Source organism: Peromyscus californicus, unplaced genomic scaffold (assembly GCF_007827085.1).
Source record: "Peromyscus californicus insignis strain IS unplaced genomic scaffold, ASM782708v3 Scaffold_4__1_contigs__length_199733344, whole genome shotgun sequence".
In the NCBI taxonomy this organism is placed as follows: domain Eukaryota; kingdom Metazoa; phylum Chordata; class Mammalia; order Rodentia; family Cricetidae; genus Peromyscus; species Peromyscus californicus.
In genome coordinates this window covers 192,720,886-192,792,974 of record NW_026294562.1, presented here as the reverse complement: position 1 = coordinate 192,792,974, position 72,089 = coordinate 192,720,886, and the positions used below count along the sequence as shown (strand labels likewise).

At 41.3% G+C, this 72,089-nt stretch overlaps 1 protein-coding gene and 1 pseudogene across 1 annotated transcript; one reads left to right on the top strand and one right to left on the bottom strand.

Annotated features, from left to right (window-relative positions):
- Positions 1-28,881: 28,881 nt before the first annotated feature.
- Positions 28,882-29,695, bottom strand: LOC128125299 (60S ribosomal protein L7-like). Its single transcript, XM_052762570.1, has one exon. It carries the CDS (start codon positions 29,664-29,666, stop codon positions 28,920-28,922), a length of 747 nt encoding a protein of 248 aa, XP_052618530.1. The 5' UTR covers positions 29,667-29,695; the 3' UTR covers positions 28,882-28,919.
- Positions 29,696-30,231: 536 nt separating this feature from the next.
- Positions 30,232-67,555, top strand: LOC128124266 (zinc finger protein 54-like; annotated as a pseudogene).
- The last annotated feature ends 4,534 nt before the right edge of the window (positions 67,556-72,089 follow it).

Below are 72,089 nucleotides of genomic sequence, written 5' to 3'. Positions count from 1 at the left end.
ATTTCAGCCTTATGTGGACAGGAAACTTGGGACAATATATTCTCTTCAAGAACTGCTTTGAGCAGTCATTGGGGCGCCATTGTCAGGGCCCCAAAAATCCTGAAAGGCTGGGTAAAGTCTGGGCAATGGGGCATTTGTCAGAATCATGTGGCTATCTGACCCTGTAGCAACAGGGAACAATCACATTGGTTAGGCCAGTCCACGTCAGCTTTTAGCACGTCTCGAGCTCACAGTTGTTTGGTGCAGTGTAGTCAAGAACTGAAGCTTGGAGGTGTCTGGCAGCCAAGTGGAAATCTGTTGAGAAAAACTTAAATTAAGAACAGAACTTAAAATTTATGAACTTATTTGGAACCCTTGGGCCTATATCCTTAGTAACTTGGAAGAGCAGGGGTCCCAAAACTAGGAGAGAGAAAAAATACCATCCTCAGGAATAAGCTGCACTTATCTGGGGTCCTTCCAACCTCTGAGAAGTATATCCAAATCTTGTAAAATGACATAAAAGTTTTAGATATATTTTTATTACCGGTCTGTACTAAAATTCATATCATAGACAAAGCAGGTGATGGGTATCTGTAAAACAGCAGAAGTGGACTCATACTGCTGAGGCCCAACAAGAACTACGGATTTTGGATTTAAAACATGTGCTTTTTCCTTCTGTCCAGAGAGCTAGGTATAAATTGGACAGAGATTTTTTGGCCTGATGACAAGCACTTGTAGGTTTATATTTAGACATATTTAGTTAAAATAAATCTAAAATAAAATAAATCTAAAATGTTGAGATTGTGACTGAACAGTAAGTTGTTTTACCAGCCTATCAAAATTCTCTTAAATGTTAAGCTCTAAACTGTTATATCATAGAAGAAAAATCTGAAATATTTTTTATCTTAAATCATTGTTGATATCCTCAAAGCTTACATGCTTTTATATCCTCAGACCTTGTTTAGACCCATATTTAAGCCTTTATTACTTATTTAAATTTTTATATCTTAGAACATTCTCTTTAAAGTGAGCTCACAAGCTGACTATAGATCTGGTTGTCTGATGCTGCCAAGCTGACAAAGTTATAGGTAGGCTAGCTATCAGTACTATCAGAGATCTGAGAAGGATAAATTATACCTGAGTGCAGACCAAGGAGCTTCCAATTCAATAAAAGACAGGGACCGGTCCATATCCATGTCTCCAAAGCGTTGAAGGCACCAGTCAGAACAGCATCATCTTCTTCTGCCACGAGGTCCATAAGGCAGTTTTTTTCCTGTGGAATAGGGACACATAAGACTGACTTTACTTTGTCCAGGCAAAGGGTACAATCATTTCCACTATCCTGCTGCTTTTCCACAATCTGGGCTGGGTCTTGGAGGCAGGTGTTGTATTGGGGTATCGTGCCTTGTGGTCAGAGTTGGCATAAGAAAGAAGAAAGGAAGAAATTGTGGTGCCTTGTACATAATCTTCTTTGGAGACCTTGATTCACTGCTAGGATCTGGAAGTCTGTCTGATACAATAAACTTTTAGATCAACATTTTAAATGCCATATTCTGAAGATCTCTGAAGTATGAGAGCTGTCCAGGTATATCTGAATAGACAAACTTTGTTTCTAGTTATTTGTGTCAGGCTCAACCCTGAAAACATATGCAAGGGACTGAGAGAAGCATAAACTTGTAATATTGCATCAGTACTTACCCTGACTACAATTTAAAAACTTGATTATTTATGACTATTTACTTATGTTCTCTAACAGTCTACAATAAGTAGTCTTAGAAACAATGATTTTAAATAGAAGCTCTTCTAGCATCAAATACGGCTTCAGTAAAGAAACCAAAATAAAATATCAATATAAAACATACATATGAATCAGTTTATCCAAATAGCTTGAGTTTAACAAACTTAGCAAAGGCAAGGAGGCAAGGCACACATTTTTTTAAATAATTAATTTATTTTAATGTGCATTGGTGTTTTGCCTGCATGTCTATCAGTGGGAGGATGCCAGACCTCCTGGAGCTTGAGTTACAGACAGTTGTGAGCTGCCATGTGGGTGCTGAGAATTGAACCCGGGTCTTCTGGATGAGCAGCCAGAGCTCTTAACCACTGAGCCACCTCTCCAGCCCCTAAGAATACATTCTTAAGCCTCACTGGTTTTTAACTTTCTCAGTGCTATTTTATAAATACAGTTTTGCCACTGTTGAATCTCTATGTAAACATCTGACATATAAGTAGTCCTACTCTCCCCCTGTAAAAAGATTTTTTCAATTCCCATAAGGTCAAGATTCATGGAGTCAGAAGCTGTTCCAAATCCTTTGTCAGACTGCTTAGGACATTGTCTTGCTGCATCACAAGAAAGGAACATCCCAGTTTCTGGTGAGTATTTGGAGCCTATGGCTGTCACCCTAATTTTTAGCCTTTTATTCTAAGTCCAAATACTAACAATATAGAGCATTTTATAAACTGAAAATGTCCTATAGCCTTATAAACTTAAATATTTTAAACTCTGTTTTTCTAAAATGTCTTTCTTCAATATCAACAATGAAGTACTTTTACTTTAAGAGGGAGAAAACATGGCATCACCACAATCTGTATAAAGTAAAACCAAGCTCCAGAGTACAAACAATCCCAAAGTTTAATATCTGAGATTCATTCATGATTCTTTTGGTTCTTTTACTTAGAGGCTTGGATGATTTCTTTGGTCCTAATTTTGGCAGCATATATATGCCCTCCCTTCTAGATTCCAGCCTGCTACTTTTCATTACAACTGGTGCTTCTGGTGATCATCAGCTGGCACTGACATTTCTAAAACTGCTAAGGTCCACTTCTGCAAATAGACTCTTTTTAGGACTGTAGCCCTGCCGTACACTTGTAGACCTCAGCTGTTTCCTATGATCCCTTCATGTCTTTAAATCTATTATTATCTTATTACATAGGTAAATCTTCAATTGCAAAGTTTAGCTGCCAGAGCAAGGTAAATTCTTGTGTACAAAAGCATTGAGGTGTGGCTTTAATATTTATCAACTGCCTTATTTATTAAACATATATAGCCATCTATTTAAATTCTCTAGAAGCTTGCTGTTGAACTGCCCTGCCTGCAGGGCTTCAATGGGTTCTCGACCACCCTAAGGATGGAATGATAGAGACAGGAGATACAAGGAAATACACCAAGTCTAGATTATGATCAAGGTGCAACTTTATTTTTCTCCAAGAGGGTTTATATAGTTCCTGCAGGGTGGGGGGAGCAAGAAGCTGTCATCTGCATAAGGTGGGACAAGCTATCAGGATGTTTGTATAGGATGTTTACAGGGTGAAAGGGTCAAGGGCTCAATGTCCTGTTGCTAGGCAACCTGACTGTAAGATGATCTAGTTGCCTGTCCTTAGAGATTCTGTCCTTGTCCCTGACATCTGCCCCTTCTTAGTAATTAATCTAAGGGCCAACATAAACCAGGTTCGAATCGTCTAAAAGGAGGACTCTGAAAGAGGCTTTGCATGGAGGATTATAGAGGCCCTATCCCTCTAAAAGGTTGTGAAAAAAGGGTCCAAGAGGGAATGTCTCTCCAGACTCAAGCACCACAGGCATCCCCATAGTGCGGGAATCTATGGACCCTGCAGTTTTTTGAGGGAGCAGAAATGGGTAAGCGCAAGGCTGCTACTGCACAACCACTATGCAACAGGGCATATAATCCAGGCTCTTGGGATTTTGGGGTACCATGGTCCCCAGCCTGTGCAGTCCCAGCTGCACTCCAATCATGCCTTGAGTGAGCCTTTTTACCACACACAGGTGCAGCCTCCCCTGAGTGAAGGGGTCTGTGTGGGGCATCTCTCCTCAGGGGAAATTTCAACCCTGGAGTCCTGCATATCAAAGCAGTGGTAATGAACCTGGATCTGCCTGGCCGGCAGGTCTGTTATTTGGCTTCCTATGAACTGAGTGAGCCAGGAAAGTGCTCATGGCCCAAAGGCAAGGACCAGGAGCAGGCCTACAACAGGTCCTAAGAGGGAGGTAAGAATTGTTAGCTAAGGGAAGTTGGAAAACCAATTCTAGAACCACCCAAGCTCTTATTCTCCTTTTCTTTTTTTCTTTCTCTAGTCCTTTTCTAACCTACCATACTGACTACCCCAGTGTGGTCTGTAAAGAAGCAACATTTCTCTTTGAGCATAGTACAAAGGCCACCCTGTTGTAGAAAGAGGAGATCCAGGTCTCTCCTGTTCTGTAAAACTACCTCAGCTAGGGAGGAAAGGGATGACTCGAGGGCAGAAATTCCCTGTTCAAATTGAGCAATATCCTCATCAATGGACAGTCGAAGTTCAGAGTAATGTTGGTTGGACAAGACCAGAGAGGCAATTCCTGTGCCTGTTCCCATTGCTCCAACCCCCAGGAGGACTGCTAAGGTGATGGCAGTAAGAGGCTCCCATCAATGCAATCGTCTCAGCGCGGCTTCTCTTCCTAGAGATCTAGGAATTGATCTGAGGAATAATAGGTTAGTCTAGGTGGAAGGGACCTAAGTGCCCTTAGTGGCATCTCTGGTGCTACCCGGTTTGCTGTGCTACCTACCAGCCACAGGCTGTGTCAAGCTGGCCCAAAAAGGCTATAACCACTTGTGACACCAAGGCCAGCAGGTCAGACAAGTCTTTCTGACATCTTGGATGAAAATTCAGCACTGCCCTTGGAAACATGACCCCTGCTGTCAGACTGGATTTGTGACAAGCAGTGTCACAGCCCAGAACGTGAATGACTATGGGACTTGTATACTGTGTGAAAGGTCTCAAACACAGTTTGCTGTAAAGTTCCCTCTGTCCCCCCCACAGGAACTCTGAGCAGAGTGATAACAGAGCTAAAGGGCTGGTGGGGGTTGCTGTGGGTGAAGACAACAGCCTGGAGGGCTTGCCGGAGGGACAGCATTTAAAACAGAAGAAGTTTCCTCAGGAGAGGGGCTATCTCTCCTGGGCAGATCAGGTATATTTACAGCTCTAACCAGGCATTCTGGAAACCATCTGGGAGCAGAGTGAATCTGGTCAAGAATGCAGGCCGAACCTCATCCCCAAATAAGGACTGGGTCGGGATCCTTCCAACGCCCCGTGAGGGGATCTCGCCACATGGCAACTGGCCGGGTGGCATCTGGAGAAGGGTGCCAGTGCCTGTCAGCGGCAGAGTGCCCTGCAGCATCTAAGGTGAGGAAGTTGAGAACAAACAGAGCATGGCTCAATTGATCTCTAGGGGAGGTAAAATGAAAGCTAGAAGACTTGAGGCAAGCCAAGCAGGTCTTTAGGGTCTGGGGGGCTCGTTCTATTATGCCCTGTCCCTGGGGATTGTAAGGTATCCCTGTGGTATGAATAATTTGTAGACTATCACAAATTTTTTTGAAGCCTGTGTTGGTATAAGCAGGGCCATTGTCTGTCTTTATCTTAGCTGGTATTCCCAAGGCAGAAAAGGCAAGAATCAGGTGAGAAACAACATCCTTTGTGGCTTCTCCAGCATGAGGAGAGGCGAAGATAAAGCCACTAAAGCTATCTATGGAGACATGGATAAATTTTTGTCTGCCAATTCGGTGCAATGAGTAACATCTGTCTGCCAGATTTGGTTGGGAAGGAGGCCTCGAGGGTTGACTCCCAAGTGTGGGGCAGGGTGAGAAACAACACAAGAGGGACATTGTTTGACAATTTCTCGGGCCTGTTGTTTAGAGATCTTAAAATGAAGACGGAGGGTCTAAGAATTTAAATGGTGGATCTTATGGGCAGTTTGGGCCTGTAGGACTGGGCCGACCATGACAGGGAAAGTTAGCATGGTGGCCAGGAAGATCACTATGGGCCTATAAAAAATGGGTATTGGCGAATCAGGACAAGATATTGAATCTGGGAGATAAGTGGGGTGGCATTGGAGGTAGGCCTTATGGCTGGAGAGGTTTCTAACAAGGGGATGGAAAAGGCAATATAGGCACTTTCTGTATAGATATTAATAGGTTGATTAGAATAGGTCTGAAAAACCTCTAAAATTGCTGAAAGTTCAACCAACTGCGCTGACCGGAAAGGCATTAGGAAGGAGGTAGGGCGGCCTTGGGCCACAAAAGCTGCAACACCATTAGCAGAACCATCGGTAAAGACTGTAAGTGCACAAGAAATGGGACCGGTTTTCATAATTTTTCGAAAGATGAAGGGATGTAGCCGGGCAAAATGGAGCAAGGGGTCATCTGGGAGGTGATTATCCAAGGTCCCTGTAAACCCTGCCAAGGCAACCCCCCACTTATCTAAGGTTTGTAACAAAAACTGAGTTTGATCCTTGGAATAGGGTGTGAGTATGATATCAGGGTCCTTTCCAAAATATTGGCAAGAGGTCTGTCGTCCTTTCATAATGAGTGAGGCCACCTGTTCGGAGTAGACGGAAATGACTCTCGAAAGGGCAGCAGGCATGTGGACCCAGAGGAGTATCTTGCCTTTAAGTTTTGGTTCTTGAGCATGTTGCCAAAAGACTCCTGTGGGGGTGTGTGTGTGGGCAGAACTATAAAATATAGAGGTATGGCATAGGAAATCTAAAAACAAGACTGTTGGTTAATGGCAATAGCTATCTGAATCAAAGCCTCGTTGGCTGCAGGGGAAAGCACACGGGGTGATGTGGGGTCAGGGTCGCCCTGGAGGATCTCAAAGAGGGGAAGGAGAGAATCCATAGGAAGTTTAAGATAAGACCTAAGCCATTGGATATGGCCGAGCAATTGTTGGAAATCATTTAGGGTATGGAGATGGTCAGTGCATAACTGGACGCGAGGAACAAGGAGGACCTGGTGTGAATGGAGTTCCAACCCCAGGTAATTGAAAGGGTCCTGGGTTTGGACCTTATCTGGAGCAATCTGTAGTCCCAATCCATTAAGAGCTCTACTGAGTTCTGAAAAACATTGCTCAAGGGAGATGGGGTCAGGTGCAGTGAGTAGAAGGTCATCCATGTAATGTAAGATATATATCTGGGGCCAATTAAGTCTGACAGGGTCCACAGCCTGAGCCACGAATTTCTGGCAGAGAGTAGGGCTGTTGGCCATGGCCTGGGGTAATACCTTCCATTGGTAGCGAAGCATGGGTCCCTGAAAATTGGGGTGGGGCAGGCTGAATGCCTGGGGACCTGAGATCTGGATCGTCGGACGCTCTCTCTGTTGCGGGACCCTGGACTGGAGAGGTGTACCAAGCAGAGCTCCAGAGAACACCGCTGGACTGCGATACACCTTCCCCAGACTCCGCGACCTACCTATCCCTTAATTTGTAAGTTACGCCATTAAATAAATCTCCTTTTAACTATGTGGAGTGGCTTTAATAATTACACCAATAACACAGCCTGCCAAACTCATAGCAGTGCCTTCCCCGCCCTCAGCCCATGCTTCTATTTAAGCTTTAAATGTCATTCCACGTTCTCCTTTATTTTGGATCATTGTCTGGACACCTGGTCCATATTCTGTTGCTTCAGTGATTCATGTGGTTTGACATTGTTTTCTAACAGGTTTCTGTGGTGGTAGTTTGTGTATGCTATTACAAATAAAGCTTCCCAAACATCAAAGGGCAAAGCCAGGCATGAGTTAGCCATAGAGGAAAGGCAGTGGTGGCACGTACCTTTAATCCCAGCATTCAGGAGGCAGAGATGACAGATCTTTGTGAGTTCAAGGCCACCCTGGGCTACACAAGATTGATTTAGTCTAAAAGAGAAACAAAGCCAGGCAGTGGTGACGCACATCTTTAATTACAGCAATTGGGATCTCATGCCATTGCCCCCAGTACTGGGGAGGCACACATGCCTTTAATCCCAGCACTAAGGAGGTTGAGATAGGAAGTGGAATGGCTGGGCAGAGAAAGGAATATAATGTGGAAAAAGACAGGAGCTCATCACTCTTCCACTCAGAGGATCTCACAGAGCTAAGAACTAGTGACTGGCTGCTCTGCTTCTCTGTGCTTTCAACTTTCGCCCTGATTTCTGACTCTGGGTTTTTATTAATAAGAACAATTAGGATTTGGGCTACAACTTTCAGCATTAATTTTTTTCCTTTTCTTTTTGTTCGCTTATATGAAAGGTCAGCAAGTCATCTATTCCATCTTCCTGAAAGAGAAACTCACAGAAAAGAAACAGAAAGGAATGGCTGATTATCCAGTAAGCATTTCCCAGGTCAGTGGTCATGCCTACTTTTCTAGAAATGTTATATGTTCAGATATTGCAAGCCTTTAATTTTCTGCTGCTGATAATAGTTTTAATTTTATTATGACAAATGCTCCAAACAAGAAATCAGCAATAACAAAAAACCTCACACACTGAAATTAACCAGAACCAAATACTGGTCAAATCAATGTACTTTTGTGTAGTTAGAGTAGTCATTGTAAACAGAAGTTCTGGAGTCTTACAAAAACAGGTTTTATGTTTATTATTGAATTTATTTTTATCAACTTATCAGGAAAAAAGTAACTGTGATAGAATTAGAACTAGAAAAGCACTTAGCTTTATGTCCTTTTTAAAAACTTGTGTTCATTACCTGTATTCAGTCCTATCTCAACCCTGATAATTATCCCTCCTTGTTCTCTTTTTCTCCATTTTCTGCTGTACTCTGGTGTTTATTGTTTCTCACATAAACATACTATTAGCTAGTTTCTGCATGTGAGGAAAAATATGATTTCTTCTTTCTGACACTATGCAACCTAACTTAATATTCCAAATTCTAAGCCTAAACATTTTCCTGCAATTTTTACTGCAATTTTTTCTTCAGGTGAGTGGTATTCCACTTTATGTGTGTACTATCTTCATTATAATTAGATTGGTTGTAATACTTTGCCATGTAGAAGGCAGTAGCAGTGAATATGGTTTTAAATATCTCTGTATTAGGGTGTGGAGATTTCCAGTTATGTTCATAGGGGTGCCATTGCTGGGTCATACATTAATACCAACTTCAAATTTTTTCTTTAGAATTATTTTACTAAATCATAAATGTACTACAGCCTCTTTCCTCTATATATGCACTTAAATTTTTTTTTCTTTTTTTTTTTTTTGGTTTTTCGAGACAGGGTTTCTCTGTGTAGCTTTGCGCCTGTCCTGGAACTCACTTGGTAGCCCAGGCTGGCCTCGAACTCACAGAGATCCGCCTGGCTCTGCCTCCCGAGTGCTGGGATTAAAGGCGTGCGCCACCACTGCCCGGCCTAAATTTTTAATGGAAAAACATTATCTCTTGTTATACCATGATCCAGGCTAATAACTTTTCAAAACTTTTGAGAAAAACCTTAAGAAAAGTTTCTCATGTCACCTGAAACTTACAAATTTAACATTATCAAAGACCACAAGAAAGAAACAACAATTAGAAGGCTAAGAAACTGTCTCAAAGGCACTTTTTATAATCCTTCCTCCATAATAAGGTAATGTTATTAAATAATCCAATCCATTCAAAATGGCTCTCTGAGCTTTTTGAGCCCACTGCCTATGGTGGGACTGTAAGTAAATTGCAAAAACTCTGGATTTGGTATCCCCGGTTTCAGCACAAAAATGTTAGTAAGTTGAAGGCTGAAACTGCAAGGAGATAGTTTAGCCCTAGAGGGCGAGGTATCCTGAACACCTCCAGCTACTTAGAACAAGAGCTCTGCCCTGAGGGTGTGCCAGACACCTGGAGCTGTGTAGCACAGCTCTGATGGCTGGGACTGCAAAGAAACAGCAAAACCTTGGAAAGGAGGGTTTTCTGACTTCTTGGGAGAGTGAGGCCTGGAACTGCTTCAGCAAGGAAGGGTATCCAGACTCTTTGGGAAGGGCAGGATATACATGTTATGATGGTATGATGGGGGATGGTTTCCCGGCAGGACACAGTAATCCTGCTCTTCTCCTGAAGAGCCACAGTCTCTGGCTCAGTGTTACCAGCTCTTTCTCGCTCAGTCTACTATGGGACATCCCAGCAAAGTTCTTCTGCTCAGCTCCCCCTTGCTCAGTCCACCATGGGACATCCCAGCAAGGTTCTTCTTTTCAGATCCCCCTTGTTCAGTCCACCATGGGATGTCCCAGCAAGGTGCTTCAGTTCAGATGGCAATGAAGGTCTTCACCCAATACTCTTTTGAGAAAGAGGTTTAATTTGGAAGGAGCAGTCCAGGAGTGTAGCTGCCTCTACCACACTGGAGAGAACAGCTCACAAGTGACCAGGCAGGGTGGTTTATATAGGATGTCTAGGGGGCAGAGTCAACTGTGATTGGTTAGTTTATTTTCTGCCCAGGGATTGGCCACTTTTGTGAGCTAGGGGCAGAGATGGCCCCGATTTCAGGGGCCTCTGTTTCTTTCACTGGCCTTTCTTGGCTTTTTCACACTATCTCTAGGGCCATGCCACATTTCCTTCACTGACTCTGATTTTAGGGGCCAAGAGTGTTATTTTGGTACTAGTTTCAGAGTCAGGGCATATTTCCTGGGTTCTGTATTTGGGGATAAAGTGTTCATTTCTCTGTTTCAGATCCCAAACACAGGCTGTGATTCTATCCCTGGTCCAAGGCCCTAGGGCCAGGATTCTACTGTCCTGCTCTGTGATTGATTGATTTCACAAGTCAGTTGAACAGGGGCAGAGATGGCTCTGATCTGAGCTAAACTGTGTTTCTCTCACTGGCCTTAGCTTTTTGACACTACCTCTAAGGCCAGGGCACATTTCATTCACTGACTCTCATTCTAAGGGCCAAGATTGTTTCTTTACTGCAGGCTTCAGAGTCAGGGCATGTTTTCTTGATTCATTTCTCTGGCCCAAGTCCCAGACACAAGCTGTGTTTCTTTCCCTAGTCCTGAACCCTAGGGCCAGGATTCTGCTCTCCTACTCTGTGATTGGTTGATTTCACAAGTCAAATGGACAGGAGCAGAGATGGCTCTGATCTGAGATAAACTATGTTTTTCTCACTGGCTATAACTGAGCCATCTGTCCCTAATTCTGGGCTCAAGGGTCAGGGTGGGTTTTTCTAGCCAGCACTTTTTCACTACAGTGAAAACTTACACAGCCTTGTTTTGGGGGAAGGGGCTTGTACATGCCTCATCTGACAGTGTCAGTCTCTGCTGACTCACCATGGGAGGCCTAGTCTTGGAGGGGTGGAAATGGGGGATGGGTTTGTGGGGAAGTTTGGAGGGGGAGGAGAGAGGGGAGTGAAATCTGGGGTTGGTATGTAAAACCACAAGAAATCTTCTTAATAATAATATTAAAAGAATATTCTAGTAGAATATTTGAATTTATGTGTTGATATTTGCAACCACAGTTCTCTTTGCTATGGTAGAAAGCACACAGCTCTTCAAGTTTACATTCATGCACACTGACTTCCATGTTAATCCCTTTCCCTATTCAAGAGAATGGCATATAAGGACTAGGGATTTGGCATTCTCAGAGAGCTTTTTTATATCAGTCTTGAAAGAAAAACCTGTAATGTAATTAAATCCAAAATTATCATTTTTGTGAGTTCCACAGATAAGATTGTAAACATGCACATTTAAAAGTGCCCATTTTTATCCACCACTAATTTTCCATCTGAGATGTATACACTCTGTTATATAAACCCAACAGTCTGAAAAGAGTCTCTGATAAGCTTGGTGGCACAGGCCTTTAATCCCAACACAAGGAAGGAAAAGGCAGGTAGACCTCAGTGAGATGGAGGTCAGGCTTGTCTCCAAAGTGAGTAAGAAAATGCCCAGGGCTTCAGGATGAGTCCCTGTCTCAAAACAGAGAAAGAAAAAGGAAATGTGTGTTTTTGTGCTGAGTTCTTAATGCTGCCACTTAGAGCCTTAAAAATCACAGTATGCTGTTTTATGGTATCATATTACAGTATTTTCAAAGTTAGAAAAGGTATTATAAATCTTAAATTAAAGGTGATGGTGTCACACACCTTTAATCCCAGCATTGGGAAGCAGAGGCAGGTCCTTGCCAACTTGGTCTACACAGCGAGTTTAAGGACAGCTGGGACTACACAGAGAAACCCTGTTTCTAGAGCATGGGGAGGAAGGAAAAAGAAATGAAAGGGTATTATTATATAAAAGAACATTAAAAAGCATGTTTTGAATAATTATAATAGCTTAACTATATCAGAAAATGTCTACAATAGTCTTTTGCATCCTTGTTCCAAGATAAGCACCATGTCCATGGATGCATTAACAAAGTGTATTTTGGTTCTGGCATTTTCTTTTTTTAAGACCTGAACTCACAGTGTTGCTCTGTCTGGCCAGGAATTCACCATGTAGATCAATCCGTAATGGAATTCACATAGCTCCACTCACCTGTTAGTACCGACTACTAAGATTAAAGATATGCACGAACACAGCTGTTCAAACAGTTATGATTCATTTTGTGGTCTGTTGACAGCCAGTGGTGTGACTGTGGACTTCTCCCAGGAGGAGGGCTTTGTACAATGACTAGATGTTGCAGAGTAGCATCATTCTGGTTTCTGTGTGTGATAATAGTTTGTTTGCAGGCTCCCTTGCTCCTACTCAGGGTTTCTTGGAAAATTACTCTGCAGGTGTGTTTCCCTTGGGGCAATTGAAGACTTCCATCAAATTTGGTCCATGATAAATCCACGAATTCATTTCTGTATGCTTTTGTGATCCCAATCATTCAGTTCCATTTCTGCCCCTGAGATTTGACTGAGCTGTGATTAGAAGTGGCATTCAAGTTTCACTCAATGCTTTATGAATGTATTCAGTATTCTAACTCTGCATGACAATTGGGGAATTGTTTTTCTGTCAGCTTAGTGGTTGCACCAGAAGCTCCTGATATTTTAACAACCATCCATTGTTCCACAGCCCCATAGTCAACACCCATTGCTCAGGGCTTTGGTCTGGTGGGATTTCTAGTTCTGCAGCCATCACCTCTGCTGGGACCACCAAATAAAGTTTTAAACTCTCTATTGTTCCATTTACCAATAATGACACAGGACTTTGATGTTGTGGTGAAAAATTGCTAGATTAGAGAGGCTGAGGATCAATCAGTTGACCTTCCATTTCAGTTGGAGACCCAGCAAGAGAAGGGTCTCTGCAGCTGTACCAAATAAAAAAGATCATGAAACTCCAAGTCCCTCCCTACTAAATCCTGTGTGTCTCCCTGGCTTCTCCCTACTCTCTATAACTAATTCATGTCAAATAGTTGCTTGCTCCTCACTCTGTTCCAATGATGACTTCATTAGAACAGTATAAGTGTTTCACAGTGCCATCAAATATCCTGCAACAAGGAATAATTTGTAGATTATTCTCTTCATCTAATGAACACAATACTGTTTTAGAAATCCAGGTGCTTTCTAATCAATCTCTTTCTCACGTGCAATATTCACTGATCACCCAGACATGCTCACCTCTGGAGCCTAACAAAGAACCCTAAAAGGTGGAGAGAGAGGAAATAGTAGCTAATGACCCAGGGAGATATGAATTCAGTTTCACCACATTCTGTTTCACTAGAAATAATTCTGCAGACTTTCACTGAGAGAGAGCTCAAGATTATCCTGTTATATCTATGAGAAACAGTGTTTTTCTATGTAGCTTTGTGCCTTTCCTGGAACTCACTCTGTAGCCCAGACTGGCATTGAACTCACAGAGATCCACCTGCCTCCACCTCTCGAGAGCTGGGATTAAAGACATATACCACGACCGGGCAGGTTCCCTGCTAGCCCCACCGGGAAGGATCCCCTTCTCCAAGACCCCTGGCAGACCCTGCAGTCTCCACGCCCTGCCCCCACTCCCATCCCCCTGAGCCCCAAGCCTCTTCCTGAGACTTAGAGGCTGGCCCCCAGCTCCCATCTTGCTCCGGACTTCCCTTTTGGAAAACTGGTGAGTGCCCTTCCTTGCCCCGGACCCCATCCCTGGGCACCAGCCACTCCAGGGAAGACCTGCCCAACTTGACCCCAGGTTCTGGCCACCGGGCAGGTTCCCTGCTAGCCCCACCGGGAAGGATCCCCTTCTCCAAGACCCCTGGCAGGCCCTGCAGTCTCCACGCCCTGCCCCCACGCCCATCCGCCTGAGCCCCAAGCCTCTTCCTGAGACTTAGAGGCCGGCCCCCAGCTCCCATCTTGCTCCGGACTTCCCTTTTGGAAAACTGGTGAGTACCCTTCCTTGCCCCAGACCCCATCTCTGGGCACCAGCCACTCCAGGGAAGACCTGCCCAACTTGGCCCCAGGTTCTGGCCACCGGGCAGGTTCCCTGCTAGCCCCACCGGGAAGGATCCCCTTCTCCAAGACCCCTGGCAGGCCCTGCAGTCTCCACGCCCTGCCCCCACGCCCATCCGCCTGAGCCCCAAGCCTCTTCCTGAGACTTAGAGGCCGGCCCCCAGCTCCCATCTTGCTCCGGACTTCCCTTTTGGAACACTGGTCTGGCTGAACCAAGTGTGCGGATAAGGCCAGTAACGAAGCACAAGGAGATGGGCAGACGTCAAGGCAGAAACATATACAACAAAATGAATAGCAATACAGCATCACCAGGCCCTAGCCCTCCTCCAACACCTAGACCTGAACATCAGAAATTGGAAGAAGCAGAAGAAAACAGCCTTATGAATGACATCATGAAGAAGCTAGAGGCTTGTGTAGAGGAAAAGACAAAAAAATGTGAAGAACGCTGTAAACAACTAGAGGAAAGGGCAAACAAATTAGAAGAAATCAATAAAGTCCTGGAAGAAAACAATAAAATACTGAGAGAAAATCAAGAAAAATCAATGAAACAAATGAAGGAAACAGTCCAAGACCTGAAAAGGGAAATAGAAAAAATGAAGAAGACACAAACAGAGGGAATGCTGGAAATAGAAAATCTGAGAAAACGATTGGGAACTTCAGATGCAAGTATAATCAACAGAATGCAAGAGATGGAAGAGAGGATCTCTAGCGTTGAAGATACAGTAGAAGAAATACATTCATCAGTCAAAGAAAACACTAAAGCCAACAAAGTCATGAACCAAAATGTCCAAGAAATTTGGGACACCATGAAAAGACCAAACCTAAGAATAATAGGGGTCGAAGAAGGAGAAGAATACCAACTCAAGGGCACAGAAAATATATTCAACAAGATCATAGAAGAAAACTTTCCCAACTTAAAGAAGGAAATGCCTATGAAGATACAAGAAGCTTATAGAACACCAAACAGACTAGACCCCCAAAAAATGTCCCCTCGCCACATAATAGTTAAACAACTAAACGTACAGAATAAGGAAAGAATATTAAGAGCAGCAAAGGAAAAAGGCCAAGTGACATATAAAGGCAAACCCATCAGAATAACACCCGATTTCTCAATGGAGACTTTGAAAGCCAGAAGAACCTGGACAGATGTAATGCAGACACTAAGAGACCATGGATGTCAGCCTAGACTAATATACCCAGCAAAACTTTCAATCACCATAGATGGAGTGAACAAGACATTCCATGACAAAGCCAGATTTAAACAATACTTATCCACAAACCCAGCCCTACAGAAAGCACTAGAAGGAAAATTCCAACCTAAGGAAGTCAGATACACCATCGAAAACACAGGCAACAGATAAAGCCACACCAGTAAACCCCAACGTATAGAAGTACCCACACATCACCACCAAAAAATAACAGGAATGAACAATCACTGGTCATTAATTTCCCTCAATATCAATGGACTTAATTCACCTATAAAAAGACATAGGCTTACAGAATGGATACGAAAGCAGGACCCATCTTTCTGCTGCATACAAGAAACACATCTCAAATTCGAAGATAGACACTACCTAAAAATAAAAGGCTGCGAAAAGACTTTCCAATCAAACGGTCTTAAGAAACAAGCGGGTGTAGCCATCCTGATATCCAGCAAAATAGACTTCAAACTAAAATCAATCAAAAGAGATCAAGAAGGGCATTACATACTTATCACAGGAAAGATCCACCAAGATGAAGTCTCAATTCTGAATATTTATGCCCCAAACACAAGGGCACCCACATATGTAAAAGAAACATTACTAAAGCTTAAATCACATATAAAACCCCACACATTAATAGTGGGAGACCTCAACACCCCACTTTCACCACTGGACAGATCTCCCAAATTGAAACTTAACAGAGAAATAAAGGACTTAACTGATGTCATGACTCAAATGGACTTAATCGATATCTACAGAACATTCCATCCTAACAAAAAAGAATATACCTTCTTCTCAGCACCCCATGGAACCTTCTCTAAAATCGACCACATACTTGGCCACAAAACAAATCTAAACAGATACAAAACAATTGGAATAACCTCCTGTGTTCTATCAGACCACCATGGTCTAAAGTTGGATTTCAACAACAACAAAAACTACAGAAAACCTGCAATCTCATGGAAACTGAATAATACCCAACTGAATCACCAATGGGTTAAGGAAGAAATAAAGAAAGAAATTAAAGACTTCCTAGAGATCAATGAAAATGAAGACACCACATATCCAAATTTATGGGACACTATGAAAGCAGTACTAAGAGGGAAATTCATAGCACTAAATGCCCACATAAATAAGTTGGAGAAATCTCACACTAGAGACTTAACAGCATACCTGAAAGCTCTAGAACAAGAAGAAGCACAGTCTCCCAGGAAAAATAGATGCCAGGAAATTATCAAAGTGAGAGCTGAAATCAATAAAATAGAAACAAAGAGAACAATACAAAAAATTAATGAAACAAAGAGTTGGTTCTTTGAGAAAATCAACAAGATAGACAAGCCCTTATCCAAACTAACCAAAAGACAGAGAGAGAGCATCCAAATCAACAAAATCAGAAATGAAAAGGGGGACATAACAACAGACATTGAGGAAATCCAGAGAATCATCAGGTCATACTTCAAAAACCTCTATTCGACAAAACTGGAAAACCTAAAAGAAATGGATAACTTTCTGGATAGGTACCACATACCTAAGTTAAATCAAGACCAGATAAACTATTTAAATAGTCCAATAACCCCTAACGAAATAGAAACAGTCATTAAAAGTCTCCCAACCAAAAAAAGCCCAGGACCAGATGGTTTCAGCGCAGAATTCTACCAGATCTTCAAAGAAGAGTTAATACCAATACTCTCTAAATTGTTCCACACAATAGAAACAGAAGGAACATTACCAAACTCCTTCTACGAGGCTACAATTACCCTAATTCCTAAACCAAACAAGGATACAACAAAGAAAGAGAACTACAGACCGATCTCCCTCATGAACATTGATGCAAAAATACTCAATAAAATACTGGCAAACAGACTCCAAGAACACATCAAAACAATTATCCACCATGATCAAGTAGGATTCATTCCAGGGATGCAAGGGTGGTTCAACATACGAAAGTCCGTCAATATAATACACCATATAAACAAACTCAAAGAAAAAAACCATATGATCATCTCACTGGATGCAGAAAAGGCATTTGACAAAATCCAACACCCCTTCATGATAAAGGTATTAGAGCGATCAGGAATACAGGGAATATACCTAAACATAATAAAGGCAATTTACAGCAAGCCAACAGCCAACATCAAATTAAATGGAGAGAAACTCAAAGCAATTCCACTAAAATCAGGAACGAGGCAAGGCTGTCCACTCTCCCCATACTTATTCAATATAGTACTTGAAGTTCTAGCCAGAGCAATAAGACAACATAAGGAGATTAAGGGGATACAAATTGGAAAGGAAGAAGTCAAGCTTTCCCTATTTGCAGATGACATGATAGTATACTTGAGCGACCCCAAAGATTCCACCAAGGAACTGATACAGCTTATAAACACCTTCAGCAACATAGCAGGATACAAGATCAACTCAAAAAAATCAGTGGCCCTCCTATATACAATGGACAAAGAAGTGGAGAAGGAAATCAGAGATACATCACCCTTTACTATAGCCACAAATGACATAAAATACCTTGGGGTAACACTAACCAAGCAAGTGAAGGACCTATATGACAAGAACTTTAAGTCCCTGAAAAAAGAAATTGAAGAAGATGTCAGAAAATGGAAAGATCTCCCATGCTCATGGATAGGCAGGACTAACATAGTAAAAATGGCAATCTTACCAAAAGCAATCTACAGATTCAATGCAATCCCCATCAAAATACCAACACAATTCTTCACAGACCTGGAAAGAATAATACTCAAATTCATATGGAAAAACAAAAAACCCAGGATAGCCAAAGGAATCCTGTACAATAACACAACTTCTGGAGGCATCACGATCCCTGACTTCAAGCTCTACTATAGAGCTACAGTAATAAAAACAGCTTGGTACTGGCATAGAAACCGACATGTGGACCAATGGAATCGAATTGAAGACCCTGACATTAATCCGCACACCTATGAACATATAATTTTTGACAAAGAAGCCAAAAGTGCACAATGGAAAAAAGAAAGCATCTTCAACAAATGGTGCTGGCAAAACTGGATATCAACATGTAGAAGGCTGCAAATAGATCCATATCTATCACCGTGCACAAAACTTAAGTCCAAGTGGATCAAGGACCTCAACATAAATCCAGCTACTCTGAACCTGCTAGAAGAGAAAGTAGGAAGTAGTCTTGAACGCATTGGCATTGGAGACTACTTCCTAAATAGAACACCAGTAGCACAGACTCTGAGAGAAACAATCAATCAATGGGACCTTTTGAAACTGAGAAGCTTTTGTAGAGCAAAGGATACGGTCAACAAGGCAAAGCGACAGCCTACAGAATGGGAAAAGATCTTCACCAACCCCACATCTGACAGACGACTGATATCCAGAATATATAAGGAACTCAAGAAATTAGACATCAAAATACCCAACAGTCCAATTAAGAAATGGGCTATAGAACTAAACAGAGAATTCTCAACAGAGGAAACTCAAATGGCCGAAAGACATTTAAGGAATTGCTCATCATCCCTAATCATCAGGGAAATGCAAATCAAAACAACTCTGAGATACCACCTTACGCCTGTCAGAATGGCTAAGATCAAAAACACTGAAGACACCTTATGCTGGAGAGGATGTGGAGCTAGGGGAACTCTCCTCCACTGCTGGTGGGAATGCAAGCTTGTACAACCACTTTGGAAATCAATATGGCGCTTTCTTAGAAAATTGGGAATCAATCTCCCCCAAGATCCAGCTATACCACTCTTGGGCATATACCCAAGAAATGCTCAACCACACCATAAGAGCACTTGTTCAGCTATGTTCATATCAGCATTGTTTGTAATAGCCAGAACATGGAAACAACCCAGATGCCCTTCAACTGAAGAATGGATAAACAAAATGTGGTACATATACACAATGGAATACTACTCAGCAGAAAAAAACAATGGCATCATGAGGTTTGCAGACAAATGGATGGATCTAGAAAAAATCATCCTGAGTGAGGTAACCCAGTCTCAGAAAGACAAACATGGTATGTACTCACTCATAGCAGGATACTAGACATGAAACAAGGATGAATTGTCTGCTACTCACATCACCAGGGAGGCTACCCGGAAAACAGGACCCCAAGAAAGACACAGGGATCGCCCAATGACAGAGAAAAGGAATGAGATCTACATGAACAGCCTGGACATGAGTGGGGGTAATGAAAGGCGAGGGTCGAGGGAAAGAGAGCTTGGGGGAGCGGGAGATCCCAGCTGGATCAACAACAGAGAGGGAGAACAAGGAATAGGAGACCATGGTAAATGAAGACCACATGAGAACAGGAAGAAGCAAAGTGCTAGAGAGGCCCACAGAAATCCACAAAGATACCCACACAACAGACTGCCGGCAATGGTCGAGAGACAGCCCGAACTGACCTACTCTGGTGATGGGATGGCCAAACACCCTAATTGTTGTGCTAGAAACCTCATCCAACTACTGAGGGATCTGGATGCAGAGATCCATGACTAGGCCCTGGGTGGATCTCTGGGAGTCCAATTAACGAGAATGAGGAGGGTTTATATGAGCGAGAATTGTTGAGACCAAGGTTGGATAAAGCACAGGGACAAATAGCCAAATGAATGGAAACACATGAACTATGAACCAATGGCTGAGGGGTCCACACTGGATCAGGCCCTCCGAATGGGTGAGACAGTTGATTGGCTTGATCTGTTTGGGAGGCATCCAGGCAGTGGGACCAGATCTTGTGCTCATTGCATGAGTTGGCTGTTTGAAACCTGGGGCCTATGCAGGATTGTTTGGCTCGGCCTGGGAGGAGGGGACTAGGCCTACCTGGACTGAGTCTACCAGGTTGACCTCAGTCTGTGGGGAAGGCTTTGCCCTGGAGGAGATGGGAATGGGGGGGGGGGGGCGTTGGGGGGAAGGTGAGGGGGACGGGAGGGGGGAGAACAAGGGAATCCGTGACCGATATGTAGAACTGAATTGTATTGCAAAATAAATTAAAATAAATTAAAAAAAAATAATACAAAAAAAAAAAAAAAAAAAGACATATACCACAACCGACCAGCAATGAGAAGACTTTCTACAGAAGAATTGATACTGGTGGGCAAATCAATTTTATATGACTATTCATGTGAGTGATGCATACTGGTTTTAGGTTCTCCTCCAATATCCATCCTTCACTAACCCCCATAAACTGGGTAGGTTTCCAGTACCAGCCATGATTTCCCTCTTTTTGAGAGGGTCTTATTCCAGTTGGAAATGTTGGTTACCACGAAGGTATGTGTGCCACTCTAGGACCATTTGGTTATCGTGCAGTGACAATCATTGGTGTGGTTCATAGGTCTCATAGCTGGGTAAGATTATTGGATGGATTCCTCCTTTGAAAGATTCCATATTGCCTTCTGGTACCATGAAAGATAATCCCCAAGGAAAGAAGCTTTAAATTCTGATCCATCTCAAATCCTCTGGCTGTGACTAAAGTGCATGGCTTCTTCAAATTAGGAGTTCTCCTTCTACCTCTGTGAGGTACCCATGATCAACAGCAGTAGCCTGTAATGTTTTGGGAATATCAAGGTCAGCTATGACCAACAACTTCAAAGCAGGCTGGTAGGGATGGTTTGTTAGAAAATCTATGTCCCTTGTGAGGAGCATCTTCAGCTGAGAAGGGATAGTTTCATTTATACTCTAACTGAATATGCATGCACTCACTTATAGGTAGTATAGGCATTTGGGGTAGATAATAGTAAGATTAATTTTGACTTTTTCAGACATCCTTACTGTTGTCTAATATTTTGATTGTATTCTAGCAAATAAAGATTGCCTGGAGATCAGAGACACAGTGCAGCCAGCAACCAGAAAGACTTCTTAGCTCTATAAAATCTCAGAGCAAATGGCATGGGGAGATCCTGCCTCTAAAAATCCTGAGGCTGAATGGACCAAGACACTGTCTCTACCTGCCTTATATTCCTGTCTCCACTTCATTAGTACTGAGATTAGGGCAGAGCTAGCCCCTATTAACAATAGAGGCCAGGTGGTGATGGCACACACTTAAAAGCCCAGAACTTGGGAGGGGGAAGCAGGGAGAGCTGCAAATCAAGACCACCCTGGGCTACAGAAAATTGAATCAGTATAAAAGATAAGCAGTGGTGGCATACAGCTTTAATCCCAAATAATCAAGAACAATCAAGAATAGAAGGCAGGTGGAGACAGGATCTCTGCCCTTTCAGTCCAAGGTTTCATAGAGAAAGGTCAAAACCCATTCAGTCAGAGAATTCATAAAGGTAAGAATTTGTTTCTCCTCAGCTTCTCTGATCTTTCAGCTTTCACCCAATATCTGACTCTGGGATTTTGATGAAGACTATTTAGGATCATGCTTCACTTAATGTTATTTTTTGTAACCATTTCGTGAAACCCCCAGAGACCACTAAGGAGCTGGTTTCCGATGCAAACACATAAGGATCCTTTTATTCAGGTTCAACCTGGTCCACTGCCAGACAGATGGAGGAAAATGTGGAAGTGGCCATGAGCCCAGGGGTAGAGAGTTTTTATAGGAAAAAACCACAAACCGGGATTACATGCTTGGGATTGGATAGAAGGAATATAGGGCAAGGTGATTTTTTTGAAAATGTTGGTCTAGACTTTGGGCACAAAGCCACATTTGAAACAATTAGTTTAGACTTTTGGAGGGGAACCACAAGCCACTGAGCAGAATTACCTGGATTGCAAAGCAGGATTATTTAGATGTCTTCAAGGGCCAAAAATGGCAGTCAGCATGTCTGCAGGAATATATGGATTCTATTAAACTTTACTTCCCTGTATCTGATCAAGTTGTCATGGCACATTCTTGAGATTCTAACTGGAACTGAATACAGTAGCTAGTCTGAGATGGTGGCCCTTTCCATAAGATGGGGCATGTAAAGTCAAGTCTAGACCTTCATATTTCTCAATTCAGAAGTACTAATGACAGGACTCAATCATGAGTCCTACCTGTCCAGAGGTTCAAGGATATTGGGACCTAAAATCCATTAGCTAACAGACTTTTCTAGGACAGTGACATCTGTATCTATTGTCATTTTTAAGACCTGCTTGCTCTGAATTTTGAGTAAAACCAGATTATGATCCTATATAATACCTCTTTGGTTCTGCACAAAGAAGTTCAATTATCTTATCCTATTGCAGAACTATTTCAGTTAATAAATTTATCAATTGTCAATTCTGAAGCTACTTTAATAGTATGTCCTTGAGCATTATTGTTGATCATCTTGCCTCTATGCTAGGAATTTCCATTCAACCCAGCATTTCAGCCTTATCTGGACAGGGAACATGGCACAATATATTCTCTTCGGGAACTGCTTTGAGCTGGCATTGGGGCACCATTGTCAGGGCCCCAAAAAGGTTGAAAGACTGGTCAAAGTCTGGGAAATGGGGCATTTGTCAGAAGCAAGTGGCTATCTGACCCTGTAGCAACAGGGAACAATCACATTGGTTGGGCTGGTCCACTTCAGCTTTTAGCAAGTCTAGAGCTCACAGTTGTTTGGTGCAGTGTAGTCAGGAACTGAAGCTTGGAGGTGTCTTCCAGCCAAGTGGAAATCTGTTGAGACAAACTTAAACTAGGAACAGAAGTAAAAATTTATGAACTTACTTGGAACCCTTAGGCCCATATCCTTACTAACTGGGAAGAGCAGGAGTCTCATAACTACGAGAGGGAAAAAATACCATCCTTAGGAATAAGCTGCACTTATCTGGGGTCCTTCCAACCCCTCAGAAGTAAATCCAAATTTTGCAAAATGACATCACAAATGCCCCAAACAAGCAATCAACAGCAACAAGAACAACAAAAAAAAAACCTCGCATACTGAAATTAACCAGTCCCAAATACTGGTCAAATCAATGTACTTTTGTGTAGTTAGAGTAGTCATTGGAAACAGAAGTTTTGGAGTCTTAAAAAGGGGTTTTATGTTTATTATTGAATATATTTTATCAATTTATCCATCAGGAAAAGAGTAACTGTGATAGAATTAGAGTTAGAGAAGCACTTAGCTTTATGTCCTTTTTCATAACTTGTGTTCATTACCTGTATTCAGTCCTACCTCAACCCTGATAATTATCCATTCTTGTTCTCTTTTCTCCATATTCTGATGTGCTCTGGTGTTTCTTGTTTCTCACATACACACACTATTAGCTAGTTTCTGCATGTGAGGGAAAATATGATTTCTTCTTTCTGAAACTGTGTGACCTAACTTAATATTCCACATTCTAAGCCTAACCATTTTCCTGCAATTTTTATTGCAATTTTTTCCTCAGCTGAACGGTATTCCACTTTATGCGTGTACGATCTTCATTATAATTAGATTGGTTCTAATACTTTGCATGTTGAAGGCAGTAGCAGTGAATATGGGTTTAAATATATCTGTATTAGAGTGTGGAGATTTCCAGTTATTTTCATAGGGGTGCCATTGCTGCGTCATACATGACTCATCAATGTCAGTGCTGAGGATCACTATAATGAATATGGAGGAGGACCTGGAAGTGGTAATTTTGGAGGGAGCTCTGGTTATTGAGGAGGAAAAGGAGGATATGGTGGTGGAGGACCTGGATATGGCATTCAGGGTGGGGCCTCTAGAGGTGGTTTTGACAACTATGGAGGAGGAAACTATGGAAGTGGAAATAACAATGATTTTGGAAATTATAATCAGCAACCTTCTATTCCAACTTCAATTTTTCCTTTAGAATTATTTTACTAAATCATGAATGTACAACAGCCACTTACCTCTAAACACACACTTAAATGTTTAATGGAAAAACATTATGTCTTATTATACCATGATGCAGGCTAATAACCTTTCAAAACTTTTGAAAAAAATCTTAAGAAAGGTTTCTCATGTTACCTGAAACTTACAAATTTAACATTATCCATGACCACTAGAAAGAAACAATTAAAAAGCTAAGAAAATGTCTCAAAGGTGTTTTTTATAATCCTTCCTCCACAATAAGGTAATGTTATTAAATAATCCAATCCATTCACAAGATGGCTCTCTGAGTCAACTCTGGTGTCTTCTGCCATATCACTGAATATCTATGTATGGCTGAGATAAGAGTTTCCTTAACATGCTTATTTTGATAACCTGCAGCTGTTCTGTTACCTCTGGGATCTCATTCTCTCCTGTTTATTCAGTGAATCCCATCATAAGTAGGAAGAAGCTCAATATCAGTTCCACCCAACATATCTCCCACTTCCTCCAGGAACATAGTTTTCTGAACCATATGGTCCTCACATGTTCTTGCTACCATCGAAGTTTCCATTCTTCATTGGGCTATAGTTAGAAGGTTGCTGACTGTAATTTCCAAAATCATTGTTATTTCCACTTCCATAATTTCCTCTGCCATAGTTGTCAAAACCACCCCTAGAGCCCCAACCCTTAATGCCATATCCAGAACTTCCACCACCAAATCCTCCTTTTCTGCCTCAATAACCAGAGCTCCCTCCAAAATTGCCACTTCCAGGTCCTCCTCCATATTCATTATAGTGATCCTCAGCACTGACATTGATGGGTCATACATTATTTCCATCTTCAATTTTTTCAATAATCTCCAAACTGATTCCCACAGTGGCTTATTACATTACACCCTCCCCCATCAACAGTGAATAGTGCTTCCTTTCTCTCATCATTCTGCCTAACATTTGTTTTCTGGTTAGTTGATAACAGCAAAATCTGCCTGGGCTGAGGCAATATTTCAAAGCACTTTTAGTTTCTGTTTCCATGATGGCATTTTAGGGATCCTGAACACCTGCAATATTTATTGGGCATTTGTGTATTTGTCTGTAAAATGTGCTGTTTCAGCTCATTTGCCCTTTTATTCATTGGCAGTTTTATTTCCTTGGTATTTAGTTTCTGTAATTATTGGTAAATTCAACGTAAGAGCCCCTATTTAAAGTGTCCCTGGTACAGACTCTTTCCCACCACTTGGGTGTCTGTGTGCTCTCCTGATTGTTTCCATACAGAAACATTTTATATTCATCTTGTTCCAATTCTTCAGTTACTGAGCTGTTGATGCTCTTTCTAACAAGTAAGTCTTTGTGCTTCCTAATATCCTGAAAGATATTTCCTGTATTTTCTAAGTTTCTATGTGTTTCTGGTTTGAAATAAGATTTTTTTGTCCATTATGAATGGATTTTGTACAAATAAGGGGTAAGAGTCTAATTACATTCTCATACTGGATCCATTTTTACCAGCACCATTTGTGGAAAAGACCATATTTTTATCTCCTTTTTCAAATATTAAATATTCTGTTATCATCTTCTCTCTCTTTATGACCATACCAGGCTGAATTTATTACTACAGCTACCCACTGTAGTTCCACAAATCCACACTTATAGCGATTTTCTCCATTCTGTTCTTTCAAGATTGTTTTCCACTGAGGGAGAATGCTTCTCATGAAATATGACCTGTAATTTTGAAAATATTTCCATTTTAGCACATGAAAAACAATAGGCTGATGTGATGCCTAATTGTTGTACAAGATGGACATATTGTTATATATTAGGGAGGGAAGGCTCCTGTGTCATATTTGTGGAAACTCTCTCATATCCTTCTTTCATGCTCAAAGGAGAACATATTGAAACAACATCTTAACAATATGTGCAATTAAGAGACAAAGCTTGGTGTTTAATGCTAAATAATACTAGGTTCCTAATACTAAAAGTTTAAGCACACTAGACAGAATGGAGCATGGTTTGCACATGTGACTTGATCCTACCATGAAAATTTTGTTCTTGAGTGTAATATTAGATTATACTTGTCTCAATTAGGGTTTCTATTGCTGTGAGAAGACATTATTGACCATAGCAGCTCTTAAAAAGTAAAACATTTAATTGAGGTGGCAGCTTACATTTTCAGAGTTTCAGTCCATAATCATCATGGGGGCATACAGGCAGGCAGAAAAGCTACAGGAGTAGCTGAGAGTCCTATATCTGCAGCAAAGAGAAGTCAACTGACTGTCACACTGAGTGAAGTTTAAAAAAAGAGATCTCCAATCTCACCCCCACAGTGACACACTTCCTCCAACAAGGCCATACCTACTCCAACAAAGCCACACCTCCTCATAGTGCCACTCCCAATGCGGGCCAATTATACTCAAATTACCACAGTAGTCTACATGTATTTCACTTTGGTATGTAATATCATGGTAGTGATAATGTGTCCATGTGTTTGTTGACACCTGCCATCTGTTTGTCTCAGGAGAATAGCTACTCACATCACTCACTTGATTAGGATACTCAGTTGTAACTTCCCAAACTAGAGAGCTCAGTGTTCTGTTTTCTTTTGTATTGTTTTGTTTTTCTACACAATGTTTCTCTTTGTAACCACGGCTCACCTAGAAGTAGCACTGTAGATGATGATGGCCTCAAACACACAGAGATCCACATGTCTCTGCCTCCCAAGTGCTAAGACAAAAGGCATGTACAAACACACCCAGCCTGAAATTAGTATTCTTTTATTTCTTTTTTTTTTGCCCCAAAAAGGATCCCACTGTGCAGCCTTTTCTGTCTGGGACTCATTATGCATCATTCTATTGCAATCATTAATAAAATGTCTTGGGGTGTTGACTAATTGATGTGCATAAGCCATCCAATTTAAGGCAGAAAGAACATTCCTCATGATTGTTTTGCTCTTGTCAGTTCCTGTAAAAGGGATAGCTCTATTACACTACCCTGTAGCTGCAGTGTTTCTATCCTGAACTCATAGCTTAGACAGAACATATCACCTGAACACAGTTCCAGAGAAATAAAGGAAGAATCATAAACACTACTAACCTAAAATCTGTTAGACAATACAGCATAAGTGCTAAGAAGAAAAACATTGAAAACAACAAAATTCAGACACAAAAATGCTCAAATTTTCTCCTGGGCTGTTTTTCTATGCTCTATTACATTTAAAAAGTGATGATATTTCTCTTTTTCTTTCAGAGCTGAGGACTGAACACAGGGCCTTGTGTAGATGTATCCAACCTTCTTATTAAATAATAAACACAGAACCAATGCAAAGAAGAAAGCCAAGAGGTCAGAGCTAAGAGCTAAAACCTTACCCTTCCTCCTGCGGTGGTCCTACCTCTCCGAACCAGAGCTACCCCTGTGTTAAAGTCTTTATATAGAGTTCCTGTCCTGCCTTCTCATTGGTTGTAAACCCAACCACATGACCGCCTCCTCACAGCCTGTCTGTATAGGCCTCCAGGTTTTCCATGATTGGTATTAAGATTAAAAGCATGTGTATCCAATAATGGCTGTATCCCTGAACACACAGAGGCTTACCCAGCTCTGCCTACCAAGTGCTGGAATTACAAGCGTACGCTACCACTGCCCTGCTTTCCTATGGCTTGCTAATAGCTCTGACCCCCTGGCAACTTTATTTATTAACATACAAATAATATTTTAATACAAATAAAATATCACCATAGCCTTGTGGTTGCTAGGCATGGACTCTACCACTGAGCTAAATCTCCAAAAGATATTTCTCACAGAATATAATATATTCTTTTACTGACAGGAAATCTATGTCACTTCTGAATGCATCCACAGTTACTACACTGATGTGTACATGCTTAGCTACAGGTTAACCATTGTTTGATGTGTTTTTGGACTTTATACTCAGACTTCCTTTTGTGGGTCTTTTAGCTCCAAATTATAAAAGTTTGGCCTTTACCTTAGGCTTATTCCCACTTAGCTCTTATAATTCAAACTAACCTGTTTTCTATTAATCATGTTCTCTCATGTGGCTTTTTACCTTTCCTTCTTTCTTTACTTCCAAGTTGCTCTGTGTCTTGCTGGTGTCTCTCTCTAAATCAGATTCTTTCTGACTTTCTCTCTTTCCCTAGAACCCCTGCCTGACTAGTGGACATTCAGCTCTATTTTTTTTTTTGGTTTTTGTAGAGAGGGTTTCTCTGTGTAGCTTTGCGCCTTTCCTGGATCTCGCTCTCTAGATCAGGCTATCCTCAAACTCACAGAGATCCACCTGCCTCTGCCTCCTGAGTGCTGGGTTTAAAGCATGTGCCATCACCGCCTGGCTCAGCTCTTTATTAAACAAATCAGGTGTCTTAGGCAAGTGGGTCAAACTATAGACACATCTTTACAGCATGTAAACAATCATTCGGTAACAGGACTTCCCTCAATTTTTATGACATTTCAGAGATAAGTATTCTTCACAATTTCTCAAATTGTTATTTTTTTGGCTAAGTCAGCATATTCCTATTTTACTAGGAATATTTTACATAATATTAAATGTGGTTGATGTGGATTTTCCTATCTGCTTGATAGTAGTTCAAAAAATGCTTACAAAAAAATCACAAGTACTACCTGTTTTTATATATTAATGTTAAAATTGACAGTATGTAGCATTCATTGTTACTGTGGAAAAAAGGAAAATTCTTTGCCTATGAACTCAACCATGAATACTACCTTCAATATCTACCACATTGCTCTATAATGGAATTGCATTGGACCTAGAGTTTTTGCATATGAACTGAGCAGGTTAGAATGCAATCATGTAAGGCTGAAGAATTCACAGAATTGATTGAGTGGCACTATTTTTTTTTTTTTTTTTTTGCCAGTTGTGACTGTTTATTAACTGACCAGATGACAAAAATACCACGGGCAACACCTTAGTTCATCCGTCTAATAAGCCTGTTTATCTGGTCCTCCCTGTTGCCAGCATCTCCACCTTCCACAAAATGGGTTGTCTTTTTCTTCATTCCGCCTCGTGGAGAAGATAATTTGAAAGGCCACAGGAAGTTATTTGCTTCCTTGAAGCGTTTTCCAACTGTATAGATCTCGTGAATCAGATCCTCCATGCAGATGATGCCGTACTTACCAAGAGATCGAGCAATCAGCGAATTATCTGTCAAGGCAATTCTCTTCTTATGGATTTTGCCATAGCCGCGCTTGTAGATGAGCTCATTCACCGACTTCAGGTTGGGGTACCCCCAGGCAATGTAGGGTTCCACAATCCTCAGCATGTTGATTGAAGCCTTGTTGAGCTTAACAAAGGTCCCGTTGAAAATCTGACGAAGACGGAGAAGCTGCAACACCTTGCGGACCTTTGGGCTTACACCATTGATACCTCGGATTCTGATGACAAACGCCAACTTGGGCTCTGCAGGCACGTAGAAGTTTCCGGCTTTCCTTGCCATCCTAGCCATCCTAATCTCGGTCCGGTACATCTGCCTGTACTCCTTGTGATAGTGCTTTGCCTTCTCATAAATAAGCTTCCTCCTGGCCTTTCGCAGTGTCTTCAGGGCAAACTTCTTCCGAAGGCGCTTCACCTTCAACTCTGCGAAATTCCTTCGCTTCTTCTTGAGGGTTTCTGGCACAGCAGGAACCTTCTTCTTCTTCTCCAGCACAGCCTCCATGGTTCCAGTCGGAAAAAAAAAGAGAGGAAGTTGGCGCATGCGCGCTGTCCCCTTAAAGGACGAGTGGCACTATTTTACCATGATCTACAGGTACAAAAATTAAAGCACATTTCCTCATTATGAATTTTCTTTCTGAGACATGTACCCTGTGATGCTGTGAGACATAAACCCAGCATTATTAACAGATGGATAACCAAGTGCAGATTTAAAATATGTGTTTTTATGTATATTGCTTGTGAGCATATTGTGTCATTCTATTTTCACAGTTAGAAAATCCATTATAGAATGTGACTATTAAAATCATCTGTTTGAGTGATTGTCTTCATCATCTACATCCATAATTTCCTCAACTCTACTGATATCCAGGGAAGCACTCTGTCTGTTAGTCTGTGTGTTACTGGCTTTGCACCTGGGGTCGTGGAGTCAATGGCACAGACTCTGTGAGGTGTGCAAGCAATTTCTCATTTACTAAACAAAGGGCTGAGGTTTATGTATGTGGGTTTTTGGCAGGCTCTGATCCTAGCTGCTGTGCCAGTTCTTGGTTGGCTCTGGGCTGTATGTCATCATGGTTTGGTTTGGATCTTATGGGTCAGATTTTCCTCCAGCTTGCATGCTCTCTGCCCATGTAATAGCTCTTTGTTTGCTTAAGGCATGACCCAGTGCTTTTGGACTTACCCGCCTCACACGTGCTCAAACAAATTTTTTTCAGGGTCTGTTAACATTCAGGGATGTGAGTGTGAACTTCTCCCAGGAGGAGTGGGAATGCCTGGATTCTGCTCAGAGGGTTTTGTACATTGATGTGATGTTGGAGAATTACAACAACCTGCTCTTTGTGGGTGAGAACAAATTTTTCCTAGAATTCTAACTAATCCTTTATATGCATTGGCATTATAGAGTGTAAACTCTCTGTTAAGCTGTCTTAGAAACAGCAGGAGACTAGGGAAAGATTGGTAGTAGAAAAGAACATTTTCATGGTTATCTGATTTTTTCTTTTCTTTTCTTTTCTTTTGGTTTTTCGAGACAGGGTTTCTCTGTGTAGCTTTGCGCCTTTCCTGGAACTCACTTGGTAGCCCAGGCTGGCCTCAAACTCACAGAGATGGTTATTTGACATTTTCTTTCCATTTTCCATGTCAGACATGTCATGTATCCTCACTTTGGTTTCACAATGCATTCAGATACATAGTATTATATAACATTTACCTCCATATCTGAAAGTTCCATGTCCATAGTTGTACCTGACATGGTTTTAATTGTGAGAAAAAACTCAAGATGTGCAAACTTAAAATTCTCCTTAAATATTTTGAAGATTCTGACATGAAGTAGCAATAGAAAATCATTCTTAGATTCCTCTACTCTCTGTTCTCTTCATGTATAAGCGCAGTACTGTGTTAGACATCTGTATTCTTTCTAAAAATTCTAGCATGTGTCATAAGCTACCTCAGAGAAAACGGGCATTATTCTATGGAAGATAGCCCTGGTCACCTGTCCAGAGCAAATGACATTGCCCTGGAATGTGGAGAGGAGAGGCTAGCCACTATCAGGATTGGCTAAGGAATGAGCAAGACAACAGTGATGGCTTTGAGGAAAAGAGAAGGCAAGACTGAGAGTGGTTTGTGATATTCAATCCACTTGAATAGATTCCTGATTGCTTGACTTAGGGTAATATTCTGATCCCAGAATACATCCTGCATGTAGGTCACTACTTGCCTATTACAGAATTATGGTGACAATACTAGTAAAAATGCAGGTTTAATGGACTATGTTGACATCATAGTATGGAATAATATTAGAAACTATAAACCTAATCGGTGTCCATGAAGTAGGATTAGTCTTTAATTGCCTTCCTTGCTGGCTGACTTTATATTACACCCTTATGTAGCTAGAGTTTTCCTGCCTGACACAAACTCAGGACAAATCTTTGTCACCTGCCAGTCTCACAGCCACTCAGACCCAACCAAGTAAACACAGAGACTTATATTGGTTACAAACTGTGTGGCCGTGGCAGGCTTTTTGCTAACTGTTCTTATACCTTAAATTAATCCATTTCTATTAATCTATACCTTGCCACATGGCCTGTGGCTTACCGGCATCTTCACATGCTCTTTGTCATGGTGGCGGCTGGCAGTGTCTCTCTGACTCAGCCTTCCACTTCCCAGCTTTATTCTCCTCCTTGTCCCACCTATAATTCCAGCCTCTCCAATGGCCAATCAGTTTTTTATTTATTGACCAATCAGCAAAATCTTTGCCATACAGAACATCCCACAGCACTTCCCCTTTTCTTTTTTTTCCAAAAAGGAAGGTTTTAAACTTAACAAAGTAAAATTACATATAATTTGGGAATTTGGGTATAGCTTCTCTTACTACTTCTTGCTGGAGGGGGGCGCTCTATCTTCTGGGGACACAAAGAAAATTTTAGGGTTATGGAATAGTCCATGAGGGTGTGTTATCTGAGCCAGTTGCCTTCAAACCATTCTGGATGTTGGATCATCTGGGCCATGGTGTCATTGGAGACCTTTCAGGGGGTCTTGGCTTGTCAAACCTGATGTATCTTAATCTGGAACAAATCTATAGCCTTTGGCTTTCTGTGGGAACAAAAGCAGAGTCTCCTTTCCAAAGCAACATATCCTTATATCCAAATTTGAAGTCAAGGTATCTTTAAAATATACATATTGGTTTAACTCAACATCTTTTACTATCAAATGTTTTTCTGCAGTTAAAAATCCCAAAGACAACACAATCCAGATTCTCTGTGTAATATTCATCTTCATGTGGCTTATTTTTTATATTACTTTTACTGTCTCTTTAAAGACTTTACTTTTAAAAACTATGTATTTCTTTATATAACAGTATATATTCCTTTTTCTCTCTTTTCCAAGCCTACGTACATTTTTACACACATTGTAAAGCATTTAAAGTCTTGCTTTATCTGAATCTGTCTTATTGTAAATCTATTGTTTTAAACTGCAGCATTTGTAAGACTGAAAGGGCAATCTGAATCTGTCTCATTGTGAATCTATTGCTTTAAACTGCAGCAGCTGTGGTTGCTGGATCCGCCCACCTCAGCTTCCCAACATGGATAAGTTTACGGCCCGCTCTGAGAGCTATCATGGGTGTATGCTTTTATCTAAGCAGCGCGTAACCCAAAAACCTCTTTTTTTGTTTAGGACTAGCAAAGGCTAAATCCACCATGCTGCTGTGGGATGGTCTGTATGTCAAATGTGTTGCTGATTGGTCAATAAATAAATCACTGATTGGCCCATGGCCAGGCAGGAAGTATAGGTGGGACAAGGAGGAGAATAGAGCTGGGAAGTGGAAGGCTGAGTGAGAGAGACACTGCCAGCCGCCATCAGGACAAGGAAGATGTAAAGTACCGGTAAGCCACAAGCCACGTGGCAAGGTATAGATTAATAGAAATGGATTAATTTAAGCTGTAAGAACAGTTAGCAAGAAGCCTGCCACGGCCATACAGTTTGTAACCAATATAAGTCTCTGTGATTACTTGATTGGGTCTGAGAGGCTGTGGGACTGGCGGGTGTCAGAGTTTTGTCCTGACTGTGGGCCAGGCAGGAAAACTCTAGCTACACCATGCAGCTTAATGTGCCACTTGCAGAGGCCTCATTCCCACCATACTGAAGATCGAGCATGCACGCTAGGAACCTGCCAGTAGCTCAAACCAGCAGCTGCCGCTCATTTGAGAAAGACAATTAGGAAGCTGTTTTTAGCTCCATTTTAGAATCTTTTTTTCTCAGTTTTAAGGTGGAAACTCTTGTAACCACATTGGACGCCATTTGTAGCTAGAGTTTTCCTGCCTGACCCACAGTCAGGACAAATCTTTGTCACCCGCCAGTCCCACAGCCACTCAGACCCAACCAAGTAAACACAGAGACTTATATTGGTTACAAACTGTATGGCTGTGGCAGGCTTTTTGCTAACTGTTCTTATACCTTAAATTAATCCATTTCTATTAATCTATACCTTGCCACATGGCCTGTGGCTTACCGGCATCTTCACATGCTCTTTGTCATGGTGGCGGCTGGCAGTGTCTCTCTGACTCAGCCTTCCACTTCCCAGCTTTATACATAGATTTCTTCCTAGTGAAGAATACACAACACCCTTCAGGCAAATATTCTCAGGAGATAGTATACAGAATAGACTTGAGAATTAACATATAAGGAATGTTAAACACAGCAGTATGTGTATCACAAAATGTGGAGAATAGAAATAAGCAATAGTTGCCAATAACAGCTGCCTAAAACAATTTAGAGCCTATTCTGTCTTACAAAATACTTGGCTTGCCTCCATTACTTTTGAAGACTCTAATGAGTTTTTCTAGAGAGAAAAGTAAAACCAGTGATGCTTTTAAGTAAGACTTTAAACTGTAAAGGAATTGGGTATTCTGTATAGTTCTCTTGATTAACTATCACTTAGTAAGTATAAATACTGTGAACCTGAGTGTGGATTGTACTCTTCATCAATTTCTGATAGGAAATATTTCAACATAGAGACACTTATTCTAAACATAATCCATGAATGAGCTTCATCTAAAAGTTAATTATTGATTCCTCAAATTTATGGTCCATCATGTTTCAATAAGGATGACATATCTATTATTAATCACAGACCTTGAAGTCTGTCATACTGTTTTTGTGAGAATACATTCACTTACAGTGAAAGAAAAATGTCTAACTTGTTACCGGTTGACTTATCTTGAGAGAGAACATAGAGAGACAGTCACTTTCATATTTTTGGTCTTAGAACAAGCCCTGTTAATATGACCTTACTTATTTTCAGAGAAATATTTCAAATGTGATCCTGTCCATCAACATGTGAAGAATGAAAGTGAGTCACATCAGTCTAATGAGCTTGGCAAAATACTTCATGACCCCTCCATATATGCACATTATAGAAAAAGTGAAACTACAGAACACTCTAATAACTACAGATGCATTAATCACAGGGAGGCTTCTATTGACTCATTAAATCCAGATAGACAAAAAAGCATGCACACTGGAGAAGAACCTTGCAAATCTAAAGACTGGGAGAAATCCTTAAATGTGTATTCCAACATTACTCAAGTTCAAAGATGGTACACTGCAAAGAAAGAGCACAGGCAAGGAGAATATGAAGACTATTTCAGCTCTGCACACAGAATTCTGAAACAACCAGGCTATATTGGAGGAACACCACATCAATGTGGGAAATGCATGAAATGCTTCAGTACTGCCTCAAGCCTCACTATACATCAAAGAATTCATACAGGGGAGAAGCCTTACAAGTGCAAGGTATGTGATATATCCTTTACTGTGAAGTCAACTCTCATAAACCATCAGAGAATTCATACTGGAGAGAAACCTTACAGATGTGAGGAATGTGACAAATCCTTTATCAGTTGTTCACAATTTAGAATACATCAGAGAGTTCACACTGGGGAGAAACCATACAAATGTAAGCAATGTGACAAGTGCTTTTCTCTGCAGTCAACTCTTACAAACCATCAGAAAACTCACAATGGAGAGAAACCCTACAAGTGCAATGTGTGTGACAAATCCTTTAAACAGTATTCAAATCTGAAAATACATCAAAGAATTCATACTGGGGAGAAACCTTACAAATGTAGGCAATGTGACAAATCCTTCTTCAGTTGCTCAGATCTTAGAATACACCAGAGAATTCACACTGGGGAGAAACCATACAAATGTAAGGAATGTGACAAATCCTTTATCATTTGCTCACAACTTAGAAGACATGTGAGAGTTCACACTGGGGAGAAACCATACAAATGTAAGCAATGTGACAAGTGCTTTACTGTGCAATCAAGTCTTACAAACCATCAGAGAACTCATACTGGAGAGAAACCCTACAAGTGCAACGTTTGTGACAAATCCTTTAAACAGTGTTCAAACCTTAAAAGACATCAAAAAATTCATACTGGGGAGAAACCTTACAAATGTAAGCAATGTGACAAATCCTTTACCCAGAACTCACATCTTAGAAAACATCAGAGACTTCATACTTGAGAGAGACTTTACAGATATAAGAAATATGACAAATCCTTTACCACTTGCTTACATCTTAAAACACATCAGAGAAGTCACACTGGAGAGAAACCTTACAAATATAAGGAAGGTGACAAGTCCTTTACTCAGGATTCAAATCTTAGAATACATCAGAGAATCCATATTGGAGAGAGACCTTACAGATGTAAGGAATATGGCAAATCTTTTTCTATATGATCAACTCTTAGGGAATATCAGATAATACATACTGGATAGAATGATTACAAATGTTGCAATGGGACAAGGCTGTAAGTACATGCTCACATCTAAGACAAGACCCAAAAATCATACTGGAGAAAACCTTATAATGCCAAGACCATGACATATTTTTTAATGGGATTTCAGATCTGAGAAGACATCAGAATCTTCCTACTGGAGAGAAACCCCACAAATGCTTAGAATGTGAGAAATTCTTAAAGTACATGTCAAATTTTAGAACACATCAGAGAGTTCACTCTGTAGAAAGACTTTAAAAATGTGAGGAATGTAACATGGGTTTTAGTAGCTGCTCATATCTTAGAGCACATCAGAAAATTCATCCTGGAAAAAAACTTCATAAATTCAAAGATTGTGCCAAATCCAGTATCTACTTTCAAATCTTAGAATACATCCAAGAGTTCATAATGAACAGAAAAATATTATTGGAAATCATGTGACAGCATTTATATGGTATTCTCTGCTTACAAATCCCAAATACACATAATAGAAATATAAAGATAAGAGACTTGTGAAAGTCTTCAGTGATGTTTTAAATCTAATAAACTACCACAGATTTTATATTCAAATAAAATTCTGCAATAGTAACTGTGTGAATTGTCCTTCATGTGTATGGGTGATTTGTCTGTAAGACTTTCTGTGCACTACATGTTTATATGATTGATGTAGAGTCCAGAAGAGGGCTGTAGATTCCCAGAAGCAGTACTTAAAAACAGTTGTGTGCTGTTCACTGTGTTGAGAATTGAACCCTGGTCCCCTGGAAGAGCAAAGACTGCTGTTACATTCAAAGCAATCTCTCCATCCCTGAGGAAGAGCTGTAATAAAAACATTTAGCTTGTTCATCCAAAAATTGATAAAAAGGCCATGCAAGTTAGTGCATGTTTTTAATCCCAGAATTCAGGAAGCAGGAGCAAGAAGATCTCTATGAGTCTGAGGCAATCCTGGTCAGTATAGTGAGTGCAAGAACTGCCACAACTAAGTGTTTAGCAACACCATGTACTTAGGGTATTTAAGCAAGACCACTGGAAATGATCTGTTTTGTTTGGTATGCTTCTGGACCTCCATGGCCAGTAAGTTCAAGGGAGATGAACAGTACATAGTACAGAGAGTTGCTTTGGATACCATTGTGACTGGGACCAACATTACTGACCCATGTGGGAATTGTTCAAAGTAATAAAATTATACTTTTATTAACTCATAAGACAGTGGGATTTCATGAGGCTTCTGCATTTATTTTTATTTATTTTACTTTATTTGTTTTTTCAAGGCAGGGTTTCTCGGTGTAGCTTTGTGCCTTTCCTGGAACTTATTCTGTAGACCAGGCTGGCCTTGAACTCACAAAGAATGACCTGTCTCTGCCTTAAAAGTGCTGGGATTAAAGGCATTCACCACCACCACCCAACCTATGAGGATTTTTTATAAAGTCATTCTTTGGTTAACCCACTCCGAAAATTCTTCTTATGCCAACCCCAGTTGAACTTCTAGCACACATTAATCAATGACCGATATTTTATAACACTTGTCAAGGTGCCTGGGTGAGACAAGAAAAGACAAGATGCCTGGAGGAAGTAGTGAGTGGTGAAAGACACTTCCAATCACCCTTGAGCTTCCAGCAAGCTTTGCAGTGATCCCCAGGTTTCCACCTGCACTAGCCATCATCTTCAAAGGGTCATGGAGCTGTCATTGCATTATTCATGCATTTTTTTGGTTTTTCAAGATAGAGCCTTCTGCTGTGGGATGTTCTATACATTGCTTGTGTTGCTCTGATTGAGAAATAAATAAAACACTGATTGGTCAGTAGCCAGGCAGGAAGTATAGGTGGGAAAAGGAGAAGAGAATTGGGGTAAGTGGATGGTTGAGGCAGAGAGATGCTGCCAGCCACCACCATGAGAAGATGATAATATAACAAAAAGCCATGTGTCATGTGGCAACTTACAGATTAATGGAAATGGGTTAATTTAAGATAATAGAACAGCTAGCAAGAAGCTTGCGACATTAGGCCGAACATTTTAAGTAATATAAATCTGTGTTTTTACTCACTTGTGTCCTAGCAGCAGAGCTGGGAAACTGTGGGGTAAGAGAGATTTGTCCTGACTGTGGGCCACGCAGGATCAAGAAAACTCTAGCTACTGCCTCCTGAGTGCTGGAATTAAAGGCATTTGCCAAGACTACCAGGTTCATTCAAGCCTTTACAAGTATTCTAACACCCAAACTCTTCTAAGTCACCCCAGTATAATTTACTGGTCCACTTAGCTTTAAAGATTACAAGTGGTTAAGAGCACTGCCTGCTTTATAAGAGGAATCACTTGGAATTCCTAGCAACCTCACATGGGCACTCAATCTGTAACCTGAAATCCAGGACATCCAATGCTCTCTTGTTGCCTCTGCTAGCACTAAGCACACACATGGTACACAACATACATACAGACAAAACACCTCTAATTAAGAAAACAGAATCCTTATTGGTTCATCACTGAGGTTTGCTGGTTTCCCAACTTTTGTTTGTAATTGTTTCCACAGGAATAGTTTCACACACTGGTACTGTAATTGCGTTGTGCAGTGGTGTTATTCCTTTCCTTTATTCATTGTTTTGAGAACACTAGACTGATTTCAAAAGTTGATTCTCTAGTTCCAACTCCCACAGCTGGGTTCGAACTCCTTTCTCCAAATTTATGCCAAAAGTAGTTATCATTTAGGTTTTAATTTAATTTTTTTCTTTTTACTTACAAATGCCATTACCATTCCCTCCCCTTCTCCCACCCTCCTGACCTCTCCTCATCTCAACCCATCTACTCCTCAGAAGGGATAAATCCTCTCTTTGTGGAGTCAACAAAGTCTGACATAACAAGTTGAGGGGGGGCCAAGCATCTCCCCACTACATCAAATCTGAGTAAGGTATACATTCATAGGGAATGGTCTCCAAAAATGGCTCATGTACCTGGGACAATTGCTGGTCACAATACCAGGAACCCCACGAACAGATCAAGCCACACAACTGTCACCCATATTCAGGGGGCCTACTTTGGTTGCAAGCAGGTTCTGCAGGTGACAGGCCAGAGTCCATGAGCTCCCACTAGCTCAGGGCAGCTGTCATTGTGGTTTTTCCTGTCATGATCTTGAACCCCTTGCTCATATGATCCTTCCTCCATCTCTGAAACTGGACTTCAGGAGCTCAGCCTGGTGCTTGGCTGTGGCTCACTGCATCTGCTTCCATCAGTTACTGAATGAAGGTTTTGTGATGATAATAATAGTCACTAATCAGATTACAGGAGAAGTGAAGTTCAGGCACCCTCTCCACTATTGCTAAATGTCTTAGCTGGAATCACACTTGTGGATTACTGGGAGTTTCTCTGGCATTAGGTTTCTTCCTAACCACATAATGTCTCTCTCTATCAAGATATCTCTTGCATTGCTTTCACTCTCCATCCATCCCAAAACTTGGCCATCTTCATCCGTCATGTTCCCATCCCCTATTCCCTCCATTCTACACACCTCCCAGTTTACCCAGGGGATCCTATCTATTTCCTCTGCCTGGGGATTTCATGCACATCCCTCTTAGGGTCTTCTCTTTTACCTAGCATCTCAGGGTTGGGGGTGGATTGTAGCCTGGATTAATTTTGCTTTGCATCTACTATGCACTAAAGAGTGATTTCATATCCCCTTTGTCCTTCTGGGTCTGGGTAACCCCACTCAGAATAATTTTTTTCTATGTCCAATCATTTGCCTACAAATTTCATGATGTCATTAATTTTTTTACTGATGAGTAATACGTAATTGTGTAAATGTTCCACATTTTCTTTATCCATTCTTCAGTGGAGCGGCATCTAGACTGTTTTCAGGTTCTGACTATTACAAATAATGCAGCTATGAACATAGTTGAGCAAATGTCCTTGCAGAATGATTGAGTGTACCACAACAACTCTCCACTCTCACCTCTTTTCTATCCTGATCCACAATTCCAACAAATCCCTCTATTGTGTTCTTCTCCATTCATTTTGCTTGGCATCCCCTGAGATTATCCAGAGCCATGTGTGAGACTGTTTGGAGCTATGTGTTGGAGTCTGGTTAGCTCAGAGAGAACTACAGCTGAAGGTAGTGATTCTTCTCCTACAATCAATGCAAACACAGCCAACATTTGAGAAGTAAAGGGTGGGCCTTGTGAGTCTTTCCCTTTCCTAGATGGATTGTGGTCTAGTGTGAGGTCAATGCAGATAAGCACAGTTGCTGTTGGTTACTGATTACAATAGCTGTGTGGAGTCTAAAGAAGGGCATATCCTAACCTTTCTTACTCCATTTTCTCTTTTTCTTCATCAGTGTTCCCAGAGCCATAGATGAGATAATGTAACTAATGTTTTTAGGACTGGGACCACATACCTTACTTATTCTCTGCATCTGGGACAGCAAGAGTCTTTGCATTAACCTGGGGATAGTGTGTGTGTGTGTGTGTGTGTGTGTGTGTGTGTGTGTGTGTGTGTGTAGGAGAGGGGGATTTAAGCAAATTTAGCATGAGTTACAAAAGAACCACTTGTTTGATAGTAAAATGATAAGGGCACCATCTAGTGGTGAGAGCAGTACAGTTCAGCATGAACTCAGTCCAGGGCCTTAGCAATGGTCTGACCACTGACTTCATGAGACACCTTTTTCTTTTCAAAATCCAAGTCCCTGGAATGTCTCTCCCCAAGTCACAATTGCACTATTTGGTTTTGACTTGTCATGTTGTGTTTGCACTGCAGGCTAGCATCTGAATTTAGCTTTATATAATTTGTTTAAATATGTAGAGGCTAGGCTGCCTGTCTTTTACATGAAGGGCTCAGAACTCACAGTGGAGGTCAGATACCAGGGTGCAGCATCCTCCTAGATCTAATTCTGGTGTAGACTGGTAGCAAGCATGTGGGGAGGCTGTGCAGATTGGATCAAGGGCAGCCTGACAGCTGGAGATGTGTGGAAGGCAGCCTGAGACAGTGGGAGGGACTGGTACATTTGGGTGGTCCCACTCACCTGTAAACAGAAGTTGGGAGGAAGTTAGAATTTAGGTGAGTGTAGGAGAACACCTTAGAGTGGAAGAAGATAGAGAAGTCAAACAATAGAATTGTGGGATATCTAGTGAGTGAGGACTGGGAAGTTGCACTGTGGAGCAAAAGCCTTAAGTGTCAAGCACCAGACTGAGTTTCCAGGTCTGCAAAGTGAGGAATCACTCAGTACAGACCTGGCTGCAAATGGTAAGGCTAGATGCTCCTTAGGATTAAAAGACTACTCACAGCCACAGATTCTAGATGTGGAGTCCCAGAAAAGTCACCAGTCAACGGCACAGCAGCAGGAAATGCTGGGCTGGGACACAGGAGGGAAGTGACCAGGTGTTGAATTCGTTTCTCTGCTAAACATAAGAAAATTAGCTCTGAATTTCTGCTGTGGATATTTCCCCTTTAGTGATAAAGTTCAGATTATATGACTTGGAATAATCCTGCTCTTTTTTTTGGATTGACTTTCATTGCCAAAATATTCTTATAAGAATAATCTGGTCCTTCCTGCCGGCAGGAGTCCTGCCTACTGGCCTGAAACTGGGGCTGCAATCAATGGGTGGTGGTATGGGGGCATGAGGCCTAGAGGATGGGGTGATTGGCTAGGGGAAAAGACTCACCTCTTAGTCCAATTGACACAGGCATTCTTTGTCTCAAGGAACAGCTGCAGTCTAGGAGGGTGGGAAAGTTTGGGGGGTGTGGTGGGGCTTGTAGGTTACAGGGTCCAGTGGGGGATGGTGGGAGTCCAGCCTTCCTATAGGAGTCTTGCATGCTGGACTGAAACTGAGGTTGTAATTGCGGGGCGGTTTTGGGGTGCGAGGTTTTACTTACTCATAAATAAATACTAGATATAAAGCAAAGGGTAAGCAGACTACAAACCACATTTCCAGAGATGCTAACTAACAAGGAGAACCCTAAGAGGGATGCATGGATCACCTTGGGAAGGGGAAATACATGAGATCTCCATGAGTAACCTTGGGGTGGTGGGAGGAAGTGTAGGAGATGGGGAATGAGAACCTAAGGGAATGGGATGGTCGATCTGGAACAGGGACCGAGTGTGAGAGCAATGAGAGAGATACTATGACAGAGGGAGACATCCTGGAGATAGGGAGAAACCAGGTTCTAGGGAAGTTCCCAGGAATCCACAATGATAACCTCACCTTAGACTACTAGCAGTAGAAGAGAGGGTGCATGAACATGTCTACTCAGGTAATCAGATCGGTGAATACCCTACCTGTCATCATGGAGATGTCATCCAGTAACTGATGGAAGCAGATACAGAGATCCACAATCAAGCACCAGGTGAAGCTTCAGGAGTCCACTCGAAGAGAGAGAAGAGGGATTCTACAAGCAAGGGGCATGAAGATCATGATGAGAAAACGTACAGAGACAACCAAACCAATCTAGTGGGAATTCATGAACTGTGGATCAATAGCTGTGGAGCCTCCATGTGACTGGACTAGGCTCTCATCATAGGCAAGACATTTGGGTAGCTTCATCTACTTAAGGGGACACCTGGCAATGGGATCAGGATCCATCACTGGTGCATTAGCGGGCTTTTTGAGCCCACTGCCTATGGTGGGACTGTAAGTAAACTGCAAAAAATCTGTGTTTGGTAGCCAGGATTTTGGCACCAAAATATTAGTACACTGATGGCTGAAACTGCAAGGAGACAGTTCAGCCCTAGAGGGTGAGGTATTCCAGACACCTCGAGCTACTTAGAACAAGAGATCTGCCCTGAATGTGTCCAGGACACCTAGAGCTGTTTAGCACAGCTCTTATGGCTGGGACTGCAAAGAAACAGCCCAACCTTGGAAAGGAAGGTTTTCTGACTCTTTGGGAAGGGCAGGGTATACTAGTTATGATGGTATGATGGGGCATGGTTTCCCCGCAGGACACAGTCATCCTGCTCCTTTCCTGGAGAGCCACAGTCTCTGGTTCAGTGTTACCAGCAGTTTCTCACTCAGTCCACTACGGGTCGTCCCAGCAAGGTCCTTCTGTTCAGCTCCCCCTTCCTCAGTCCACCATGGGACATCCTAGCAAGGTTCTTCTGTGCAGCTCCCTCTTGCTCAGTCCACTATGGGATGTCCCAGCAAGGTTCTACTGTTCAGCTGGCAATGAAGGTCTTCACCCAATACTCTTTTGAGAAAGAGGTATTTGGGAAGGAAGAGTCCAGGAGAGTAGCTGCCTCTATCACAGTGGACAGAACAACTCACAACTGACCAGGCAGGGTGGTTTATATAGGATGTCTGGGGGCGGAGTCAACTGTGATAGGTTGGTTTATTTTCTGCCCAGAGATTGGCCACTTTGGTGAGCAAGGGACAGATGTGGCCCTGACTTCAGGGCCAAAATGTGTATCTTTCACAGGCCTTTCTTGGTTTTTTGACACTACCTCTAGGGCTATGCCACATTTCCTTCACTGACTCTGATTCAAGGGCCAAGAGTGTTATTTTGGGACTAGTTTCAGAGTCAGGGCATATTTCCTGGGTTCTGGGTTTGGGGATAAAGTGTTCATTTCTCTGGCTCAGGTCCCAAACACAGGCTGTGTTTCTTTCCCTGGTCCTGGGTCCTAGGGCCAGGATTCTACTGTCCTGCTCTGTGATTGATTTCACAACTCAGTTGGAAGAGGGGCAGAGATGGCTCTGTTCTGAGCTAAACTGTGTTTCTCTCACTGGCCTTAGCTTTTTGACACTACCTCTAAGGCCAGGGCATATTTCATTTACTGACTCTCATTCTAGGGGCCAAGAGTGTTTCTTTGCTACAGGTTTCAGAGTCAGGGCATGTTTCCTTGGTTCATTTCTCTGGCCCAAGTCCCAGACACAAGCTGTGTTTCTTTACCTAGTCCTGAACCCTAGGGCCAGGATTTGCTGTCCTACTCTGTGATTGGTTGATTTCACATGTCAGTTGGACAGGAGCAGAGATGGCCCTGATCTGAGCTAAACTGTGTTTCTCACACTGGCTTTATCTGAGCCATCCGTCCCTAATTCTGTGATCGAGGATCAGGGTAGGTTTTTCTAGCCAGCCCTTTTTCCCTACAGGGCCAACTTATACAGCCTTGTTGTGGGGGAAGGGGCTTGGACCTGCCTCATCTGACAGTGTCAATCTCTGCTGACTCCCCATGTTAGGCCTAGTCTTGGAGGAAGTGGGAATGGGGGATGTGTTTTGGGGAAGGTTGGGGGGAGGAGAGAGAGGGGGATCAGTGGTTGGTATGTAAAACCAATAGAAATTTTCTTAATAATATTAAAAGAATATTCTAGTACAATATTTGAATTTATGTGCTGATATTTGCAAACACAGTTCTCTTTGCTGTGGTAGAAAGGACATAGCTCTTCAAGATGACATTCATGCACACTGACTTCCATGTTAATCCCCTTCCCTATTCAAGAGGACTGGGGATTTGGCATTCTCAGAGAGCTTTTAGTTATCAGTGTTGAAAGAAAAACCTGTAATGTAAGTAAATCCAAATTTATCATTTTCGTGAGTTCCACAGATAAGATTGTAAACATTCACATTTTTATACTGTGCTGTTGGTTTTCTTTCTAACCAGTAAGGCCTTTGGCATTCTGATATCCTGAAAGATATTTCCTATGTTTTCTAGGTTTCTATTTGTTCCTTGTTTGAAATAAGATTTTTTATCTGTTTTGAATGAATTTTTGTACAAATAAAAGATAAGAGTCTAATTACATTCTCCTGCTGTATCCATTTTTGTCAGTATCATTTGTGGAACAGATGCTGACATATTTATACTGTATCTTTTTATCTCTTTTGTCAAATATTAAGTATTCTGTTATCCCCTTCTCTCTTTTTATGACCATACCAGGCTGAATTTGTTACTATGGCTCTACAATGGACTTCCATAAATCAACACTTATAGTACTTTTCTCCATTCTGTTTGTTCCACGATTGTTTTCCACTGAGAGAAAATGCTTCTCATGAATGCTTGAACTGTAATTTTGAAAATATTTCCATTTTAACACATGAACAAACAATAGGCTAATGATGCCTAATTGTGGTACAAGATGGACTATATTGTTATATATTAGGGAGGAAGAGCTCCTGTGTCATGTAGGCTCTATTTGGGGAAACTCATATCCTTCTTTTATACCTATAAAGAGCACATATTGAAACAACATCTTAACAATATGTGCAATTAAGAGACAATGCTTGGTGTTTAATGATAAATAGTACTAGGTTCCTAATACTAAAAATTTAAGCACACTAGACAGAATAGAGCATGGCTTGCACATGTGACTTGATCCTGCCAAGAAGGATCTTGAGTGTAGATTTAGATTATAGTTGTCTCAGTTAGGGTTTCGATTGCTGTGAAAAGACACTATTGACCATGGCACCTCTTAAAAAGTAAAACATTTAATTGAGGTGGCAGCTTAAATTTGCAGAGTTTCAGTCCATTATCATCATGGTGGATAACAGGCAGGCAGAAAAGCTAGAGGAATAGCTGAGAGTCCTATATATGCAGTCAACAGGAAGTCAACTGACTGTCACACTGTCTGAAGCTTAAACAAAGGAGATCTCCAATCTCACCCCCACAGTGACACACTTTCTCCAACAAGGCAATACCTGCTCCAACAAAGCCACACCTCCTCATAGGTCCACTCCCAATGGGGGCCAATTATACTCAAATTACCACAGTAGTCTTCATGTATTTCTCTATGGTATTTAATATCATGGTAGTGATGATGTGTCCATGTGTTTGTTGACACCTGCCATCTGTTTGTTTCAGGAGAATAGCTACTCACATCACTCACTTGATTAGGATACTCAGTTGTAACTTCCCAAACTACAGAGCTCAGCATTTTGTTTTGTTTTCTTTTGTTTTGTTATGTTTTTCTACACAATGTTTTTCTTTGGAACCATGGCTCTCCTAGAAGTAGCACTGTAGATCATGCTGGCTGAAAAATCACAGAGATCCACATGCCTCTGCCTCCCAAGTGCTAAGATAAAAGGCATGTACAAAAAAAGAAAAAGTATTTCCTTTTCTTTTTGTGCCAAAAAGGATTGCACTGTGCAGCACTTTATGTCTGGGACTCATTATACATCATTCTATGGCAATCATCAATAAAATGTCTTGGGGTATTGACTGATTGATGTGCATATTCCATCCCATTTAAGGCAGAAAGAACATTCCTCATGATTGTTTTGATCCTGTCAGTTCCTGTGAGAGGAATGGCTCTGTTACACGACGCTGAAGCTGCAGTGTTTTAAGTGGAGATTTGGAGAATGGACCCTGAAGAGAAGGTTTGCATTTCTATCCAAAACTCATAGCTTACACAGAATATATCACCTGGACACAGTTCCAGAGAAATAGAGAAAGAATCATAAACACTACTAACCTAAAATCTGTTAGACAATACAGCATAAGTGCTAAGAAGAAAAACATTGAAAACAACAAAATTCAGACACAAAAATGCTCAAATTTTCTCCTGGGCTGTTTTTTTAAGCTCTATTACATTTAAAAAGTGATGATATTTCTCTTCTTTGTTTTTTTTCAGAGCTGAGGACTGAACACAGGGTCTTGTGCTTGATAGGCATGGGCTCTACCACTGAGCTAAATCTCCAACCAATATTAGGAACACAATTTAATAAATTCTTTTACTGACAGGAAATCTATGTCACTTCTGAGTGCATCCACAGTCACTACACTGATGTGCACAAGCTTAGCTACAGCTTAACCATTGTTTGATGTGTTTTTGGAGTTTATACTCAGACTTCCTTTTGTGGGTCATTTAGCCCTGAATTATAAAAGTTTGGCCTTTACCTTGGGATTATTCCCACCTAGCTCTTACAATTCAAACTAACATGTTTTCTATTAATCATGTTCTCTCATGTGCCTTTTTATCTTTCCTTCTTTCTTTACTTCCAAGTTGCTCTGTGTCTTGCTGGTGTCTCTCTCCAAATCAGATTCTTCCTGACTTTCTATCTTTCCCTAGAACTCCTGCCTAACTAGTGGACATTCAGCTTTTTTTTTTTTTTGGTTTTTGGAGACAGGGTTATTCTGTGTAGCTTTGTGACTTTTCTGGATCTTGCTCTGTAGACCAGGCTGGCATTCAACTTACAGAGATCCACCTGCCTCTGACTCCTGAGTGCTGGAATTAAAGGCATGCATCACCACCGCCTGGCTCAACTCTTTATTATACCAATCAGATGTCTTAGACAAGTGCGGCAAAATACAGAAACAACTTTACACCATGTAAACAATCATTCTGTAACAGGACTTACCACAATTTTTATAACACTTCAGAAATAAAATATCCTTCAACATTTCTCAAACAGTTATTTTTGGCTAAGTCAGAATATTCTTATTTAGTAGGAATGTTTTACATAATATTAAATGTGGTTGATGTGGATTTTCCTATATGCTTGATAGTAGCTCAAAAAATGCTTATAAAATAATAGATTTTTAAAAACATAGACTACCTGCTTTATACATTAATGTTAAAATTGACAGTATGTAGTGTTATTGCACTCATTGTTACTGTGGATAAAAGGAAAATTCTTTGCCTATCAACTCAACCATGAATACTACCTTCCGCATCTACCACTTTGCTCTTTAATAGAATGGCATTGGACCTACAGTTTTTACATATGAACTGAGCATGTTAGAATGCAATCATGTAAGGCTGAAGAATGCACAGAATTGATTGAGTGGCAGGATTTTACCATGATCTACAGGTACAAAAATTAAAGCACATTTCCTCATTATGAATTTTTTTTCTGAGACATGTACACGGTGATGCTGTGAGACATAAACCCAGCATCCATAACAGATGGATAACCATGTGAGGATCTTAAATATGTGTGTTTTGTGTATATTGCTTTTGAGCATTTTGTGTCATCCTGTTTTCACAGTTAGAAAATCCATTATAGAATGTGACTGTATTAAAATCATCTGAGCCGGGCGGTGGTGGCGCACGCCTTTAATCCCAGCACTCGGGAGGCAGAGCCAGGCGGATCTCTGTGAGTTCGAGGCCAGCCTGGTCTCCAAAGCGAGTTCCAGGAAAGGCGCAAAGCTACACAGAGAAACCCTGTCTCGAAAAACCAAAAAACAAAACAAAAAAAATCATCTGTTTGAGTGATTATCTGCATCATCTACATCCCTAATTTCCTCAACTCTACTAATATCCAGGGAAGCACTCTATCTGGTAGCCTGTGTGTTGCTCACTTTGCACCTGGGGTTCTGGGGTCCCTGATCCTAGGGGAAGGAGGTGAGCAGACACAGAGTCAACGGCACAGACTCTGTGAGGTGTACAAGCAATTTCTCAATTACCAAACATAGGACTCAGGTTTATATATGTGGGTTTTTGGCAGGCTCTGCTCCTGGCTGCTGTGGCATTTCTTGGTTGGCTCTGCGGTGCATGTTTTGGTTTGGATCTTATGGGTCAGTTTTCCTCCAGCTAGCATATTCTCTGCCCATGTCATAGCGCTTGTTTGCTTAAGGCATTACCCAGTGCTTTTGGCCTTACCCACCTCACACTTAGTTAAACAAATTTTGTTTCAAGGTCTGTTGATATTCAGGGATGTGACTGTGAACTTTTCCCAAGAAGAGTGGGAATTCCTGAACACTGCTCAGAAGGCTTTGTACATTGAGGTGATGTTGGAGAATTTCAACAACCTGCTCTTTGTGGGTGAGAACATTTTGCTCCTAGAATTCTAACTAATCCTTTTTATGCATTGGCATTATAGATTGTAAATTCGGTTAAGCTGTCTTAGAAACAGCAGGAGACTAGGGAAAGATTGGTAGTAGAAAAGAACATTTTCATGGTTCATGGTTATTTGAATTTTTCTTTCCCTTTTCCATGTCAGACATGTCATGTACCCCTCATTTTGGTTCCACAATACATTCAGATACATAGTATTATATAACATTTATACCCATTTCTGAAAGTTCCATGTCCATATCCACATGGATTTAATTGTGAGAAAAAACATCAAGATGTGCAAACTTAACATTCTCCTTAAGCCAGGCAGTCATGGTACATGCCTTTAATCCCAGCACTGGGGAGGCAGAGGCAGGCGGATCTCTGTGAGTTCAAGGTCAGCCTGGTCTCCAAAGCGAGTTCCAGGAAAGGCGCAAAGCTACAAAGAGAAACCCTGTCTTGAAAAACCAAAAAAAAATTCTCCTTAAATGTTTTGAAAATTCTGACATGAAAAAGTAATAGAAAATCATTCTTCTAAGATTCCTCTGCTTTCTGTTCTCTTCATGTACTGGGCACAGTACTGTGTTAGACATCTATATTCTTTGTAAAAATTCTAGCATGTGTCATGGGCTACCTCAGAGAACACATGGATTATTGAATGAAAAGTAGGCCTGGTCACCTGTCCAGAGCATATGAGATTCCCCTGGAATATGAAGAGGTGAGGCTAGCCACTAGCAGGGTGGTCTAGAAAATGAGCAGGAAAGCAGTGATGGCTTCCAGGGAAAGAGAAGGCAAGACTGAGAGTGGTTTGTTTTTTTTTTAATTCAGTTCCACTTGAAAAGATTCCTGATCATTTGACTTAGTGTAACATCCTGGTCGCAGGATGCATCCTGCCTGCTGTTAACTATTAAAATAGCTGCCAATTACACCTTAATTGTGGAGACAATATTAGTATAAAATGCAATTTTTGGTGACAATTCTGACATCAGATTGGAATAATTTTAAAAACTACAGGCCTAATGTGGAACCATGAAGTAGCATTAGTCTTTAATTTCCTTCCTTGCTGTCTGACTTCATATTACACCCTTAATTTTCTTCCTAGTGGAGAATACACAGACACCCTTCAGGAAAAATTCTCAGGAGTTATTATACAGACTAGACTTGATTATTATCATATAAGCAATGTTAAACACAGCAGTATGTGGATCTCAGAATGTGGAGAATAGAAATAAGCAATAGTTTCCAAGGACAACTGCCTCGAACAATCTAGAGCTTCTTCTGTCTGACAAAATACTTGGCTTGCCTCCATTACTTTTGAAGACTCTAATGAGTTTTTCTACAGAGAAAAGTAAAACCTGTGATGCTTTTAAGTAAGACTTTAAACTGTACAGGAATTGGATATTCTGTATAGTTCTCTTGATTGCCTATCACTTAGTAAGTATAAATACTGTGAACATGAGTGTGCATTATACTCGTCATCAATTTCTGAGAATATTTCAACATAGAGACACTTATTCTAAACATAATCCATGAATGAGCTTCATCTAAAAGTTAATTATTGATTCCTCAAATTCATGACACATCATACTTCAATAGGGATGAGATATCTATTATTAATCACAGACCCTTGAAGTCTGTCATACTGTTTTTGTGAGAATACATTCAATTACAGTTAAGGTCAAATGTCTAAGTAGTTGCCGGTTGACTTATCTTAAGAGAACTTAGACAGTCACTTATCATATATTTGGTCTTTGAACAATACCTGTTGATATGACCTTACTCATTTTCAGAGAAATATTTCAAATGTGATACTGTCCATCAACATGTGAAGACTGAAAGTGAGTCACATCAGTGTAATGAGCTTGGCAAAATACTTCCTGACCCTTCCATAGATGCACATTATACAACAAGAGAAACTACAGAACACTCTAATAACTACAGATGCATTAATCACAGGGAGGCTTCTATTGACTCATCAAATCCAGATAGACATGAAAGCATGCACACTGGAGAAGAACCTTGCAAATCTAAGATTGTGAGAAATCCTTAAATGCGTGTTCCAACATTACTCAAGATCAGAGACTGTACACTGCAAAGAAAGAGCACAGGCAGGGAGAATATGATGACTATTTCAGCTCTGCACACAGTCTTATGAAACAACCAGGCACCAGACACCAAACCAATGCAGGAAATTCATGAAATGGTTCAGTACTGCCTCAAACCTCACTGTACATCAAAGAATTCATACAGGGGAGAAGCCTTACAAGTGTAAGGAATGTACTATATCCTTTACTGTGAAGTCAACTCTCATTAATCATCAGAAAATTCATACTGGAGAGAAACCCTACAAGTGCAACTCTTGTGACAAATCCTTTTCCAAATGCTCAAATCTTAAAACACATCAAAGACTTCATACTGGGGAGAAAACTTACAAATGTAGGCAATATGACAAATCCTATACCTGGGACTCAGGCCTCAGAACACATCAGAGAATACATACTGGAGAGAAACCTTACAGATGTAAGGAATGTGACAAATCCTTTACTCAGGACTCACATCTTAGAAAACATCAGAGAGTTCATACTTGAGAGAGACTTTACAGATGTAAGGAATATGACAAATCCTTTATTACTTACTTACATCTTAAAACACATCAGAGAAGTCACACTGGAGAGAAACCTTACAAATATAAGGAAGGTGACAAGTCCTTTACTCAGGATTCAAATCTTAGAATACATCAGAGAATCCATATTGGAGAGAGACCTTATAGATATGAGGAATGTGGCAAATCTTTTTCTACATGTTCAACTCTTAGAGAACATCAGATAATACATACTGGATAGAAACCTTTAAAATGTTGCAATGTGACAAGTCTATTAGTACATGCTCACATCTTAGACAACACCAGAAAATCATACTGGAGAGAAACCTTATAATGCAAAGACTGTGACATATTCTTTAATGGGATTTCAGATCTTAGAAGGCATCAAAATCTTCATACTGGAGAGAAACCCCACAAATGTCTGGAACATGAGAAATCTTTTACCTACATGTCAAATTTTAGAACACATCAGAGAGTTCACACTACAGAGATACTTAAAAGTTTTGAGGAATGTGACATGTATTTTAATAGCTGTTAATATCTTAAAGCATATCAGAAAATTCATATTGGAAAGAAACTTCATAAATTCAAAGATTGTGGAATATCCAATATCTATTTTCAAATCTTAGAAGACATCCAAGAGTTCATAATGGACAGAAAAATATTATTGGAAATCATGTGACAGCATTTTTATGATATTCTCTGCTTACAAATCCCAAGTACACACAATAGAAGTATAAAGATAGGAGACTTGTGAAAGTCTTCAGTGATGTTTTAAATCTAATAAACTACCACAGATTTTATATTCAAAAAAATTCTGCAATAGTAACTGTGTGAATTGTCCTTCATGGGTATGGGTGCTTTGTCTGTAAGACTTTCTGTGCACTGCATGTTTATAGGATGGATGTAGAGTCCAGAAGAGGGCACCAGATACCCTGAAGCTCTACTTAAAAACAGTTGTGCGCTGTTCTCTGTGTTGAGAATTGAACCCTGGGCCCCTGGAAGAGCAAAGACTGCTGTTACCTTCAAAGAAATCTCTCCATCCCTGAGAAAGAGCTGTAATAAAAACATTAAGCTTGTTCATCCAAAAATTGATAAAAAAAAAAAAAAAAAGGCCATGCAATTTAGTGCATGTATTTAATCCCAGAACTCAGGAAGCAGGAGGAAGAAGATCTCTATGAGTCTGAGGCAATCCTGGACAGTATAGTGAGCTCAAGAACTGCTATAAATACATAGACCCTGTTTAAATAAATAAATAAATAAATAAATAAATAAATAAATAAATAAATAAATAAATATTTACACATACACACCAAATGTTTAGTGTGTTTAGCAAACCCATGTACTTAGGGTATTTAAGCAAGAGCACTGGCAGTGATCTCTTTTGTTTGTGTGCTTCTGGGACCTCCATGGCTTGTAAGTCCAAGGGAGATAAGCAGTATTTTATACATAGAGTTGTATTTGATACCACTGTGAGTGGGATCAGCATTACTGACCCATGTGGCATATCTCTCTTCAAAGTTTTAAAATTTTATTTTTTATTAACTTGTAAGACAGTGGGATTTCATGAGGCTTCTTCATTTATTTTTATTTATTCTATTATTTTATTTTATTTTATTGGTTAATCAAGGCAGGGTTTCTTGGTGTAGCTTTGTGCCTCTCCTGGAACTCATTCTGTAGCCCAAGCTGGTCTCGAACTCACAAACATCCACCTGTCTCTGCATTCTGAGTACTGGGAATAAAGCTGTGCACCACCACCACCTGGACTATGAGGCTTCTTCATAAAGTCATCCTTTTGGTTAAACCACTCCTCCTCATTTTTTCTTATGTGATCCGCAGTTGAACATCGAGCACACATTATTCAATGACTCATGCATAATAACACTTGTGTTCTACTATCCTCTCTTATTGTATTTTTTACAATGATTGCGAAAAAAATAATTCCATGGAGCTTCTTCATGAACATCCCATTTGAGTGGACATTACAGAGGTCCTCTCTTCTCCATAACTGCACAACATATTGGGAATATTTTGCCCAATTTCCAATTTCATATCACCTATATTCTACTATTCATCCTCTCTTCCTACATCTCCCCACTAAAGAACTATTTCTGGCTTACTGGCTTCGACATGTAGTCTTACTTGAACAAGATTGAAGCTAGGACCCACATTTGAATTTACCCATGTGTCATTTGATGAACATTTAATTTGATTCTAAACCCTAGATTCTGTCAATAAAGCAGTGATGAACTATGATGGGCAAGTTATCATTGGAAAAATGGCAAGTCCTTGAAGTTCATGCCTAGAAGCGTTGAGTGTGTACCAATTTGCTCTGAGATTAAACTGCTTCATCTTGTAGGATGATCCTTAAAACACACCTTATTAAAAGAGATATAAAGGACTGGAATGCTCCAATGTAGTAATTCTTAACCTTCTTAATTGTGTGACACTTTGATAATGATTATCATGTTGTAGTTTCCACAAATGTAAAATTATTCTTGTTCTACTTTATATCTCTAATATTGCTATTTTATGAACCATAATGTAAATATCTGATATGCAGGCTATGTGATATATGATGCCAAATATGTCCTGATAAAAGAATTCATTGCTACTGCTGTGAGACAAGGTAAAATATTTCATCTGGCACAGAATAACCACAAGCTCAGAAATAGACAATAGCTTTAAGAATTCATAGAAACTGGAAAGATTCACTAGTGCCCTCATGCCTCAAGCATATATAATCACTAAGGACTACTGACACTCTCACAGAAGCTGAACTGCAAAGAAGATGCTTAGATCATCCATGAAGCAGACACCAGTCAAGGTGCCTGGATGAGACAAGAAAAGACAAGCTGCCTGGAGGAGGTAGTGAGGGGTGAAAGACACTGCCAATCTCTCTTGAGCTGCCTGTAAGCTGTGCAGTGATCCCCAGGTTTCCACCTTCATTAGCCATTATCTTCAAAGGGTCACACAGCTGTCATTGAGTTCTTCATGCTGTTTTTTTGTTTTGATTTTTTTCAAGGTAGAGTTTCTCTGTGTAGTTTTGGTGCCTGTCCTGGATCTTGCTCTGTAGACCAGGCATACCTCAAACTCACAGAGATCCACCTGGCTCTGGCTCCTGAGTGCTGGGATCAGAGGCATCTGCCACCAAAACACAGCTCCGTCATACTTTTACAAGTATTCTATCACCCATACTCCTCTACATCACCACAGTATACTTTACTGGTCCAATAAGCTTTAAACATGGCACAGTGGTTAAGAGCACTGTCTGCATTTTAAGAAGACTCACTTGGAATTTCTAGCACCCTCACATGGGCACTCAACCTGTAACCTCTATTCCTGGATGTCCAATGCACTCCTCTCGCCTCTCCTAGCACTAGGCACACACATGGTGTGCAGATAAATGTGCAGACACAACACCTCTAATCAAGGAAACAGAACTATTATTGGTTAATCAGTGAGGTTTTGCTGCTTTCCCAACATTAGTTGGTCACTGGTTCCTTATGAGTGCTGAAAAGATGTTTGTCATTGTTTCCACAGGAATAGTGTCACACACTGATGCTGTAATGGCATAGTGTAGTAGTGTCATTCCTTTCTATATTCATTGTTTTGAGAACACTAGACTGATTTCAAAAGTTGATTCTCTAGTTCTAACTCCCACAGCTGGTTTGAACTCCTTTCTCCAAATTTATGCCAGCATTAGTTATCATTTCGGTTTTAATTTAATTTTTTCACTTTACTCACAAACCACAATTACCCTTCCCTCCTCTTTTACCACCACCCTGACCTCTCCTCATCTCAACCCAGCTACTCCTCAGAGGGGATAAATCTTCTCTTTGTGGAGTCAACAAAGTCTGGCATACCAAGTTGAGGGGGGACCAAGCATCTCCTCCGTATATCAAAGCTGAGTAAAGTATTCCTCCATAGGGAATGGGCTCCAAAAAGTCAGTTCATGTACCTGGGATAAGTCCTGGTCACACTACCAGGGACCCCACAAACAGATCAAGCCACACAACTGTCACCTATATTCAGAGGTCCTACTTTGGTCCCAAGCAGATTACCCAGCTGACAGGCCAGAGTCCATGAGCTCCCACTAGCTCAGGGCAGCTGTCATTGTGGTTTTTCCTGTCATGATCTTGACCCCTCTTGCTCATATGATCATTCCTCTCTGTAGATGTAACCAACCGTCTTATTAAATAAGAAACACAGAGCTGATTCAGAGAAGAAAGTCAAGAGGTCAGAGCTAAGAGCCTCACCCTTCCTGATTCAGCGATCCTCTTCAGCCAAGAGAGCTCTCCGAAAGGGGGCCTACTTCCTGTGTGTATGTCTTTATATAGTCTAGCTGTTCTGCCTTCTCATTGGTTGTAAACCCAAACACGTGACTGCCTCATCACTGCCTGAATGTACCGCCTCCAGGTCCTTAAAGTCGTGCGCCACCACCGCCATGCACTTGCTATGGCTCCAATAGCTCTGACCCCCAGACAAATTTATTTATTAACATACAATTAAAATCACATTTCAGTACAAGTAAAATACCACCACACCTCTCTCTCTTCCACTGGACTTCAGGAGCTCAGCCTGGTGCTTGGCTGTGGCTCACTGCATGTGCTTCCATCAGTTACTGGATGAAGGTTTTGTGATGACAATAATAGTCACTAATCAGATTACAGGAGAAGGAAAGTTCAGGCACCCTCTCCACTATTGCTAAATGTCTTAGCCGGAATCCTACTTGTGGATTCTTGGCAGTTTCTCTGGCATCAGGTTTCTCCCTAACCCCATAATGACTCCCTCTATCAAGATATCTCTTGCACTACTTTCACTCTCCATCCCTCACAAAATTTGGTCATCTTCATCCCTCATGTTCCCATCCCCTATTCCTTCCATTCTACATACCTCCCAGTTTACTCAGGGGATCTTATCTATTTCCTCTTCCTGGGACTTTCATGCACATCCCTCTTAGGTTCCTCCCTTTTACTTAGCTTCTCAGTGGGTGTGGATTGTAGCCTGGATATATTTGGCTTTGCATCTACTATGCATTTAATAGTGATTTCATATCATGTTTGTCTTTCTGGGTCTGAGCAACCACACTCAGAATGATTTTTTTCTAGGTCCAATCATTTGCCTACAAATTTCATAATGTCATTATTTTTTTTTACTGATGAGTAATACTCCATTGTGTAAATTTTCCACATTTTCTTTGTCCATTCTTCAGTTGAGTGGCATCTAGACTGTTTTCAGGATCTGATTATTACAAATAATGCAGCTATGAACATAGTTGAGCAAATGTCCTTGCAGTATGATTGAGTGTACCACAACAACTCTCCACTCTCCGCATTTGGCAGTTGGGAGGAGGTTGGATGTAGCTGAGTGTAGGAAAACACCTTAGAGTGGAAGAAGATAGAGAAGTCAAGGTATTCAATTCTCGGATATCAAGTGAGAGAGGACTGGGAAGATGCACTGTGGAGCAAAAGCCATAAGTGTCAAAGACCAGATTGAGCTTCCAGGTCTGAAAAGTGAGGAATCACTTGGTGCAGACCTGGTTGCAAAGGGTAAGGCTAGATACTACTTGGGATTAAAAGACTACTCACAGCCACAGATTCCAGCTGAGTAGTCCCAGAAATGTCACTAGTCAACAGCACAGTGGCAGGAAATGCTGGCCTGGGACACAGGAGGGAAGAGACCAGGAGTTGAATTAGTTTCTCTGCTAAACATAAGAAAATTGGCTCTGAATTTCTGTTGTGGATATTTTATACTTGTCGATAAATTTCACATTATATGACTTGGAATAATCTTTCCTTTTTTGGATTGACTTTCAATTCCAAAATATTCTGATAAGAATAATCTAGTCCGATCTTGCTCCGGACTTCCCTTTTGCAACAGTGGTGAGTGCCCTTCCTTGCCCCAGACCCCATCCCTGGGCACCAGCCACTCCAGGGAAGACCTGCCCAACTTGGCCCCAGGTTCTGGCCACCGGGCAGGTTCCCTGCTAGCCCCACCTGGAAGGATCCCCTTCTCCAAGACCCCTGGCAGACCCTGCAGTCTCCACGCCCTGCCCCCACGCCCATCCGCCTGACCCCCAAGCCTCTTCCTGAGACTTAGAGGCCGGCCCCCAGCTCCCATCTTGCTCCAGACTTCCCTTTTGCAACACTGGTCTGTCTGAACCAAGTGTGCGGATAAGGCCAAGAACGAACCACAAGGAGATGGGCAGACGTCAAGGCAGAAACATATACAACAAAATGAATAGCAATACAGCATCACCAGGCCCTAGCCCTCCTCCAACACCTAGACCTGAACATCAGAAATTGGAAGAAGCAGAAGAAAACAGCCTTATGAATGACATCATGAAGAAGCTAGAGGCTTGTGTAGAGGAAAAGACAAAAAAATGTGAAGAACACTGTAAACAACTAGAGGAAAGGGCAAACAAATTAGAAGAAATCAATAAAGTCCTGGAAGAAAACAATAAAATACTGAGAGAAAATCAAGAAAAATCAATGAAACAAATGAAGGAAACAGTCCAAGACCTGAAAAGGGAAATAGAAAAAATGAAGAAGACACAAACAGAGGGAATGCTGGAAATAGAAAATCTGAGAAAACGATTGGGAACTTCAGATGCAAGTATAATCAACAGAATGCAAGAGATGGAAGAGAGGATCTCTAGTGTTGAAGATACAGTAGAAGAAATACATTCATCAGTCAAAGAAAACACTAAAGCCAACAAAGTCATGAACCAAAATGTCCAAGAAATTTGGGACACCATGAAAAGACCAAACCTAAGAATAATAGGGGTCGAAGAAGGAGAAGAATACCAACTCAAGGGCACAGAAAATATATTCAACAAGATCATAGAAGAAAACTTTCCCAACTTAAAGAAGGAAATGCCTATGAAGATACAAGAAGCTTATAGAACACCAAACAGACTAGACCCCCAAAAAAAGTCCCCTCGCCACATAATAGTTAAACAACTAAACGTACAGAATAAAGAAAGAATATTAAGAGCAGCAAAGGAAAAAGGCCAAGTGACATATAAAGGCAAACCCATCAGAATAACACCCGATTTCTCAATGGAGACTTTGAAAGCCAGAAGAACCTGGACAGATGTAATGCAGACACTAAGAGACCATGTATGTCAGCCTAGACTAATATACCCAGCAAAACTTTCAATCACCATAGATGGAGTAAACAAGACATTCCATGACAAAGCCAGATTTAAACAATACTTATCCACAAACCCAGCCCTACAGAAAGCACTAGAAGGAAAATTCCAACCTAAGGAAGTCAGATACACCCTCGAAAACATAGGCAACAGATAAAGCCACAGCAGTAAACCCCAACGTATAGAAGTACCCACACATCACCACCAAAAAATAACAGGAATGAACAATCACTGGTCATTAATTTCCCTCAATATCAATGGACTTAATTCACCTATAAAAAGACATAGGCTTACAGAATGGATACGAAAGCAGGACCCATCTTTCTGCTGCATACAAGAAACACATCTCAAATTCAAAGATAGACACTACCTAAAAATAAAAGGCTGGGAAAAGACTTTCCAATCAAATGGTCTTAAGAAACAAGCGGGTGTAGCCATCCTGATATCCAGCAAAATAGACTTCAAACTAAAATCAATCAAAAGAGATCAAGAAGGGCATTACATACTCATCACAGGAAAGATCCACCAAGATGAAGTCTCAATTCTGAATATTTATGCCCCAAACACAAGGGCACCCACATATGTAAAAGAAACATTACTAAAGCTTAAATCACATATAAAACCCCACACATTAATAGTGGGAGACCTCAACACCCCACTTTCACCACTGGACAGATCTCCCAAATCGAAACTTAACAGAGAAATAAAGGACTTAACTGATGTCATGACTCAAATGGACTTAATCGATATCTACAGAACATTCCATCCTAACAAAAAAGAATATACCTTCTTCTCAGCACCCCATGGAACCTTCTCTAAAATTGACCACATACTTGGCCACAAAACAAATCTAAACAGATACAAAACAATTGGAATAACCTCCTGTGTTCTATCAGACCACCATGGTCTAAAGTTGGATTTCAACAACAACAAAAATGACAGAAAACCTGCAATCTCATGGAAACTGAATAATACCCAACTGAATCACCAATGGGTTAAGGAAGAAATAAAGAAAGAAATTAAAGACTTCCTAGAGATCAATGAAAATGAAGACACCACATATCCAAATTTATGGGACACTATGAAAGCAGTACTAAGAGGGAAATTCATAGCACTAAATGCCCACATAAATAAGTTGGAGAAATCTCACACTAGAGACTTAACAGCATACCTGAAAGCTCTAGAACAAGAAGAAGCACAGTCTCCCAGGAAAAATAGATGCCAGGAAATTATCAAAGTGAGAGCTGAAATCAATAAAATAGAAACAAAGAGAACAATACAAAAAATTAATGAAATGAAGAGTTGGTTCTTTGAGAAAATCAACAAGATAGACAAGCCCTTATCCAAACTAACCAAAAGACAGAGAGAGAGCATCCAAATCAACAAAATCAGAAATGAAAAGGGGGACATAACAACAGACATTGAGGAAATCCAGAGAATCATCAGGTCATACTTCAAAAACCTCTATTCGACAAAACTGGAAAACCTAAAAGAAATGGATAACTTTCTGGATAGGTACCACATACCTAACTTAAATCAAGACCAGATAAACTATTTAAATAGTCCAATAACCCCTAACGAAATAGAAACAGTCATTAAAAGTCTCCCAACCAAAAAAAGCCCAGGACCAGATGGTTTCAGTGCAGAATTCTACCAGATCTTCAAAGAAGAGTTAATACCAATACTCTCTAAATTGTTCCACACAATAGAAACAGAAGGAACATTACCAAACTCCTTCTACGAGGCTACAATTACCCTAATTCCTAAACCAAACAAGGATACAACAAAGAAAGAGAACTACAGACCGATCTCCCTCATGAACATTGATGCAAAAATACTCAATAAAATACTGGCAAACAGACTCCAAGAACACATCAAAACAATTATCCACCATGATCAAGTAGGATTCATTCCAGGGATGCAAGGGTGGTTCAACATATGAAAGTCCGTCAATGTAAGACACCATATAAACAAACTCAAAGAAAAAAACCATATGATCATCTCACTGGATGCAGAAAAGGCATTTGACAAAATCCAACACCCCTTCATGATAAAGGTATTGGAGCGATCAGGAATACAGGGAACATACCTAAACATAATAAAGGCAATTTACAGCAAGCCAACAGCCAACATCAAATTAAATGGAGAGAAACTCAAAGCAATTCCACTAAAATCAGGAACGAGGCAAGGCTGTCCACTCTCCCCATACTTATTCAATATAGTACTTGAAGTTCTAGCCAGAGCAATAAGACAACATAAGGAGATTAAGGGGATACAAATTGGAAAGGAAGAAGTCAAGCTTTCCCTATTTGCAGATGACATGATAGTATACTTGAGCTACCCCAAAGATTCCACCAAGGAACTGATACAGCTTATAAACACCTTCAGCAGCACAGCAGGATACAAGATCAACTCAAAAAAATCAGTAGCCCTCCTATATACAATGGACAAAGAAGCGGAGAAGGAAATCAGAGATACATCACCCTTTACTATAGCCACAAATGACATAAAATACCTTGGAGTAACACTAACCAAGCAAGTGAAGGACCTATATGACAAGAACTTTAAGTCCCTGAAAAAAGAAATTGAAGAAGATGTCAGAAAATGGAAAGATCTCCCATGCTCATGGATAGGCAGGACTAACATAGTAAAAATGGCAATCTTACCAAAAGCAATCTACAGATTCAATGCAATCCCCATCAAAATACCAACACAATTCTTCACAGACCTGGAAAGAATAATACTCAACTTCATATGGAAAAACAAAAAACCCAGGATAGCCAAAGGAATCCTGTACAATAACACAACTTCTGGAGGCATCACGATCCCTGACTTCAAGCTCTACTATAGAGCTACAGTAATAAAAACAGCTTGGTACTGGCATAAAAATCGACATGTGGACCAATGGAATCGAATGGAAGACCCTGACATTAATCCGCACACCTATGAACATATAATTTTTGACAAAGAAGCCAAAAGTGCACAATGGAAAAACGAAAGCATCTTCAACAAATGGTGCTGGCAAAACTGGATATCAACATGTAGAAGGCTGCAAATAGATCCATATCTATCACCGTGCACAAAACTTAAGTCCAAGTGGATCAAGGACCTCAACATAAATCCAGCTACTCTGAACCTGCTAGAAGAGAAAGTAGGAAGTAGTCTTGAACGCATTGGCATAGGAGACTACTTCCTAAATAGAACACCAGTAGCACAGACTCTGAGAGAAACAATCAATCAATGGGACCTCTTGAAACTGAGAAGCTTTTGTAGAGCAAAGGATACGGTCAACAAGGCAAAGCGACAGCCTACAGAATGGGAAAAGATCTTCACCAACCCCACATCTGACAGAGGACTGATATCCAGAATATATAAGGAATTCAAGAAATTAGACATCAAAATGCCCAACAGTCCAATTAAGAAATGGGCTATAGAACTAAACAGAGAATTCTCAACAGAGGAAACTCAAATGGCCGAAAGACATTTAAGGAATTGCTCAACATCCCTAATCATCAGGGAAATGCAAATCAAAACAACTCTGAGATACCACCTTACGCCTGTCAGAATGGCTAGATCAAAAACACTGAAGACACCTTATGCTGGAGAGGATGTGGAGCTAGGGGAACTCTCCTCCACTGCTGGTGGGAATGCAAGCTTGTACAACCACTTTGGAAATCAATATGGCGCTTTCTTAGAAAATTGGGAATCAATCTCCCCCAAGATCCAGCTATACCACTCTTGGGCATATACCCAAGAAATGTTCAACCACACCATAAGAGCACTTGTTCAGCTATGTTCATATCAGCATTGTTTGTAATAGCCAGAACCTGGAAACAACCCAGATGCCCTTCAACTGAAGAATGGATAAACAAAATGTGGTACATATACACAATGGAATACTACTCAGCAGAGAAAAACAATGGCATCATGAGGTTTGCAAACAAATGGATGGATCTAGAAAAAATCATCCTGAGTGAGGTAACCCAGACTAAGAAAGACAAACATGGTATGTACTCACTCATAGCAGGATACTAGACATGAAACAAGGATGACTTGTCTGCTACTCACATCACCAGGGAGGCTACCTGGAAAACAGGACCCCAAGAAAGACACAGGGATCGCCCAATGACAGAGAAATGGAATGAGATCGACATGAACAGCCTGGACATGAGTGGGGGTAATGAAAGGCGAGGGTTGAGGGAAAGAGAGCTTGGGGGAGCAGGAGATCCCAGCTGGATCAACAACAGAGAGGGAGAACAAGGAATAGGAGACCATGGTAAATAAAGACCACATGAGAATAGGAAGAAGCAAAGTGCTAGAGAGGCCCACAGAAATCCACAAAGATACCCACACAACAGACTGCTGGCAATGGTCGAGAGACAGCCCGATCTGACCTACTCTGGTGATGGGATGGCCAAACACCCTAATTGTTGTGCTAGAAACCTCATCCAACTACTGAGGGATCTGGATGCAGAGATCCATGACTAGGCCCCGGGTGGATCTCTGGGAGTCCAATTAGCGAGAATGAGGAGGGTTTATATGAGCGAGAATTGTTGAGACCAAGGTTGGATAAAGCACAGGGACAAATAGCCAAATGAATGGAAACACATGAACTATGAACCAATGGCTGAGGGGCCCCAACTGGATCAGGCCCTCCGAATGGGTGAGACAGTTGATTGGCTTGATCTGTTTGGGAGGCATCCAGGCAGTGGGACCAGATCTTGTGCTCATTGCATGAGTTGGCTGTTTGAAACCTGGGGCCTATGCAGGATTGTTTGGCTCGGCCTGGGAGGAGGGGACTAGACCTACCTGGACTGAGTCTACCAGGTTGACCTCAGTCTGTGGGGAAGGCTTTGCCCTGGAGGAGATGGGAATGGGGGGGTTTGGGGTGAAGGTGAGGGGGACGGGAGGGGGGAGAACAAGGGAATCTGTGGCTGATATGTAGAACTGAATTGTATTGCAAAATAAATTAAAATAAATTTAAAAAAAAGAATAATCTAGTCCATTCTGCCTGCAGGAGTCCTGCCTACTGTCCTGAACCTGGGGCTGCAATCAATGGGTGGTGGTATGGGGGCATGAGGTTGTGCCCCGGGCCCAAAACCTAGAGGATGGGGTGATTGGCTAGGGGAAAAGACTCACCTCTTAGTCCAATTGACACTGGCATTCTTTGTCTCAAGGAACAGCTGCAGTCTAGGAGGGTGGGAAAGTTTGGGGGGTGTGGTGGGGCTTGTAGGTTACAGGGCCCAGTGGGGGATGGTGGGAGTCCAGCCTGCCTGCAGGAGTCCTGCATGCTGGACTGAAACTGGGGCTTTAATGGGGGGCTGGCTTTGGGGTGTGAGGTTTTACTCACTCATAAGTGAATACTAGATATAAAGCAAAGGGTAAGCAGACTACAAACAACAGCTCCAGAGATGCTAACTAAGATGGAGAATCCTAAGAGGGATGCAAGGATCACACTGGGAAGGGGAAATACATGAGACCTCCATGATTAAACTTGGGTTGGGGGGAAGAAGGGAGGGTAGCAGATGGAGAATGAGAACATAAGGGAAAGGGATGGTCTATCTAGAAAAGGGACAGAGTGGGAGAGCAATGAGAGAGATACCATGACAGAGGAGACATCCTGGAGATAGGGAGAAACCAGGTCCTAGGGAAATTTCCAGGAATCCACATTGATTACTTCACTTTAGACTACTAGCAGTAGAAAAGAGGGTGCATGAACTTGTCTACTCAGGTAATCAGATCGGTAAATACACTACCTGTCCTCATAGAGCTTTCATCCAGTAACTGATGGAAGCAGATACAGAGATCTACAATCAAGCACCAGGTGATGCTTCAGGAGTTCACTTGAAGAGAGAGAAGAGGGATTCTATGAGCAAGGGGCATTAAGATCATGATGAGGAAATGTACAGAGGCAAACAAAACAAGCTAGTGAGAACTCATGAATCATGGACCAATAGCTGTGGAGCCTCCATGTGACTGGACTAGGACCTCATCATAGGCAAGACAGTTGTGAAGCTTGATCTGATTAAGGGGCCACCTGGCAGTGAGATCAGGATCCATCACTGGTGCATGAGCGGGCTTTTGGAGCCCACTGCCTTTGGTGGGACTGTAAGTAAACTGCAAAAAATCTGGGTTTGGTGTCCCAGGTTTTGGCACCAAAATGTTAGTAAATTGATGGCTGAAACTGCAAGCAGACAGTTGATCCCTAGAGGGAAAGGTATCCCTGACACCTCAAGTTACTTAGAACAAGAGCTCTGCCCTGACGGTGTCCCGGACAGCTGAAGCTGTTTAGCTCAGCTGTGATGACTGCACTGGAGACAGTTCAGCCCTAGAGGGTGAGGTATCCCTGACACCTCAAGTTACTTAGAACAAGAGCTCTGCCCTGAAGGTGTCCTAGATACCTGGAGCTGTTTAGCACAGTGCTGATGGCTGAGACTGCAATGAAACCGCCCAACCTTGGAAAGGAAGGTTTTCTGACTTCTTGGGAGAGTCAGGCCTAGAACTGCTTCAGCAAAGAAGGGTATCCTGACTCTTCAGGAAAGTCAGGGTATCCTGACTCTTTGCCAAGGGCAGAATATACCAGTTATGATGGTATGATGGGGAATGGTTTCCCCGAAGGACACAGCAATCCTGCTCCTCTCCTGAAGAGCCACAATCTCTGGCTCAGTGTTACCAGCGCTTTGACACTCAGTCAACTATGGGACATCCTAGCAAGGTTCTTCTGTTCAACTCCCCCTTTTTCAGTCCACCATGGGACATCCCAGCAAGGTTCTTCTGTTCAGCTCCCCCTTGCTCAGTCCACTATGGGACATCACAGCAAGCTTCTTCTGTTCAACTGTCAATGAAGGTCTTCCCCCAATACTCTTTTGAGAAAGAGATTTATTTGGGAAGGAGGATTCCAGGAGAGTAGCTGCCTCTATCAGGGTGGACAGAACAGCTCACCACTAACCAGGCAGGGTGGTTTATATAGGATGTCTATGGGGCGGAGTCAACTGTGATTGGCTAGTTTATTTTCAGGCCAGGTTTGTGAGCAGGGGCACAGATGGCCCGGATTTCAGGGCCAAACTGTGTTCCTTTCACTGGCCTTTCTTGGCTTTTTCACACTACCTCTAAAGCTAGATCACATATCTTTCACTGACTCTGATTCTAGGGGCCAAGAGTTTTAATCTGGTACTAGAATCAGAGACAGGAAATATTTTCTGGGTTCTGGGTTTGGGGATAGACTGTTCATTTCTCTGGCTCAAGTCCCAAACACAGGCTGTGTTTCTATCCCCAGTCGTGTGCCCCAGGGCCAGAATTCTACTGTCCTGCTCTGTGATTGGTTGATTTCACAAGTAAGTTGGACATGAGCAGAGATGGCTCTGATCTAAGCTAAACTGTGTTTCTCTCACAGGCCTCAGCTTTTTGACACTACATCTAAGGCCAGGGAACATTTCATTCACTGACTCTCATTCTAGGGATTAAGAGTGTTTCTTTGTTACTGGTTTCAGAGTCAGGGCATGTTTCCTTGGTTCATTTCTCTGGCCCAAATCCCAGACACAAGCTATGTTTCCTTCCCTAGTCCTGAACCCTAGGGTCAGGATTCTGCTGTCCTACTCTGTGATTGGTTGATTTCACAAGTCAGTTGGACAGGAGCAGAGATGGCTCTGATCTGAGCTAAACTGTGTTTCTCACACTGGCTTTATCTGAGCCATCATTCCCTAATTCTGGGCTTGAGGGTCAGGGTGGGTTTCTCTAGCCAGCTCTTTTTCCCTACAGGAACAACTTACACAGCCTTGTTGTGGGGGAAGGGACTTGGACATGCCTCATTTGCCAGTGTCAGTCTCTGCTGACTCCCCATGGGACTCCTAGTCTTGGAGGGGTGGGAATGGGGGATGGGTTTGTGGGGAAGGTTGGAGGGGGAGGAGAGAGGGGAGTGGGATCTGTGGTTGGTATATAAAACCAATAGATATTTTCTTAATAATTAGAAAAGAATATTCTAGAAGAATATTTGAATTTATGTGTTGATATTTGCAAACACAGTTCTCTTTGCTATGGTAGAAAGGACATAGCTCTTCAAGTTTACATTCTTAAACAATGACTTCCATGTTAATCCCTTTCCCTATTGAAGAGAATGGCATATAAGACTAGGGATTTGACATTCCCAGAGAGCTTTTAGATATCAGTCTTAAAAGAAAAACCTGTAATGTAATTAAATCCAAAATTATCATTATTGTGAGTTCCACAGATAAGATTGTAAACATTCACATTTAAAAGTACCCATTTTTATCCACCATTAATTTTCCATCTGAGATGTATACACTCTGCTATATAAATACAACACTCTGAAAAGAGTCTCTGATAAGCTTGGTGGCACAGGCCTTTAATCCTGCCACTAGGGAGTAAAAGGCAAGTGGACCTCAGTGAGATGGAGGCCAACCTGGTCTCCATAGTGAGCTAGAGAACCCCCAGGGCTTCAGGATGAGACCCTGTCTCAAAACAGAGAAAGAAAAAGGAAATGTATGTTTTTGTGCTGAGTTCTTAATGCTGCAACTTAGAGCCTTGAAAATCACAGTATGCTGTTTTATGGTATCAGATCACAGTATTTTCAAAGTTAAAAAAGGTGTTATAAACCTTAAATTAAAGATGGTAGTGGCCCACACCTTTAACCTCAGCACTGGGAAGCAGAGGCAGGTCCTTGCCAGCTTGGTCTACAGAGCAAGTCTAAGGACAGCTGGGACTACAGAGAGAAACCCTGTTTCTAGAGCATGGGGAGGAAGGAAAAAGAAATGAAAGGGTATTATTATATAAGAGAACATTAGAAAGCATCTTTTGAATAATTATAATAGCTCATCTATATCAGAAAATGTCTACAATTATCTTTTGCATCCTTGTTACAAGATAAGCACCATGTCCATGGATGCATGAACAAAATGTTTTTTGGTTCTGGCATTTTCTTTTCTTTAAGACATGAACTCACAGTGTTGCTCTGTCTGGCCAGGAATTCACAATGTACATCAGGCTGTAATGGAATTCACATAGTTCTACCCACCTGTTTCTACCAACTAGTAGATTAAAGGTATGCACGAACACAACTGTTCAAACTGTTATGTTTCCTTTTGTGGTCTGTTGACAGCCAGTGGTGTGACTGTGGACTTCTCCCAGGAGGAGGGCTTTGTACAAAGACTAGATGTTGCAGAGTTGTAACATTCTGGTTTCTGTGGGTGAGAAGAGTTTGCTTGCAGTCTCCCTTGCTCCTTCTCAGGGTTTCTTAGAAAAATACTCGCAAGTGTGTTTCCCTTGGGGAGATTTAAGACTTCCATCAGATTTGGTCCATGATAAATCCACTAATTTATTTCTGTATCCTTTTGTGATCCCAATCATTCAGTTCCATTTCTGCTCTGAGATTTAACTGAGCTGTGATTGGAAGTGACATTCAAGTTACACTCAGTGCTTTATAAATATTTTCAGTATTCTGGCTCTGCATGACAATTGGGGAATTGTTTTTCTGTCAGCTTAGTGGTTGCACCGGAAGCTCCTGATATTTTAACAACCATCAATTGTCCCACAGCCCCATAGTCAACACCCATTTCTCAGGGTTTTTGTCTGGTGGGATTTCCAGTTCTCAGCCATCAGCTGTGCTGGAGACACCAAATAAAGTTTTAAACTAAGTCTCTATTGTTCTATTTACCAATAAAGACACAGGACTTTGATGTTGTGGTGAAAACCTGCTAGATTAGAGAGGCTGAGAAGCAACCAGCCGACCTTCCTTTTCAGTTGGAGACCCAGCAGGAGAACGGTCTATGGTGATATTTTATCTGTGCTGAAATGTGATTTTATTTGCATGTTAATAAATAAAGTTGCCTGGGGTCAGAACTAATAGCAAGCAATAGCAGAAGCTGGGTGGTGGTTGTGCTCACCTTTAATCCCAGCTCTTGGGAGGCAGAGCTAGGCAGATCTCTGTGTGTTCAAGGATACAGCCAGCATGGAGACATAAGCCTTTAATCTCAATACCAACCATAGAAGACCTGGAGGTCTGTATACACAGGCAGTGACAAGGAGGTCATGTGGTTGGGTTTACAACCAATGAGAAGGCAGAATAGAAAGTCTATAAAAAAGACAAATGGACAGGAAGTAGGTCTCTTGCAGAAGAGGACAGCAGCAGCAGTGAAGGGTAAGGCTTTTAGCTCTTAGCTATGACCTCTTGAGCTTTCATCTCTGCATTGGCTCTGTGTTTCTTATTTAACAAGATGGTTACATCTACATTTACTACCCACGTGGCAAGAATTCATTAAAAACCGTTTGGCTTGGCTTGGTAGTAGGTCTGGTTTCCCACCTCTGCGGCCTTGCTCCCTAGCTATGGCCCAGCTTGGCTTAGGTTTCAGGCCCGTCTTACCATAGCTACAAGCTGTTACCACAGCTGGAGCTACTTACTTAAAGCTGGTGCTACAAACAACTCAGGCTTGCCTGCCAGAGCTACCGCTAATTCCAGTAGCTACACACAACTGTAAATAGAGCTGCCTTTGGCTGAAATGACAACGCATGTGATTGGAGCTTAAAGAAGCCGGAGCTCAGGCTTGACCCGACTCCAGCAGGAACATGTGGCTGGATTTAAGCTTTTAGCCAGAACTTGTGGCTATGCTTTCTTTCTCTCTCTCTCTCTCTCTCTCTCTCTCTCTCTCTCTCTCTCTCTCTCTCTCTCTTGATTCACACCTCAGACACTACCTAGCTGTTTTGAAATTCCCTCGGATTTCTACTGTTCTATGCAGACTTGGTAAGTCACTTAACGTATCAGATATTTTAAAGGAAACTATTTAAAAGAGATTTTTTTCCACATTAAAAAAAATGGGCTTTATGTGTACATTGGAAGAAAATTGGGCTTTGTTTGAAATTTTAGGCAGTCTGACAATGGAACAACTATATGAGAAGATTAATGTTGATCAAATTATGTACTTTATTACCTTTCTTATCCTTATTTTACTATTTAAAAAAAATAGTCAATTTAAGTGCCAGGATAAAAGTTTTAGAAAAACCTGTTAAACTTGTTAAAATGAATTATAGAGAAATTAAAATTCAGACAGAAGAAATTAACAGTGAAGTTGTTTCAAGATTGGATCATAAGGTTACAGAAAGAAAGCCTGTTTTCACACAATCACCCTTAATTTATCTGGTAACCATACAGCAACTATCTGATCAAATGAATACACAAAATATTTGGACTCCAACTGAAATGTTAGATTTACGAAGGTTTAAGGAGGCAATAGTATCTTATGGCATGCATTTCCCATATGTAAAGCAAATGTTAAACACCTGGTCAACTTATAATAGAATTATACCACAGGACTGGCGGGAGCTGGCACATGCTGTTCTGGAACCCAGACAACATCTCCAGTGGCAAATGTGGTTCAAAGAGGAGGCTAAAAACATAGAAAAACAATGGAGGGATAAAGGAATACAAGTCTGCCAGGATCAGGTTGTTGGAGAAGGCCAATATACTTCAATACAAACACAATGTTTACATGATATCCAAACCTTAATTCTGTTGAATGGCAGCCTTGAATGCATGGGACAGAGTTGAGGAACCAGGAAAGAAAACTGAGTCATTTACAAAGGTTATACAGGGCTCAAAAGAATCTTTCACAGATTTCTTACAAAGATTGACTTCAGCTGCCACGGACTAGGTCTCAGTAGGAACACCAGACCGACGGAGAACAGGTCAAAGGTACTCAGGATAAGTGAGATTCGGCGAATGACAGACAGACACAGACACGAGAGTATGCTGTGAAACTGCTGCAATTTTACTCAGATCAAGCAGTGTTTTTTATACAACCATTTGAGGAAACATGGCAATTGGCCAGTGGGGTGATAGACATAGAATTAACAATGTGGTCACACAATTTTCTCAGAATGATTAACAGATCTCATGAGTACAGGTGTTATTTCCTCTTTTGTGGTCCCTCATCCAGACAGAGAACATTACAGCCCTAGCTGAAGTTTTCCTTCTACGTAATTATTAGACCTTTGTTTTGTATCAAAATTAAACCCTTTCCACCATTGTTCTAACCATGGTTTCATTTGTGTGAAAATATTTAACCTTTGCCTGCAGGTGAGAAGGCACCAGGGGGGTTGGGACCTAGCTATTCTTTCCATGAACTGTAACTTATGCCATTCTGTTTTCATACTATTATGATTCACCCATTGGTTCCCATGTTTATCATAAGCTCCTGTAAAGGGCAATGGCTCCAAATAATTATTATATCTAGGATTAAAGTTAGGGGGTTGCCACCAACGACCCTTGATGAGAAACTCTATTTGTCCCTGGATAATTCTTGTAGGACTGGCTAGTTCCTGTAACTGCTTCCTTGCAGCTGCTGTTGGCTGCACGTGTGGATTGCTTATGAGTTCCTGGACTTTTACTCTCATTCTCTCTTCGCTAGAATCTTCGTCCCTCTGAGTCATAAGTTCTTTTTGCTCTAAATCATTTATAAATTCACTCAAACTTCTAGGACCCTCTTTAACTGTTTGCCTAAAAGCTTGAATTATAGGTGGGGGTATTGAGGCCACTTTTGAGGAATCATTATTCTCTTTATGGGGCACATCAGGAACATTGAGAGCTAACTCCCTGAAAGCAATACACAAGGAAACAGCAATAGTCACAGCTGCAAAGAGAAAAAAGGCAAAGTGCCAGCCAGCCTCTCCAAGCAGATTTTGCATGGTTCCATGTAGCCTGGCACCATGATTCAGGCAGATTGATAAGGGGTCGCCAGGGGCATAGACCCGAGGGCCGCGAGCCCCCCTTTCCCACGTAACCACCTCATCCAAGGCATTTGTCACGCGGGTGACACCATCGTGGGCGTGGCATTCAGCAGTAAAGAGAATGGTCCCAAATTCAGAAGCCAGTCAAATAATAACCAAAACCTTGGCTTTTGAGAATGTGAATGCAGCATGTAAGAGGATAATCAGGCCAGTAAAGGCAAGATCTGCACCCTTGGAAGATTGGATTAGAAACACCGTTAATGTTGAGACTTATGACCAAGATGATATGTGGATAGTAGAAGCAATTTCAAGAGGTTTGAGGAATGTCAGATGTTTTGGATGTGGAAAGGAAAGGACATTTGAAAAGGGATTGTAAACAGGTCATTCCTAGAAACAACGTTTCCTCAAGGAATAATGGCAACAGAATGCATCTTCCTTCTGGAAGGTGTGGTAAGGGAAAACACTGGACCAATGAATGTAGATCAACAAGGGACCAGCAAGGTAATCCTTTGCCTCAGTCTTTGGGAAAATCCCAGAGGGGCCTCAGTCAGGCCCCCACAGTGAATCCAGTTCAGACCTTTCCTGCAGTCATAGAAAAACCCCTACTCAGAGCAATTAAATAACCAAATGCCTATTGGAATAAACCAGGCTACTTGGAGTAATGGAACAACTGAGACAGAGAGAACAGATTCAGGAGAAAACATAAAGAAAAATTTTTGGCAAACTTCTATAAATGAACAAAGACCAAAATTAACAATAAAAATAAATGGTGTTTTCTGTCTGTTCTGGTAGACACAAGTGCGGACGTTGCCATAATTGCACCAGAATTTTGGCATCCAACTTGGCCTCTTCAGGAGGTAAATGTTCAACTGTTAGGAATTGGGACATTATCTCAAGTAAAGCAGAATGCAAGATGGCTCTAATGTATAGGTCCAGAAGGATAGAGAGGAAAATTAAAACCATATGTGGCTAACATAGCTATGAA

What these genes read in the sequence shown, in the direction of transcription:
- LOC128125299 (XM_052762570.1), bottom strand. Translation starts at nt 29,666, where the DNA reads ATGGAGGCTGTGCTGGAGAAGAAGAAGAAGGTTCCTGCTGTGCCAGAA.